We start from the raw sequence: 69,989 nt of genomic DNA, 5'->3' as shown, positions 1-69,989 counted from the left end.
GAATGAAAAGACCTGGCTGATCTGAAAAGCTGGCATATATCAACTAATAATTTTAATATAAATTTAATGCTGGTAGAAAGTACAATGAATAGGAACAAGCAGGTATAGAATGCAAATAACGGTATATATCTACCTCCCTTGAATGAAGACTAGTGGAAGTTTGCCCTAAAAGGAAACAGCTCACAGAATCCAAAAAATAGCCATGCTCAAACCCAATTGTACATATCTCTGCCTGACAGTGATGAACTTTTTATGAGATAGTTTAAATTATATCTTTAAGACATTTCCTTAAAAGGAAGAGATAGAATTGTCCACAGCAGATTAAAAGATGTGTTAAGAAACAATGAACAAACAATCCAAAATTGGACTCCATAGTATTTGAATGTATTTGTACTTAGCACACATCTGAATATCAAAACACTTAGTCAAATTCAGAACCAATTTATACTTTGCCTGACTTTCTAGACTTCAGTGTGAGATACAATGCAGTACACAGCCCGGCTGTCTAGAGAAATGCAGTTTGGAAATCTCACTGTGAGTTTTCAAGTGTGTGAGATCCTGAAGTACTTCTGAAAACCTTGGGCTGTTTCAGAGTTGATGGACAGGTTAACGGCTCAGTTCTGTTTGCTAGAAACTTGATCAAAATAAGAAGCTAGGCAGTAGAGAAATACCTTTTTAGTATGTCGGTACTCCCCCGATGCAGAAAAGGCTGTATCATGAAAGGAGCCTTTTTTAGACATGAGAGAATCCACTTGACAATATTTCCCCTGCTCCCAAAGACAGGAAAGCTCTTCAAAATCATGATGCACTAGAAATGCTGGTTTATTTGTATAAGTGTGTATACTTATGTCTTAATATGCATGTAATGTTATAGATCAAGTTTTATTCTATAGCAGAAAAAGCTGCATTACACGGTGGGTCAGCCACTAACTTACGTTCTTTTCTCAGATTTGCTCACTGGCACGATGTATCTTCCAACATGCCAAGGACTAAATGGTTATGATTTAATGTAGTAAGGAAGCTTTCAGAATGCACCTTGCAAATGCAAGTTAACAGTGGAGAGAGACAGGCAGTAGGACTTTTTTTTAATCCATATTCAGTTTTCAGAACTGCCAGAGGAGCCCTACAAATGGAAAAATGTGTAATTTATATTTTGCTTGCTGTCATGTTATATGATACACAGAAAGCAAGGCACTGTGGGCACACTTTCATCTGAGTAACACTTTGCAAGGTGCATGGTGAAGAGTCAAACCCTGCAATTCCAGCAGGGGAAATCTCTAGGACTAAGCATAAACTGTTATGCTCTTGGGCTTCTAGCTGCAGGGGTATGCCCTGGCAACAACCCATCTGAGATCAGAGCAAGACCCAAGCAAACATTCATTTTCCATTCCCATGCTCAGTTTTCAGTAGAAGGAGCTGAACATATGGAGCAGAGGGGAGCTAAGCATACTTCAGCTATGTCTCTATGCTGTTCCACTGGAGGATCTTAGCCTCAGTGTCTCCATTGCTCAGTGCCAACAGTCTGAATGAATTAATTTCTAAGTGGAAAAATATAGAGGGTTTTTAAGTTGGTGTGAAGGCACTGAGACTTAGTGAGAAATGGCACAGCCTCCTGTAGATTGTGGGACAACTATGTGTTGGGCTTGCAGGGACATTTTTTTTTGTTCCATGAAGTGCAAAATAATCCTCTTGCTATACAACTCTCTCCCACCCTGATGAAGCAATCTGGTGAAAGGATGCCACCCCAAATGTGGACTACTTAAAGTTTTTCTCCTTTCATTTAATACAGTAGGAAAGGAAATATCCTTTGATTACTCCCACATCAGGGAGCAATCCACAATATTAACAGGATAAATATTTTTCATGATGCGGCAGTAATTAAGGATGTCCGTTTCTCTTGCTTGCTTGCTTTAGGAATAGTGTCAGATACTCTGTGGCTACAGGATGGTTGAAGGTTACAAATACCACTAGGGTAGAGTGTCTCATGCTTCATTTAGAACGACTTAACCAGAGAGTTATTTCATGGTGGTCTGGTTGCACCTGTTCACACTTAACTGATTCTGCACAAATTTGACCTCTAACTGACATCTCTGCTAACATGTCATGGCACAGTGAATATCCCTCTGTTGCTGGACATGTGTTGTATTATTTCTTGAACTGTGGTAACAGCCAGGTTATTCATTCTAACTGCTCTCCAGACATAGGATGAGGCAGTCCTTGCTCCCCATCACAGTTCCAAAAAGACAAACAATAATAGTTAAACAAATAAATTAGATGCCTTGCTGGTAATCCCTGAATATTAGATTTCCTGAAGCCATAACTGTTGCATCTTGCTCTCTTTTCCAATTCATGTAATCATATTGCCTTATGATTGATTATATTTCAAACTGCGAGCAAAACCTAGATTTTTTTCTTCAAATGACATAGTTTTTCATGGGTATTTATAGAAAATATCATCTTAAGGTATCGGTCATTGAAAACTTATATAGTCTGTTAAGCATACGTATTTACAATACTGTGTTGTGTATAGTCTAGTAAAGCACTGCAGTTCCATATAACAGCGCTGCTTAGCTACCCCAGCTAATGCTCTTAGGCTAAGCGCTGTCTTCCAAACAATTTACCTGCACATTTTTTAATCTAATTTGAAAAAACAGAAAAAAGTTGATAGAAGCACAATGTTATCTTCCTTAATCTAGACATGTCAGTCTCAGCTGTGGAAAGATTAAATGATTTGCCGAAGTTCATGCCCACAGTTCAAGTCTGTGTTAGAGCCAAGAGAGCCTAGAAGTTCAGGTTAATGCTGTAGTCTGAGGAATCTTTCCCTTTCCCTTTGTTCTTCCTATTAGCTTGGTTGTCTGGCCTGGCAATGCTAGGGAATACTCCCTTCACTGTACCAGTCCAAGCACAGCTATCAGTGTTAGTTCCAGTATGAGAAATGGCATTCCTCAGTGTGCACATCTTTAGTGTGGTTAGGATTTCCCTAACACTGTCACAGGATACTTACATAGGAACCTTATAACAGAATCCTAGTTTTAACATTTAGAATATTTGTGGCTTAAATTCAAAAGTAATTTCATAAGCCAAATGCAGTGAAAGCTCTTGCAACCCTGTGGATACAGAAGGTCAACATTTACAATCAGCTTGTTAAGTTGCTGTCTCCATCTGCATTTTTCTAGTGAGTGCAGTTTGGATAAAATAACAAGTGATGTGAAGCTTTTCTGAATTTAGAAAATACTTGATGATTAAACATAAATACATGAACCATGAACTGCAGATATGTGCATCTGCCAGGAGAGGAAATAGAAATATTATGAGTAAGTCTATTCTCACAATTTTTCCAACCCACCAGATAAAATTTACCAGAAATTAAGGTGGAGGAAAAGAGAATATATCCCCAGAAATTTTTCTGTATTGCAGCACAGTGCTTTGTGAAAAAAGAATAGGTGGAAGCCCTAAGAGACACGGCTAACATCCTACAGTATCATTCAGAAACAGGAAGTTATGGCTGGAATTCTGTTTCCTATATGGAGAATAAATATTAGAAAACAAATAAGCCATCCAGTTATTACATTATAAAATAGATGGCAATGGTAGCTGTTTGGGACTCCAAGCATTTAAAATCTTTTCTTTAGATAGGTGTCAAAGGAGCCTGGCATAAAAGTTCTCAGTTAAAGTATTTTTTCCTTACAGTTGTCTAAACATAGTGGCAGTGAGCATGGGTTTCTTAAATCTTATTCTTGATGCATATTTTTCTTTTTAAGTATGCACCATATCTGTAGGCAGCTAATGAGTAACCTAGAGCTTATCCTACGCTAAAACATATAATGCATTTTTAGTCCACATGGATCACAACCAGTTGGGGATTTGAAGATTGGTGGCAGCCTTGGTTGTAGTGCATTGACCATGAGGTGGTGGAATTCTGGATCTGGAGAGGAGGGAGCCAGGCAAAAACAAGATCACAACCCTAGACTTCAAGAGACCAGTCTTTTACCTGTCTGCGATCTGCCTGCAAGAATCCCATGGGATACAGTTTTGGAGAGAAGAGGGATCCAGGAGACATGGTTTATTTTCAAGGATTGCCTTCTCCAGGCTCAAGAAAGGTCCATCCCAGTGAGAAGGAAATCAAGCAAAGGTGGCGGGAGACTTGCATGGAAGAACAAGGAGCAACTAACTAGACTCAGACAGGAAGCATACGAAAGGTGGAAACTGGAACCAGTGACCCAAGAGGAATATAGAAACACTGTCAAGGCGTGCAGGTACAAGGTTAGGAAAGCCAAATCCCATTGCACTGAATGTGGGGTGACGGTGAGAGATGTGAAGGGCAGCAAGACAGGCTTGTGCAAGGAGAATGTGTGCTCACTGCTGAAAGGGGCAGGGGACCTGATAACAAAGATTGTGGAAAGGGCTAAAGTATTTGATGCTTCCTTCAGCATGGTCTTTACTGGTAAGGCTGGCCTTCAGGCATCCTGGGTTCCCAAGAACAGTGGGAGAGTAGAGCAAGGAAGACTTACCCTGGATGGCAGAGGGTCGGGTTAGGTAATATTTAAACAAAATGGACATATACAAGTTCATTGGGACTAATGGCATGCAACCACAAGTGCCTGTGTTATTGCAGTGGCATTCTTGATAATCTTTGGAAGGTCATGGTGATCAGGACAGGTTCCTATGGACTGGAAGAAATCAACTGTCACTTTCATCTTCAAGAAGGGAAAGGAGGATCTTGTCAGTCCCACCACAATCCCTGGGAAGGTGATGGAGAAATAATCCATTAAACCACTTTGAAACAAATGAAGGACAATAAAGGTGATTGGGAGTAGTCAGTTTGCAAGTACAAAGGGCAAATTATGCCTCGTCCACCTGACAGCCTTCTAATCCCAGTGCTTTTTCCTGGGCAGTCACTCTTGGGTAACAGGTTGTTGGCTAGATGGAGTCTAATGCGATCCAGTACAGCTGTTCTTGTGTTCCAGTGACACAGATCTGTGTCATTTCCGTCCTAGAAAAGTACCTCTTCCCCCAAGATGAGGGGGGAAGCCAAGCTAAATATTACTTGGTGAAGCTGTGTTTATAGACACTATGAAAGGTCAGTGGAGATATCTGCTATCCTGGGAAATAGTTCTCACAAAGTTACTCTGCTACCTGAGAATGTAGTTCAGATTTATAACCTCCAAGTCATTTGCTGAAATTTGACACGTGACTATTTATCATTTGTTGGGCCAGGTGGAGGGATTGAGCCAGGCCTAACCTAATGTTATTGCATTTCCATGACTATGTCTCATTTGCTTTTAAAATTCTGTCGTAAGATGCAGGCAACATAAGTCTGGGAGGAGGAGGATTTGGGGACAATGTCCTGGCAGCATAAAGTTGTTGTATATGGGGAGCTTCTGTGCACCAGGTGGAAAGCCGGTGTCGGTCAGACTGTGACAAGCACAATTAACCAGTGCATGGCAAAAGGCACAGTCCACAGAGCCAGAGAGCCAGGCTTCCCTTTTGGCAAAGCACCTGTGAGCTGTAACCATGCCCAGAGGAAGAAAAAACAAAACCTTCACAGGTAACAAAGGAGTTCATAAGGCAGGACTCCTAATGTGCAGTAGTGCTGTTCATGTGAGGTTCTCAGTCCTGTGCCTTCCAGCTAGACCTGTTTCTGGACCTTTCTTCTGTTTCTCCTCCACTCTTGCCCCTCAGTGACCTACTGTCTGGTCACCCACGGCTTTGACCTTGCTCCCCTGTCTTGGAAGACTGGAACTGTATTGAACAAATACTGCTCCCCGATGCTTGCTCCTGTATCCTTTGTATTCAAAGCCTGAATCTGGCTCCTGACCAAGAACACAATTGATGGTAGAGCTAATACACTTGCACACTGAGAGCAGCTGTGATTTCCTATGACTTTCCTCAGGGAAAATCTTGAAGGGCTAGCCATGGTCCTTCTTTGGTCTAGGTCCTCAAGATATGTGTTTGGCACAATAGATTACATTCTTCCCATTCCCAGTGATGGACCCATTCCTCCGAGGGCTCTCAGCTGGTCTGTCTGACACTAGCTGAGACTACAACAGGTAGCTTCTGGGGACAATAACAGCTGAGCACATGGTTTCCATTACAGCTAATTCTGGTTCTGGGTTAGGTTTAGGCCTGACTTGCTTTCATTAGGTGCAACTGAGCTCACTTAGTATATATGGAGGGGTCTGGCAAGGAGTGAGGGAATGCCCAGGTCCACTGGTCTTTCAGAATTGCATGAGACAGTATCTTATAGTGCAATGTGATCACCTGTGGGGAATATTTGGGGACTGTGACCTCAAAGCACTTAGAGCTGAAAAGAGGCAAGAAAGGACTGGCAAAAAATCCACTTGGCTAACTGCTAGCATGTGGTATCTAACTTGGTGTGAATTTTACCAAAATAAAGCTACCTCTGCAATATGTGGGAGCAACTTTCTTCTTGAGAAGTAGTTTTATCGATCGGAACTTTGTCTTGTAAAACTGCAGCATTTTTTAATAAGGCAGTTAGGTGCCCTGGAATGGCATTAGCAATTCCTTAAACGGCCAAATGGGGTTGACTTTTCTTTGCTGGATGGTTCCATCCTATATAGCAAACAGGGAACGACCCAAGGCTCCTTCATTTGTACCGAACCAAAATCTGATCGTGTGTTTGGTGCCTTCTGTGAATATTTATGACTTACCTAAGATAAAATTAAGCTCCATCTCTCAGATCAAAAATATTACTCACAAAAATCTGCCAAAGGTGTCAAGGTTCTCAAAGTGGGACCCCACCCCTGTCCATGCTTTCAGGAGCCCCATTTCAGCTCAGCCCAGGGCCTTCAGTCCCTGCCCCAGCGATGCCATAAGAGTGCTGGTCTCCATCTCTGCCATGGCTCAGATGGCAACCCCGACGGGCAGTTCCAATAGAGGAAAGATTCCTAAATATATTAATATCTTAAGGAAAGAAAACATCATACAGGCTAGAAGTCACCACAAAGCTAAAGGCCTAGTTTCTCTGAGAACAAGCTAAGAAAGAATTGTCTTAGACAATGAGGAAAAGAAATAGCTTGAAATATGTATAGGGTCACTGTGTACTGCAATGTACCTGGGGAAAAGAATATTCTCTCCAGTATATATGTTCTTGGAAATTTACTTCTCTCTGCTAATACTCTGGTGTAAACCAAAATCCATTTTTTTTATTGGAGTGATGTTGGTTTATACCAGGAAAAAAACCAGTCCTTTTATAATTGTTATAGGGAGAAAATACCTTACAATATTCAAAAGTAAACAGAAAGTATTAGGTACTTCCTTGATTTTCTAACACTTGTAAAACGCTAACTAGAGAGAAGCAGTTAGTGATGGATCCAGCTTTATATTAAGAGTTGGGAAACCCCTTAAAAAAAAACAACCACCACATAAAATGAAAGCATTTATAGGAAACAGATGTACTAATGTACTTTGTGTTCATAAGAAAAGCAAACTGATGCAAGCAGAACAGTTAGTTAACTGCTAATTTCATTAACTGGCTTATAACAACCATTAATTTCTTTCCTTGGAATGAAGTCTACTGTGTCCCTTGCATCATCTGGGCTTTATCTGGCCTCACCATGCTGGGTCCAACACCTTTCCTGCTAGGGTTACAGCTGGGTTGTTTATGTTCAACATATCAAACAGCTGCTTCCAATTCTGGTCATGACTGCCATTCTTAAAAAGGCAGCCACCCAAAGTGCCCCTTCTCTCACTAATTCTAGCAGAAATTAAAGAAATTTTTGAGCTAATATGCTTTCTAGGAGTCAAGTCCTCCTATGTTTTCCTGAAAATTGGCCTCAGCCTATTCTTGTTGCTTGTGGAGAATTTCCTACACAAATTAGAGAATGTCCTTCAGCCCTAACCCTGATAAGTAGCTTCCTTGTTAATACCAACAAACGCAAAAAGGAAAAAGGACTATGAATGAAAATCATCCTTAAACAAGGTATTGTTTATGACTCTCTTCAGATTTTTTTTAAACTATTTTCTGCCCTTTTCTGTCATGTTTGTATACTGTACAGTTATTTACACCCACCTGCAGCAAACCCAGATGGTTCTGTCCTATATATACTTTCTAATGGCAAACAGGTGAAGTGAAATGGATACCTTCAGTCCATTAAAGTTTGACGAGTGTGAATTCAAGCAAATGGCAATGATGAACAATTTTTATAAATATAGTGTAGCTTTGTCAATGTGGGGAGGAAGGTAAGGTTGCTGTGGAAGTCAGCAGTTACTTGATGTACCTACACAAGGGACTTTCAAAAGAAACTGTGTTTTTATCAAACCCCTGTCTCAGGGTTTCTGCTAGCCTGCTTGTCAAGCTGTTTTCCACCCTTGAGTTGTGATCCAGCTTGGAGGTTTGTTCTGCTTTTCAGTTTCCTCTAAGGTATTGGATTTGGTCCCTGCTAGAAAAAGGCAGAGATTAACATGGGGTCGTGTATTTCCCAGCATTTGATCTGCTCTTTACCTCCCACTGACATCCAGCCCAGCACAATGCCAACTGCCCCAGTTAGGTTGGCAGGGCAACTGAGACAGGGAGTCAAGGGTTCTTGAATTGGATGATTATTGGACTTTCTGGTATATTTTGTAAGATATTATGCATAGTGCAGTATAGGATTGTAGGGGTGAGGAATTTAGGAAATTCTCATGTGGGAACTAAGCACATGATTTATGTCTTCTGCTTCTTTCTCTGGTACGTTTAGATTACATGTACTTCTAAGATTAGTGGGAGAGACGGGGAGGTGTCCTCTGGCACACTGAAAGAGTTGTGAAGCATCTGTGGACCTTTCTGGACAGCTGTACAGTTAGCATACTTTTCCCTGTGGCCACAGAAAATTGATGTGATATCCAAGGCAACTCCTTCCGGTCCTCTGTTCCAAGGCCAACTTGCATCAGTATCTTGGTTTTGAGGAAATTACTGTGTAACTCCCCCTTGGAAAGCCTAATTTCTGTTTAAGAATTTTATCAAGGCTTCAGGCAGAACTTCTCAGAAACCAGAAATTCAAGGTTTTCATCTGACAAGCTGAACCACGACAGCTGAGGTGCCAGATCAGATTACACAAAGCAGTATTTTACAGAAGACCATGTCAGAACAGAAGCTGAGCACATTTCAACTTTGCATCTGCTAGGTGTTTACATGTAAAACTGAGCAGATCTGAATGATTCAGGGATCCAGCTTCTGAGGGAAGTAACAAGGAAGCTTTAAAGAAAGACAAAATCTACTTTGCCAGTGTAAAAGTCCTATTCTCACCTGAGTAAAGGTTCTCCTCCACAACACAGTAGTTCTTTTTGCCTGGAGCAACGGTTATTATTTTAGTTCAGACCACCCACCCTCATCACAAGACCTAAGGATTTATAAATTTAGGAGAGCAATCGCATAGGAAGGATAATACAGAACAAGGACTCCTGCAATAGCGACACATTTTTCAGACTAAGCCAGGAGGAAATCAAATATAAAATGCGACAAAGCAAAAATAATACAATTGCAATAGCTGCTGTAAGAATCTGTTTCTGCTTTCTAGAGAATACTTACTTGAGAAATCCTGCAAGATAATGGCTTTTCATTCAGCAAATACTTTTAATGTTCTAATCATGGTATTTGAAGCTGGTCTACACAGAAAATGACTAATTCCCCATCTCACCCAAACTTCCTCTATGCTAATGACTGACACATTTTTCCAATGAAAGTTTTGGCCTAGATTCTCATTAGATTCTAAATCCCCAGGTCCCATAAGAAACATGTGGCCAACCATAGCCTTAAACCTGTTTTCTAAAATACAAAAAGCACTAAAGTCGCAGAACCACCATTCCTAGATCATGAATGCACTGGAAGTCTGATCCAGGCTTATATACACAGAATATGAAGTCAAAGGTAATCAAGCATTATCTTAAAAATAAACACAGTTCTTGGCCATTCTACATCTCAGTTCCTCATTTACAGGAATACTATGGGAAACTGTAGCTGCATGTCTCATTAATGTACAATAATAAAAGCACTTAACTGGACACAGGGATAATGACTGTGTTCCTAAAACACACTGAATGAATAGAATTAGTTGGCACTGACTCCCTAGAAATTTTAAGCATAAATATAATAGATATTAAATCATGCATGACTTACATGTTTTAATAGGAAGATACAGATAAATGCGGTTATCTAATGAAGAACAGTCTACAAACTGTGTCAGGATTTTACCTAAAGACTTCAGTGAAAGCTACTGGAACTTTGCCATTACCTTCACTAGGTTCAAAGTATTAGTGTCTTGTCTCCAATTTCTTAAAATCAGTGTATATCCCAGAGGGTCCTACCTGCTTGGAAGTAGGAAGTAAACCAAATTGGAGAAGTCAACTGAATTAAGATAGTAGAATTTATCTGCCCCTTGGTCCCATATTTCTGCTACTCTACTGTAGTCTGTTTCATTACAGCAGAAAACAAAACTTCATATTTTGGTGAGGCTATGCACTGAATCACAAAGACATAGCAATTTAAAGTTTTGTTTATTGTATTGCACAAGATATCTATGCAATCAATGTAGGTATTGTATTAAAGGATCCACATTTCCCAAAACATTGGCTGTTGCAGCACACATCACAAGCATTGTGAATAACCAGTGCCTTCTTCAAAAATTAATCTGTTGCAAGTTTAAGCATGTGTGGTAATAAATGAGGGAAAAAAAGCAAGGAGCATCAATACATATTTCTTCTCAGACACACAAATACACAATTTTCAGAAGAGCACCAATAATGCCAAGCGACTATTTTGATGAGATATTGTATGTGTAGGCTCTGCAGTAAAAAACCAATATGCACACAAAAAATATTTCAACTTTTAAAATAATTTAACCATAATATCTTGCATGTGTCACCTGTTTACAACATATCATTTCATATACAATGTCAGGCCCAAGCCTCAACTTGTGTAAATTTGTGCATACTAATTTAAAGCAGCTGAGACTCTGGACCAGGTGTTCAAACTGAAAAAGCCTTCAAATTGATCACATCTGAATACAGAGCGGTAGTATAAGACCGAGAAGGTAGTTACAGTGAAGATACAACAGAAATGGTACTATGGGAAAATGAAGAAGATCACTATCAAACCCACAAACACAAGGTTCTAGAAAGAGGCCTACATGTAAAGTGATGTTTTAATAATTTATAAAAGTGAATAATATCAGTCTCCTTTCTGACACTTAGAGACTCTCATATATTCAGAAGCCCGTAGAAGTGAACTAACCAAATGTCACAATCAATATCATCCTCAAATGGTTTCTTAAGTTTCTGATCATTAATACTGGTACTTAAAAACATTTTATATGTGCTGAAAACTGTTATTAAACTTCACCTTCCTGATATGAGAATTTAGTGTAATAAAAATTATGAAAAAAAATAGGTAAAAAAATAGTATTTTAAGAATATGTTTAGAAAACCCGTCAAACAACTGCAAATACAGCTGATTTTTAAGTGTCTCTCCCTTTGAGCTATGTTTTTTGTTTGTTTTTAAGTGATTCACTTAAAGAAGCGAGAGAGTACCAGTTCTAAGATTTATTCTTGTCCATTACATTGAGGACCTCATCTAAAAGTGAAGGTCCCAAGTCAAGTTGTAATGAGAGAAGAGAGCCTGCAAGATCTGAAAGGGATTCTTCTGACTTAGTCTTTGTCTTGGTTAGTTCACGTGAAAGTTGACTGTCACTGAAAAAATCAACTGTTTGCCAATCAGTGCATCGTTCAGAAAAGCTGGATGAGTGACTGTCTCTACCATTAGTAAAATGCAAAGAACCACCATTTTGCTCCCATATTTCATCTTTGTAGGTTTCTCCATCTGCAATCTGTTTACTTTTCTCTTGTAATTTTTCTTCTATTACTGGCTCACAGCTAAGCCTAGGATTTCTTGATGACCTGATGGATTCTTGCTTTGAATTAAATGTCACTGGTGACAATAAGGGCAACGTAAGGGCTTGAGAACCCCCAATGGCAGGAAGGGAAATAGCATTTTTGAGCACTGGTGATGGAGTTTCTGTAAACATGGATTCAGAAGTGCTGTTCGCCCTTAAGAATTCATTGTAGCCACCAGACTGGCTAACTCTGGTTTCTCCTTCGTTTCCAGGCAATAGCTCATAGTTGCCCTGCAAAAAGGAGATGTCTCCAAAAACATCATGCTGTCCCTCTTTTCCAATGTGTATGGTGTGACGAAAATCTCCAAGTGGTGGACTGATCATATCGGGAGACAAGATATCTCTTAGTTTGAATTTCTTCCCTTTCTTGTTGTTAGCAGCTTTTAAGTAGATGGGTGTCTTGGCTGGCATCTTGCTTGTAGTTTTCAGAGGAAGTTATTTAGAAAAAAACAAAAAACAACCAAAAAACCCACACCAAATAAAAAAAAAAAAAAAAACAAAAAACAAAAAACCCACCACCACAACCAGGAAGGGGAGGGAGAAGCCTCTTACAAAGTCAGTTATTCTCAGGAGACCTTCAGCGTTATCAATATTACATCACCATTTTGAACCACTCTTGCACATGAGGTCCCTTTCTTCTGATGCAGAGAGCTGTGGGTTATGTGAAGGTGAATGTCTCCCACTGCAGATCTTTCCAAGGTGGAGCACCAGTTTCAGGTCAGTTAGCAACCAAATGCTCTGCTACTTCCAGAACTTGAAAAAAACCTGCATGGGATACAAGATCAGGTTATCATTAATTTATTTTTCATGGTTCATTCAGTCTTGTTTTTACTAAAAAAATTACTAATGGTACTGACAGTTCCAGCCTGCAGATTAGCTTTATGATGTTGCTTCCCTTCATTAGGCAAGATAAAAGAGTTCAGATTAACAAGGGCTAGCTAACCTTTCTCTGACTTCATAGCTTTTTTTGAAGTCAGAGTTTCTTAGACACGCTTGCTGAGCACATTTCATTTGATAGTGATATTTATCTCAATCTTTCCTCTCCTTATTCTGGCATTCAAAATGTTGGCCTTTGAGAACGCACGCAGAAACACATTTATAACATTCATTAAGCTTTTGGTAGACCCAGGAAGACTGGCAGAGTCATTCATGAAACGTTTTTGGAAATGGAGTAGACCACCTTGGATTAAAGAACTTCAGATACCCCCATTTAGTGCTGGAACTCTCACAAACTGGTAAGAGTGCCCATTTAAAAGAGTAGTTTTATGTACTTGAGAAAAGTGCTAGTCCAGGTCTTTACAGTTAGTTAGAAACATCCAAATGCAAGTGTTTAAGAAAGACTGATTCTTGTGACTACAATCTTTAGACTATAGGAATTCCCCATAGCAATTAGTTATAGACTGTAGCTCATGAATTATGTAGGTCATGAGGCCACAGTGACTCAGAGCTGCTTTGTGCAACCAAATGAAACAGCGTTTACAAACCAAGTCTTCCTATTAGAATGTGGTCTCTGAAAAGCCTGATAAAGCAGTTCACAAGGGCTAACAGGCTATTGGGGCAACAAATTATGGGAAAACACTCTTCATTAATGCTTTAATGGTGTACTTATTCCTTACAGTACCCGTTCCTGACTCTTGAGCAATCTCAGAATAAGAACGCATTTTTCTCCTGCATCTTTATACTGTCCCCTATTCGGTCCATGGAGCACCAGAGCATCACAGGTCATTCCTCCTCACCAGAATACTCAGCCCAAATCCCTCATACTCTTGCCCATCATCATCCTCACTCCATAAAGGAGCTTGCAGGTTTTGCACAGAAAGACTGTTCTATGCAGTAAGCGAAGGGAAGCTGTCTGTAAAAAGGGCTATTTTTGCTGGCTTTTATCGATGCCCCAACAGATAGTCCCTTAATCAAATTAAACCTAGTAAGAATCACCAGTTTTAAACTTACTACTGTATGGCTATACAGCCAGACTTTCAAGAAGTATTTGAGCATTTTCACAAACCCTTTGATGCGAGTAATTAGTTCCTGCAGTGAGGTACTTAATTGCGCATCACAGGGGGAGCTGGTAACCTAGCCAGGTTAGTATTTGTTTTTTTGATTCCCAACAGATATCTGCTGTACTTCAGATATTGAAAAGCTCTCCCCCAAAAAAGTACAACATGTATAAACAGATGAAAGCTGTCATACAAAATAAGGTCTATGTTCTATGAGGACATTTTATACTTTTAAGTTCAATTTTGAAAATACATTTGATTGCATCAGTTAAAAGCACTTCAAAGCTTCCTTCTACACAACAAAATGGTAATTCATTAGTATCTACAGAATACTCGGAGATTCACATTACATACCAAAATTCCACCAACTTAACTCCATATCAGTACTGTAAGATACAAAAGTAAATCCTAAATAAGATCCCTACTTGCGCCACACCCCATGACAACAGAACCAATTAGTCAACTCAGTTACTTTTCAGTTTTAAACTGAAAAATTGACTGCATTATTCCCCTCCCTCCCCATGCCGAGATTACCATTCTACCCCAGCAACCCGTTTAGCTAAACAAAATGTCCTCAGCTCTAAAGAGAAGGCTATTCTTAGCAAACTTCGTACAATCATTCTTAGAAGGATGAGGTTGTTTTGTGTTTATCTAGTGAACTCAGCTCTATCTCACTTCTCAGGAATAAACAGGCAGAATCCCCCCGATTCAAATTTCTCATTCTTTCAGCTCTTTTAATCTGGAATGAATGTCAATGCAGTGTCAATGTGATCCAAAGTCACACTTGCTGGTCACTAGTTTAAAAATGAAAACAAATCCTAGTTCATTCAAAGCTTTCATGGCTTCCACATGTTTGGATGTGTATCAAAGACCATTATCACCATAGAATCACAGAATGTCCTGAGTTGAAAGGGACCCACAAGGATCATCAAGACCAACACCAAAGGAGTTTTCTCCACAAAGGAGATTTCTCCACAAGGTTTCAAAGAAACCTAAAGGATACAATGAGACATCTGATCATCAAGAAATACTAAAATCAAGTGTAAAATAACTTTTAATATAAATAACCCATCTTGAAACACAACAAAAGCACTGTATTTTATTTAGCTCATAGCTCAGGAGGGAAAAATGCAAAAACCCAAAATGAGCGAATTTGTGGGCATGCAGATCTCCTCTAGTTCTTGCACTAAGCGAGAGCCCCAGTAAGGGGCAGTGTAAAACCACACTACCTCAGAGGATGCTGCAAGAGACTCTGGTACGAGGAATTATAATCCTTCTCTATACAGCAGTCCCTGTATTTGTGAAGGCCTTGCCTTCCATTTGGCCAGTGCAAGAGGCTTTACATTTGAAAAGAAGAACTTTCACTATTATGTGCTTACTTTGAGCAGTATTTGCTCTGCTGAAAATAAAGTCTACCATTGCTGCAGATTTCACTAGCCACTCTACTGAAAAGTCTGCAAATTACACAAATCAGCTGGAGAGCTGATTGAGAAATTATCAGAAAACAAAACGCATAACCAAAATCCAGAGTCCCAGACTGCCAGCCTACAGAAGACGACCTTAATTTAAGATAAAAACAACATGAACGGATTTTTCTTCTAGTTGAAGAGATATCCCTCTGCTAACAAGATCCAAGCATGAGCCAAGCCAGAGAAACTTCAGCCCAGTGAAAATTAAAGTTTTAGTTCAGCTGTAACACTTGCTCATTTTCATTCCTATCACTTCACACTCTCATATAAGTGTTTTGCTTGGTAACAAAGACTAATATTTTCAGAGGCACTTAATCTGCCTTGTAAACCTTCTGTCCACTCAGCAATCATCATCTTCTACACAGCTCAGTTTTCCAGTCTGTTTTAAAAGGACAGATTGTCCGCAAGTATCTCAACAGCTAAGCTAACAAAACCAGAGACAAATAAGGGTTGAGGTGCAAACCCCAAGAGACCTAGATCCTTAAGCAGGGTCCTAGGCAAAGAAATGATAGCAATAAAATCCTGTTTCCACAGGGCAGGACCAGAAGCAAGGATGCACTCTGGGAAGCCTATGGGCTTTCTACAGGACAATCCCTTGCAAGGGCTCTGCATTACACATCATTGGCTAGAAACATGTACTTTAGAGAAACCCATTTCCAAAGCATCTTTTAAAATATCATTGAATTATCTTGTGGACCAAGTCGCTGGAAGAAAGCAGAGTCTGTACATTATTTCAATACCCAAATGAGAATATGGTAACACAGCAAAAGACAAATATAAACTGTGCAATAAGGTGCTCTAACTCTTCAACACAATGAAATATCTGCAAGCATAGAAGAATTAGGCTTTAGGGGTTCATTTCAGGTTTTAGTTACCAGTAGCTTTCAGCAGCACAAACAATCTATTGAGAACATCCCTGTCAGTGCCGATACTTCCACTATGCCTGAAACATCATCAGTGCAAACCATGTTTTTATTGTTTTTGTAACAGGGGCTTGAACTCATGTAGTCACAATTCCTGAATGCAGGAAAAAAACCTCCCGGTATAACCAAGCCTTCAGGTACAAGAAAAGCAGCAGATGATGCACCATAGAGCTTACCTTCTACGCTCCTGTGGACTTAGGTGTCCATATCAACTGGCAGCCTCTGAAGATGAGAGGCCACAAGTCTGTCTACTTCTAGACCAGGCCACCAGTGAGCCTCTGCTTACAGAGCCACCACCGTCTGAGTAGATTTAACCAAATCAGGTGGTAACACTTCTCCCTCCAGATTGTTCATCTAATTCACCTTGCTTATAAGCAGCCCAGCCTTTGAATTCATCTGTATTAAAGTCAACTTCCCTGATCAGATTAAGAAGTCCTTGCCCCTTTGTTTCTCCCTCCATCAAAGAATTTTCACCTTTCTGATTAAAGCTACAAGTTTAATTACTTTGTAAAAACAATCAGGCTAATCACACTTCAGTTCAACTAATTTTCTCAAACTGCACTCAACCTACTTTCCTAGATCAAATCTAACCTATTTTATCCCAGTGGCATATTCACTTTTTAGAAAATGAAGGCAAATAAACCCCCAATCCCTTCCCACAGCTACAGAAACACTGGTCAAGAGGGGACCCTATGATGCAATTCATTCATTTCTCCATCCTCCTGCAAAGATCCAGATGCCTTCTGCTAGTCCTGGAAGATGCTTGTCCACCCTCCTCTTAAAATTGCCTACAGGTGCAGACTGCACACTAATTTACTTCAGAGAGGCTACTCATCAGAGATGATGCACCTGATGTCTCCTCTGCTCCCGTCTGGACCCTGATGAATACAGTTCACTCTTATGCATTCTATATCTCCTTTCAGCCTTTTCTTCTTCAGATTAAACAGCACAAATATTTCAGCATTCCAACACAGGTCATGTTTTCTGGAGCTCAGATAGCTTCCCCCCAACCTCCTTTTCTGGTATTCCTCCCCTTGGCTCAAATCTTTCTTTAAATATGCCCAAAAGAAAACACAGTACTCAAGCTGAGATCTCTATTACTCTCTTAATAGAGTGTCTGCATTTTTTCTTTCAGCATCACAACACTGTTGGCTTATGTTTAGTTTAAGGTCCACTAAAAACCTAGCTCCTTTAGTAAAGACCTGTTGTCTAACTGGTTATTCTACATCTTGTTCTTGACTATGCCCCTGTAGCAAAGCCTCCATATTCACTGCATTGCATTCTATTAATTTCAGACACTTCAAATGGTCAGCATCACTTTGAATTTTAATCTTGGCCTCTACAGCACACAGGTTTAGCATCATCTGCAGATGTAATAAGCCTACATCCAAATCATTCCAGAGATGGAAGATAACCCTGGAGAGTTCCACCTGATATATCTTTCCAGGTTAAGAGTGGCTAAATACTCCAAGGTACTGCTACTTGAAGCAGATTGAATTCTTGAAACAATTGTCTGCTCAGGGGTGAGGAAACATGAATATGCTCTGTAATACATATGTATTAATGAATGACAAGGAAGGCTTGGAAAACTTCAGCTATGCGCTAGCTGGGGAGAAATTAAAAAAAAAAAAAGAGCACACAGGAAACCACAACCCACACCCACAAAAAAACCCAAACCAAAACAAAGGAGTTAATTATTTATCAGTCGTCTTTGGAAGGGAAAATGAATGGGAAATGTAAGAAAAAAAATAATAAGGATACATTTTCACCTCCCTTGCTATAAACACTTTTTCCCATGTAAATCAAAGATAAACAGTACACTGGCTGTGAGCAGTCTACCTGAAGAAGCATTAATTGTCATTAAGTGTAAGCACAGGCAGGGAGAGGCTGCATACAGTACCCTTCTCTCCAGGAATCTTCAATTTCTCCAGCACCCTCCTCTTTTTCGCTGCTAAAGCCTATGTTCATGAACAAAGAAAAAACCAAGTTCCTGAAATGATTTTTAATTGTTGACTGCTTTAAAATCTTGCCACCTTTCCCTGCATATTACCCTTTCAAATGGATCCAGCTGGAGTAAATCATATTAACCAGGGAACACCTTCAACTTTAAACCATTAAAGTACTTGTGCATTATATTGAAATGAATGAGGTATTTCACATATTTAAGAGTTTTCATTTTAGCTTATGAGAAAAATAAAGGAAAGCCAACCTAGCTTGAAAAGAAAATCAGTTTCACAATTCATTGTAGCATTCGAACAGTCATACCAGCACAGCAAGAAAGAGCTGAAGTTAACTAATTTGGGGCTGCTGTCTAATTTGAACAACTGGCCCCAGTCTCCAGTTATTATTTTTTTTCTGTATGAGTCTGTGAGATTACAAGGGCCCTTTATCAACCAGTAACCTTCATCCCTGTTAAGGTACTTGAACACTAACCAAGTTGTTTCTCAGTCATCCTTTTTGATCGAAGTGAACAGGGGGAATTCCTCATCTGGTGATGGTGGAAGAGTTATTCTAAGCCTTCAAATACCTCTCTCCCCCCTTTGAACCCTCTCCAATTTTCCAACATCCTTTTCAGAGCATATCAGAATTAGTGACAACATTTCAATACCATTCTCCCTAACAGCATATACAAAGATAACAATCACTTGTTTCTTCCCATCATTGCTGCCTTGTTTATAAACAAGATCATACTTCTGCTTTTATCCTCACCATCTTACAACAGAAATTTTCCTGTATTTACAAGGTAGCATTATTTCACAAACCATTTAAGAGTTCTTGTGCTGGTATAACAAAAACAGGTTCTCCAAGCAGGATAAACTATATTGGCAAAAATAGAAATTTATTATCACTGCCATTTCTTTGTTCAGAGTGGGCATCCCCATTCTCTTTTTTAGAATGACTACAGGCATATCTTCATTTAATCAATTAATTATGCTGGTCCTCATATTAACACTGTTTGTCCAGTAAGACTCTATTGTTTGGGGGGTGAGGGGAGGAAGGCTTTCCAAGATGTCATTCTCCAGCTAGTAAGCTGGATGTGTGTTCTTTAGGATAAAAAGCAAGGCCATACCCTCAGAAGGAGAAAACATTTTATGTGAACATGCTCAAGCTATCAATCGATAAATTAGTTGAGATTTCTCCATCTTCCTCATCAATATACTTCCTCGCCAATCTTCATCACCTGCAAATATGTACAACAGTTTTACACTTATTTGCAGGCTGCTTATAAAAATACTATGCAGCCCAATGCTGTATAGAAAGACCTCAGCATTATTTCAATAGAAATATATCCCTCTTTGATGCTAACTTCTTTCTCATGTTTATTCTGAGATTTTAAATGTTTTTAATACATGCTTTGTTGACACTGCAGAGGACTAATGTTTTAAGAGTTTGGCTGTGATGCAATATTAAGTCAAATGCCTTATAGACTCTGTTTTTGCAGTTGTGCTTTTGACCACTCATTAGAATGTCTTAAATAATTCCAATATTTTTTTTCTTGAAGCAATTTTTTTTCACCTTCCAACAGGTTTCAGTCACAGCTGTCTTTCAGCTTTGAGAACTTAGCATCTTTTCTAGAATAATAAAAACCTTTTCTTCTTTTTATCTCTCTTCTCCAGAGACAGGCATTTAATGAGCTCACTGTATTCTCTTATTTGGCTCCATGGACTGAGAGATCCCTCTTTATTACCTTCTTAGCTTTGTTGGCTGGCATGTTCATGCATATGGGTTTAATACCATATAGTTGTTTTATCATTGGCTTTCAAAAATTGTGTGAGTGCAGACCATGCAGATTTAGGCACAGGTACATGTCAGTACAAAGTCTAGCTGGTGAAGGCGAGGTTATGCTACATCGGACTGTGCACTGAAGCACAGCCACACGTTTCTTCCTACAAAGCCAACAGACCAGACGAGCAAACAGCTGGGGACCATAAACTCACAAGCCATTAGATGGAAAGGCTTAAAAACTTGTCCAGCAGTTCTTTTAGGCCAAAGGAAAATGATTGTGAAATGGGGCAAAAAAATCCCTATAAGCTGAGCTTATGTGCCACCTAGAAGATTGGGTAACTGCTCTGCCTGAAATCTCATCTGCTGAGGGAGAAGAAAGGAACAGTTTTTAGCCAGAGCAGCTCCCTGATGCAGCTCAAGGCTTGTTCATGTAAGTGCTGGTATTGCCAAGCAGAAGAACTTGGGAAGATGTGGATTGAGGCAGGCAGTACTGCCCCTTTTGATGTCAGCCAGCACTCATATCAGTTTAAGTGGATTACTAATCCACACCCTTTTTGATTCTGAGCAGGTTAGCATAGATGGCTTTCTCTCTTGACACAGACGGTGTAGTTCCCCAACCCAGCTCTGCTCTCAAAGCTGGTTTAAGAAGTTCCCACCCTGGATTCCTCACTCCTCTCTGCTGGTTCCTGGTTCTGCACTGCAGTTCTTTGTACCCTCTGTGAGCAGGCAGATCTACAAGCCACACTGCAAACCAGTCACAGCAGCAATTCTTCCCCACTGACTCAGTTTACTGTAAAGGCTTACCAACAGCTGCAGGGTGACCGATGGCACTGCTTCAAGAGAGTTCAAGCCCAGTGTAACTTGCTGTCAGAAGGGCATTCTCCCCCTCCCCCTACCACGTGCACACACTTCACTTCTTAGAAGACAGTTCAGCACACCGAACTGGGTGAAAACTGGCTAGGAAAGGGGTGTAAGATCCCCAGGCTAGGAGTGAGACTGCTACTTTCAGCTGCAACAAGTCATTAAATAGCTCAGCTACCTCACAAAACATTATTCTTAGAAAGGAAGGAGTTCTGGCAGAAGGGATGGGAAATCCTTAACCAACTCTTCTGCAAGAAAAAAAGTCCATGGAATTACATCCAGATTTTAACTTCAAAATGCAAAAATGGTTTGGTAGCTCCACTAGCTTCTGCCTTAGGGTTTCCAAAGTTGCTGTCATACTCAAATTAACTGTTGCTGGAAAAACTTCAGAGTTTATTATCACTTTTTTTTTTTTTTAATATTCTTAGTTTAACATTTCCTTCACTGGTAGGTCCTGACAATAGGCAATCTAAAATGCCTATTTTAGAAATCATTCCACCAAATAAATTCCCCCTTTCCTGAACTCTCTATCTCCAATTCTCACATACCCTTAATCTCTTAAGTCAAATATTCTGCATTGTCTCCTTGAAACACACAAGTGGCATAGGCATATTATAACAATCAGTTCTCGTATTATTCAGTTGTCAAAGCATTTCACCTGAAATAAATATTTACCATCTTGAAGTGGCTGATAAACTAGGTTTAAAATAAACTTGAAGGCCAGAGTGCCCTCTATACGTAAAGGCTAGCAATGAGGTAGAGATACAAAGCTACAGAAAAATATAAATTTGCACTGGACTTATTTGTTTTATTACATAGAAAACAGATTAATCCTCTGCTCTGTTGCAGTTCTTCTGCCTCCTTCAGAGAGATGAATGGTCATCAAGATGAGATCAAAGAGCATAGGGTTGGGGTAGATGGAAGAAAGTAAATTCTTCAATGGATTACAAAAATCTTCACTGAATTTCTTTTTTGGTCCAACTTGTGCCCTCTTTAAGGAATGGGGATGAAATCATGGAATAAATAGGACTTCTAGAATTTTGTTGTCTATATGCAATTTGAAGTAGACTGTTAATACAACTAAAGTAACTGTTTTATCACCCTTATATGAAACAAAAGGAAAAAAATAGAAATAATGTTTTCACTGTGAGTTTCAGCTGGACTCCTAACAAAACAACTCCACTATTTGAAGGCACCATTTAAGCAGAGGTAAGAATCCACAGGAATAAGTGACAACTGGAAGACATGTCCTATCCTGGCTCTGCTCTGCAGCATGTCAGTGACACCTGCGACATGCCCCAGCTGATAGGGACACATCATGCTGGACAGCAGTGCAGGGTCTCCACTTCCTCCTGAAATCTCTTTATGACAGATGTTCTATTAACTTGAGTTGCTTGTACTAAATTGATCAGCATCCTTTTTTTCTGGAATATATCAAGCAGTATCAGAGTGCATCCACTCTGTGCCAACAGTCATTTTCACATACTGCTTTTAAAACCAGGCAGAGTTAATCAGTTTAATTTGAAAGAAATCAATATACCCAGCACTTGCACGGAGGTATACTGTCTGAATATTCAGAGTGGCACAGTGGCAATTCAGCGCTAAAGCTAGCTTACTGATTAGCAGCTGATATTTCTTTCAAACTCTAAATCCCATGTATTTAATTAAAACTGTCTGAAATATTGCCATCTCAAATCCCACTAAAGCTAACTTCTCAACACTCAGGGTTTTACCTCAACCAGTAGTCAGCACCTATCTTCCCATTACTGTGGCCATATTTCAAGAGATAAGTGGAGCTCTAAGACACAGCTTAAGCCAAACAGTGAGCGAGATGACAGTGTCTGTATATAGAGAACACTGGACCTCAAGCCGGCATGTGCAGGCAACATGACAGAATAATTAAGTGGGTCAGGAAAACATGCTGTATCCAATGAACCCAAGCAGACCTAATGTACTGCAAGTCAAGTCCTGCCTTTTACAGCTTTCTGGAAAAGCATTTTGCAGACGCTCATGTTCTCTCTGCACTCTGCAGGGGCTCCTGCTCAGAACTTTGCCTTGAGACTGCAAGAGAACATAAATCCCTTTGTTTAAAGGTTATTATTCCAAAGTGCTCCAAAATGGACATTTTGTTTTGAGAAGCAGTGTCAAGGGAAAGAGTATTGGTGGCAAAAAGAAAACTTGTAGTAGGCAGTCACATTAGGGTAATGTAATCATGACTCATCCTCCTCACCCATTTCCTGACTAGGGCCGTGCATGATCAAAAGAAAACCAGCCACAGTAATGCTGCTGCCTGTTAATGTTAGCTAGCCTGAAAGGATTACAGACTACCAGAAAACAAACTCATTGCAGATTCTCCTGTTTAAAGCCTGGCATAAACTGACACTGAAACACAGCAGTGTAATACCATACTCAATCAAAACAACTTGCCTTTGTTGTGAGAAACAAGTTGCTATGTTTTATGATGAGTTCTCCTATCGGAACAAACGCTCTCACACACTAAGTCCTTAGGGTGTGAAGGGAAGTGGGGAGAATATCCAACTGCTAGTTAGTCTCTAAGGAAATCCAAGATACATGACCCTTTTGAAGAGCATCACAGCAAACTCGGACTGCTGTAACACAACTACCACCTCCCTGGAAAGGCTGTAAAAGAACACACATGCATGCGCCAAAGCACGAGCTGGGCCTAAGTGGCTGTCACCTTATAAGAAAGGCACTCCAAGAGGTAATTTCTGTCTCAGTGTTCAATCCTGTTGGGCAGCCTGAATGAAGCGTGTGTTTAATGATGCAAATTGGTGTTCATTTGTAAAGAGTTCTTCAGTAGAAAACAATTTTCAGATCCTTGTTGGGACCTTGGTCACATTTAATTTGTTCCAAAACCCACATTAATGAAAACCCCAAAATTAATCAGGTATTTCAACAGAAACTAGGCTAGACTTTAGGTAACACAGATGACAACATCCAGCCGCACCTCTCTGCAGCCCTCACAGGCCAAATAGGGATGAGTCGACTCTCCTTCCTCCTACTTCAGGAGCAAAGCCCTGCATTTGCAGCTCCCTTTCACTCCCGTTTACAAAGGCCAACTAGCTGCTAAATTCCTAATGCTACTTCTGACAAGGCAGATCAAAGGGGAGAGAGTGCCTCAAGTTGACCATTAGATATATAACCCATTGTCAAAACCATTGTCTACAGAATTAAGACTGATCAGCAGTGGCACCCCACTCCCTGGATACTGTGAAGACCTATACCAGGTGTCTGACAGCTAAATTCCACCCAAATTAAACAACCACCTGGCTTTTCAGTAAAACCTCAGCTTGCCTCTTAGAAATCTCGAACGTATTGACCCTCACATGAGGCAGAGAACCGGGGGACAGGTAGGAAGAACAGTCAGTTGCACAAGGCAAAAGTTAACTTTAGGTCTGGCTAAACCAACACCAGCTAAATATACTAAGCCCATACTTTATCTAGGTTGCACTAATTCAGAGTTGAGAGAAGCTCATTCCGAAACAAAGCAGACATATATGAAGGCCTTACTTCTCACTTGCTGCTAGGCTGTTGTAACTCTGCTTGATCTTTGCATGTCTTATTTATACAACTCTTAACAGCACAGAAATGAGGTGCAGCAATCCCTTTGGGCATGGATGCACCTCTTTTGACCAAGAATGAGCTGTTACCACATGCTGCAAGCCGTTCATGTACCATTTATACAGCTGGTATGGAAGGCAATGGGGTGTAGGCAGACAAATAAAAGAACATAATTCAGGGACCTACTTCCCTCTGTAAAGGGCACGTTTATTTACTTAATCCTTTAATAAGTAGGTAAGATGAACTTCTGCCTTTACTGAAGGCTATTTAAAGCAAATTTCTAATGGTTCTTGCAAGCTCCAGGGAGTCAGAATTCAAGTCATAGGAGGAATGATATGTTGCTTAGTATGGTTTACCATCCCTTGGAAATTTAAGAAAAGATGACACGTTGTAGAGCCCGGGATAAAAAAACCTCTACTCAAACACTAGGAAAAACAAAATCCCCCACCAAAACCAACCAACACACAACAGCTATGACAAAAATCCCCCCACCGACTCAGAAAACAAAACCAATGTAAAGATGGTCAGAATCCAAGACACAGAAGTGGCCAGGTATTCTTGATCTCCTCAGCATAGGCAAGGGGAGCAGAAAATGAGGTCAATTCCTTTGTCCCGAGTGCAAATCCAAACTATACCCGGAAAAAAAAATTCTCCCATATAACAATGCACCAGGAATGTATTAATTTAAGGCACAGTGTGGCACACTCTTCTCTTGTAAAAGTCTAGACTGTTTCTTTTAACAGAGGTAGCCTCTGTAGGAACACGGAGAAGCAACACACTTCAGCTCCCTGAATTACAGGAGAGCACACAGCCAGAGCACAGTCAAGAAATTTAAGAGGGAACTTGCATCCGAGGAGGGCATCACCATCTCAGTGTTGCTGCTTCAGTACTGGACCAGAAAAAGTTAATGGATAATGTAGGGCCTGTTCCACAGACTCTCTGGATATAGCTCACGTGGGAAGGAATAGAAATATCATAACCAAAGTACTTTGAAACATAGTCCCAACAAAAGGCATGTACAGTAACTTCTAGAAGGAAGGCAATATTACCAAACTGGCATTCCTTCTTTTCCTCTGTATGTGGGTACTACCTGGATTCACCAGAGGTATGCTGCTTCTGGCTGCAGAAGCAGCAAGGCAGCATAATTGGGCTCCAAGGAAGGAGCCCAAGGAAATCCCTCCTGGAGGAAATCATTAAATTGTTCACCAACAGCTACAAAGATCCATGTTAGAAAGTTCATCAACACCTCTATTGCTGTAGTCTTATGCTTCTTAAGTTAAACCACATCCCTGGGAAAAATGGGGTTTTGTTGTTGTTTTGTTTTTCTCTCAGAACACTAGATGTGGTTTATCCTACAATAATTCGAGTTATATAGATCTGTTTTCTTAAACAAAAATCCTGCCACCATCACTGCTGTTAAACTCTCCCCATTCCTTGAAAGACCATAATTCATTCACTTTAGAGAACAAAAGTGGGAAGGCAGAGACAATTTAGCATGGGAAGAGAAGAAAAGCCCAAACAAAAATGAAATTTAAAAAATCTGCACCTAATCAGTAAACCAAAACTCTTCAAATACAACACATTAGCAGCTTGCAATAGAACAGTTACATGGAACAGTTGAATAGTCAACAGGATCCCAGGTTAATGGCTGCTGATTAAGAAAGTTCACACCTCCCAAAGTGACTGTTTCAGACTGCCTGAAACAAGGCAGGCAGTTTCACCCAGGGTGCCAACACAGGCTAAAAGAGCATTACATCTGAAAGTGAAATTTCAATTTTAAGAACAAAAATACTGTGAAGACCTGAAAAATCCAGAGAGACTTTCTATCTGCCTTGCATTTTGGCTGTTACATTCCTAGTGACTTATCTAACGTGACAAACTGAGTACTTCTGTAGAACTTGATTAAGCCTAATAAATAATGAAACTGCCTTCATACCTCTTGCTATTCACCTTTCTCATGTGGGAGAAGATACAGAAAATTTTCTTATGTATTTTTCCAGACACTGAAATATTCTTCTTGGGCTTTCCATTGAAAGACTGTCATTTACTAGGCACCAGGAAATAGTCATTTGCTCCTTGGTCAAATTTAGCATTCATGCCCTTATCAGAGTGCAACAAAGAGTTTATCAATATAATAAACATCTTGGTACACATGCTGCATTTGGAAAGCAACACCCCTCAGGAAGTGCGGCAAACTCCTATGTCTGTTTTTTGCTGGAATATTCCAAAAATCAAATGCAAGACACAAGAATGAAACAAAATGTACATGTTGAAACACTGTAGCGCTTGACAGCTGCTAACAACACTTCTCTGATACCTTAAAAAAACCAAAGATTAACTTTTTTAGTCACTTAGTCCATATCTTCTCAGTTAGCAGTAATCAAAACAGTGTAATTATTGGAAGCTATAACTACTACAAATCAGATCAGAATCAGGACTTTTGCTTACTAAATAGATGACAAGATAACAAACCTGAAACATCTGCAATAGAAGGATATGGCTGTACAACACCCAATATACACAGCTCCTCTTCTAACCAGTACATCCACTCAAAACCAAAAGAATATTCTTTTTTCCTGTCATGGGATCTCAGAGTATATCAAGTATGGCTTCTTACACACCAGCTTAATATGCCTGATTTCATAGCATTTCTCCCTGTTGGGACTGACACTGCTTTTTATGGCATACAAAGTCAGACCGATGTTACAAGATGTTAGAAACAGAATTGTGACTGTTTTTTCTATGGGCATTAGGACTCATTTGGGCTTTCTGCTCAGCAGAAGGGCTTTCAACCTGCATTGCCAGTGGATGCTCTTAAGCTCTTTGCCTTCAATTTATCCATTTCAGTCAGTGAATTACCGTAAAACGACCTGCACTGGAAGACTGGCGATCAGGGGAGAAGAGGAAAATTAACTGGTAGATAATGGAAATGAGAGGAAGAAAGTGATCTTTATTAGCTGATATCTGAATATCAACAAGCCACTTGAGTTTTAACAGCAGCCAAAGTCATGCATTCGAGATTAAAATTTAAGACTAAATCACATAGGCCACACTTTCAGGATGGAAGATTGTGCTCAGAAACAGTAATGAGAGTTTTGCAGGTTAGAAGAGATTATCATCTGAACCTGATCCTCTTGTGCTGCAGTCACAAGGAGCTACTGCAATTCCCTGCTGCATATGAGGGCACTGACAAGGGAAAGGGAAGGTCCAGTAATTCTGTGTTTGGCCATCACCACGTCCAGTCCCAGTAGCCACAATTCTGGGAGGAGGCCACTAAACCAAAGAGTGTTTCAGAAGAGCCACAAGACTGATACTATCAGTGATGGTTGCTAGGCTGAAGATAGACAAAGCAAGGTAAGAAAGAAAAAGTACCTGTTCATAACAGCAAGAACAATTTAACAATGCTTGTGGTGGACTGTCTATTATTTGGATATTTTTTTTTTCCTAAAAACTGCTCATTGTCTAATTCAAACAAATCAGGCAGAGCCAGGACTCATACTGACACAGAACTGGGTAACAATTCAGGAAGGGACTACAGCTTGTCATAGACAGGTTCCCAATGGTATGTTCTGGCTTTTATTATTCAAGATATGAACAGCATTTTTCCCCCAAATATGTGATATTTCTCTTAAGAATTAAATATTTTGGAAAGCATTTTTATCTAGGGAAAGCCATGCTAAACTTTCAGAGTCTTTTTGTCCACAGATTATGTTTTCTTGGCCATCAAGATGATTATGAAGGTTGAAAGGGGCAAATCTCCTGTAAGTTATCAAAATACATCTCTCATCCAAACTGTTGTGTGTGGAAAGTTCTTGTCTTTCAGCACAAAATAGAAAAATGATATAGATATCTGTGTTTGACACTACTTCACATCCTGCATGGAGAACTGAATAAATTCTTTCCTGTCAAGTTGCCGTGAATGGCTTGAGATCTGCAAACTTTAAAAGCTTTTTCTCTTCTGATGCTGTGCAAGTGGAAGGGCACACATGTCGCAGCATCTTAGCCTACTCAAAGTGAACACAGAAAACTAAACATTTTAAAGTACAACTTTCTAACAAGGCTATCTCAAATCCATGACCAAGCAGAATCCAGGGTCAAGCTTCAGCTACCCTGTTTTGAAGAAAAAAGGCACAATAAAAAGAGACATGGCTTCATTGACTTTTACTCAGGAGAAATGCAGATAGTTCTTGAATTTGACAGTACTCTAATTTCTTCTCACGTCACACCTCCTATATATTGTTACTGCTGTAAAACTTGACCTTGAGATCACATTTGTACTTCCAGGATATTAACTAACCAGGATATTGAAACTTTGAAATTCAGAAATCCCAGTAACTACTGACAGCTACCTCATCAGATGGCCTGAAAGAACACGCTGAATCAGAGCACCAGAAAATTTATCTATTACCATTTCAGACAAGACTTTAATGTACACACACACACAGCTACAGCTGCTCCTACTTCCGCAGATACCATACTATTTTGTTACACACAATTTCTTACATGATGTGTTTTTTAACATGTCCACCTACCCTTCAGATGTCTTGGAAGCTTCGATTTTAAAGCTCATTTTCAGAGTTGCTTATAAATATTAGGCTGCCATTCCAGCCAACATTTTCTATCCTTCATCTGCAGCAATCTGTGTATGTTTATTGGGAGGATTAGAGAGAGGTGGGATAATTGTAACAGAAATAGTTAAACTGTTTCTTTAATGAGACAAAACAAAATTATGTATTTCTACTCCCCTGCTCCACCATAATACCCTTTACTCCTATGTATGCACCACCCATTAAAATCCACAGCCTTGCTAAAAAGTCCTGACACTTCTGCACTTTTAAATCTAGTCCCAACATTCAAATTTGTGTCTGGGTATGTGTCTTTTCCTATCACTGTGAATTAGCAGGATGGTCAATTTTAAGGCGTTTTAATTACATAATTTTTGGAAGATTCCATATCAGTGCCTGCCAGCTAGAGTCTTCAAAAATCCCCTCTCTATTAAAGATACTGCCCCTCCTGCTTATATTGCTCTGTCCCCACAAACAACTCAGCAGGAAGGAACCGCCATCAACCCAAATTCAGGAAGGACAGAACCTCTGCATAAGAGCTAGGGATGTCAAACCACGAGATGGAGGACAGTGGAAGTGGGGAAGGGATTGCAGATGCAAGGGAGAAAGATATGTAAGCAGGCTTGATGCAGGAAAATTAGCTGCAATTTAGCAATACGAGTTAATTTCATGTTTAGATTGCTCATTTGGGCATTGAAGCCTTACATATCTTTTCAGTTTTATGCAGATTATATATTTGTATTTTAGGGATTACTTGAATACAGTTAAAGATTTACATTTCAATGGATATACTGTTCTTACCAAAGGCAGCATCAACTTCTCCGTTGTTGCCTCGCTAGATGCTACTCCTGTTTCTTCCTCCTATAAGGTTTTCAGAACATATTCCAGCAATCCAACTGTTATACCATGCCACAAAATACCTTATTTACAATGTATATTCCTCTGCCAAAGTAGAAACACTTTGTAGACTCAAGGTAAAATAACTACTGCAACTGAAAGTCAAGTTAATTCTCAGACAAAAATCTGAAAGCTGTCCACAGCATGAACTACTTGATCATTGCTTTCATTTGGAGAGGTGGGTTTTATTTTTGTCCTCACAAATTCCTTTATAGAAACCCCTACAAATTCCTAACCTACTTGGGCTCTTGCTATTGTAACGTCTCTTCTTTGGGACTAGAAATATGTATTTTTAAGAGAGCTCTACAGCCCACTCTGCCATAAAATTAATGACTTTATTGTCTTTGCTGTTGACCTTAGTGGATGTTGTCTAAAAAACTTGGGAGACTGAGACAAGGATTCATCATGCCCGAGGGTGCATATAGACAAAACCTGAAGAAATACAGCCTCCCTACCCACTAAAATCATACTGCGCATGCGTGGGGAAGGGACATACAGGAACAGAGCAGCTGCCATACAAATTACTCGCCTGCTCAGTCCACTCTCTTGTTCATAATGATAGACTTTCTATGCAGTCTGTATGACTTCTCCTACCACTAATTACTTTGTGTATCATTAATAAGAAACAAGTTAGAGCAGATATTAACAATCCAATCTTTTCGTTTAAAGTTTTCTTCAAACTGACTAGATTCTACCGTTTACTTTTAGGCAAGATGACCAAACTAAGCAATGTATTACTATAGCATCAGAAGCCCTAATCACAAGCCAGGTATATAGTATATCAAGAATTCTGCACACAGAAAATGACAACAACAAAATCTCACAAAAAACAGCTCTTCAGTTGTTGCATCTTTTGAGGCAGAGAGTACTGTTAGCTTTGTAACAGAAATGTAACTGTTGTGATCACCTCCCTCCCATTCCATCTTTCTACTCCAAGTGTTTGGACTGAAGTAAAATACAATTCTATATGCCATATATACAGCCTATGCCTGGACACACTGCTCCATGCTTTACCTCCGCATTCCCACCTGGTTTTTAAACATCCAAGCAGAAAAGACTCCCAGATATGCTGCATCTTACCCTCTTACGAACTGTGGTTATTATCCCATGGTCATCTGCCAGAAAATCATGAGCCAGCAAAGAACCAGCTTAAACTTGATGAAGAGCAGTAATCTTTTCTATCTGGAGCAGGAACATGTGAGCTGCATCTGACATGCAGGACAATCAATGGCACTATTCTTTCCTTGTCCCCCTTTCACTTGCCATGCAGCTCTCCTACTGTTCAAGTCTTCCTTAAATTGGACTAACCCCTAACGTTATTTGTAGGGGCCACGCATCCTTAAAAGAAGGAAATGCCAAAGACTACACAGGCACATACCATCCTCCAAATGAATACAGACAAGTCATGCAAAAGCTAAAGAAAAGTGCCTTTGCAGGGATCACAGCGCTGGGGAGAAATGGTATGTCTGGCCTTTACATCAAACTACAGGAGGCAGAACCTGCATTTGACAGTTTATCAAATAATCCAAAAATAAAGACCAAAAAGTAATCCCATGATCATTCCCCAACAGAATTCATCATTAAAAACAGTGGCAAACATGCCTGAACAAGATATGGTTCCTTAATGGTGGCCTGTCACATTGAAGACAGGATATTTATGGTGTGCATTTTGAGCACAGAAAAAGGGAGAGAAAAAGCAAAGCAAAACATTCACCTTAAGCTCCATCATATCTTGGACTAATCTTGCTTGAGTTTCAGATCTGATTTACACTATCTCAAAATAAAAAGAATTAAAGTCAAGCTAAATCAAAGTATACACTGAATCATATTAACTGAGGCAAAAAGGTGAAGTTAGAGTTTTCTGGAAAATACTTAGACCTTCATGAAAAAGATACATGTAAACACACATGATTTAGGCTTTACTTAACTAGAACTGATGATACACATATTAGGAAGAAAGAATGGGACTTGTTTCTGATCACAATATCTTGACTAATACTATTTAAAAGGTTAAATTTAGTATTAGAATCAAGAGGAACATTCCAAAATTATTCTGGTATCACAAGGATCTTTAAGGTTCTGAATTACTGAAATAGTGATTCTTGTAAAATTTAAAAGCCTTCTTAATGAGAAGAATCCATTACTGCTCTCATACACTTCTCGGCAACACAAAGTAAGGGGAAAAAAAAGCAAAGAGGCAAGAATGTAAATATGGGGAAAAAATACCCAGCAACACTGGTGTTACGTTCCTGTACATCACCTGGTACTAGTGCACCACTCAAGTACTAGAAAAACCAACCAAGCAAAAAATTGTCTACTACACAGGAGCTGACCCAGTTGTATGGCTAGTGAAAACCACCTCGTTAAAAGACAATAAGGAGCTTTACTAGTAGAATAGGAGAAACAGAGAAGGTGTTTATGGAAGCAACAAGATCCATCAAGCCTCGTCTTCACGAAAGGCTTAAGCCTCAAGTCTTCTCTACCATCTCCTTCCTGCCTCTTCTTTGCTTCCTGCTGAAGATTTGAAACAATATTACTCATACCATTACAGGTATCAGGGTTTCTCCTTGTGAAGATCATGACAGAGAGCTCTGCCGGCTAGAAAGCTAGTTTCACAACCTCTTTGGAGAAACGCTTCATAGATGCTGACTGTGGTGACAGCAAAGCACCTTTGATCTTCCTTGCAGAGTATCACTGAGAATTCTGAACCCCATAATTAGAAATATCATATGTGGAACACTAAGGTTGCAAAGTCAAAGAATGCAAAGTTAGGAAATCCCACGATTATATTACTTGTGCAACCACTATTTGGTCCCTTCACCACCTGCATTACAGTGTTGCCCAGCACCACCCAGGAGGACACTGACAGAGCAGGACCTTCAGCTTTAGCCCAGAATTTCCAGCAGATCCTCATTTTGTTAGTTATCACCTCATTCACCCCACATACTGTTTGAGGCAAGAGGGCTATGAGAAATAATGCAACTATAATGCGCTTATAGATGTATCACCATTTTCAATTGGCATTTCCAACCTATGGATACTTGCTTTTGGCAGCACAACAGGCTTTAGCTTTTGAGGTTTGTTTGACTTTACTGTTACACTGTACAGACTTTTAAAAAAATTAACTGGAGGAAAAAAAAAATCAGACTAACAGTTTGCTTTTATTTACCATTTTTTTAGCAGCATCTAATATTCTAATACAAATAAAACCTTTGGAATGAAGACTCAACACCTGTTTCCTTTGTTGGAGGCACAATACAAATATTCAGATACACATAAAATTTCTACAGCAGAACAGCGAGAACCAGGCTTGAAACATCTGGTATTTCAAAGGGACAGAATAAAAACAAGAAGTACACCATTTAGACCTTCCTAGAAAAGACATGAAGTAGTACATATTTTTAGAAATTTCTCTACAGACAACTTAAAAAAAATTGCCATCTAAATGCATCCAAAGAACTTTGCAGAGACCTGACTAAGCAAGTCATAGCTAGTTTCAGTGACCACAGCTCATCATCAGCACTTGTACCTCAACAAAAGGTCAGCTGCTGTTTACACATAACCACAGAAAAGTTCACTTAGCTTATTCAGAATGAGCCCCCGCACAATAACTCACTATATCAGCCCATTTTATTTCTTATCTAACTTGTTCCCTGTTGACCTTTATGATAGAAATCAAAGCAGTGTATCAGATTTGGTGAGCTTTCTTCTATTATTCAGTGCAAGTAAACAACATTAATGCAACATTTACATAGTTAAGTTGTGCCTTGTTGTCCCACACATAGTGGGGGTTGAAACCCTTCATGTGGCTCCCCAGCATTCATGAGAGGCTAGTCATCAAGTTTTAAGTATTGTGCAACCCACCTAATTTCAAAGATAAATATAACAGTATTTCAAATTACTTTTGGTAAACTTACATTTCAGTAAAATGGTCTCACATAAAAAGCAACTGTAGTCATGAAGATTTGATTTAGTTTGAGTATTCAACTATCACTTTCATGTTTTCAGAGCTTTAGGTGTTAAACTGTGCTATTAAACTGTAGGGTCAGCCTGTAAATGGCTTCTCTCCCCCCTTTAAAAAAAAACAAACACCACCACAAAACCCAAACAAAACCACAAAAAAACCCCACCACATGACAAAAAGCAAAACACTGAACAGTTCATTAGCCTCTCAGAAGAAAAATCTCACAGTTGCTTACAAAAATTAACTAACTGTGCTATTATGGGCTTAACTAGTGGCAGAACCATTTGTTTCTACACCTGACTATTTATTCCATAAATGTCAATGAAACCCAAGTAAAGGTATAAATATATCTTGTCACCCTGGCTAACTCTGTCTGTTTATAACCATCTCATTTTATCTTGGCAGTATGTTTGCTGAAGCTTTACCACGTCTGGATTTAACCCTTAAACTATGAGGAAGCTAAGTCTTCTTGTCAGCCAGTTCCAGCAGTCAACATGCTGGATCAATATCTTTGCTCAATAACCTTATGAATGTAAATACAGAATACTGTAAAATATTATAGGCATCCAGAAATCTTTCTTACTTAACATAGCACTAGTAATAGATCTCTTCTTCAGCATGAACTTTACCTGAGTTTGTACTCAGTAGTTGCACCTCATTCTGTCATCCTGCTTCAAGCAAAACCCTCCCCTGCATAGGTGATGCTTCAAATCCACTCCCACTGCTCTACCCAGACACATCCATCAGCACTAGCTAGCTGCTTTCACTGGCTAGTAACCACCCTGCTTTGCATGGAGAGGAAATCACTTAAAAACAGTCCTCCATCCAACAACTCCTCCAAAACCTGCATTTGTCCTCACATCCCATTTACATTCAGACTTGGATATATTTGGGAAATTCACCTGCTATCACACAATAAACCAACCAACCAACCACAGGATATAGGATATACCTTCAGCTCGCTGCCACCCCTGGGGATACCATATCCCTGCAGCATGGCTGCACCTATTAGGCATAGACCACCCAATTAGTTCAGTTTCACCACTGGGGGAAGGAGAGGCAGCCAGTTCTCCTGGAGATGGTTCAGATCTTGAGAAAATATATTTACTCTGCCTTGATCATGGTAATCGGGGGGTGGGGGGTGGTGTGTGTGTGGTGGTAATGGTGGTGGAACAGGATGTAAAGAAGTGATGCTTGTTGTTTGTTTGTTTGGGGGAATTTTGGTTTTGCTTTTTCAAAAAGTAACATTTGCATGCAGGAGGATGAAAGCCTGTTGTGTTTCACATCATTACAAAAAGCCAAAATAGGCATCAGGTGACTTGATCCACAGAAATTCTGTCAACGAGGGTGAGGAACAGGAGGAAGAACTGGTCAGGGAGCATCACTGAGCCCCTGGGACACAGCCTTGCTGGCAAGAAGCAAAGGAGAACTTGATGGCAAATCCTATGTGGCAGAGGGACATTTCTTTCTAAATGACAGTTCCCTCTCCTACCCCAAATTATTTCTGAAGACTCGGGCAGAGGACCAGAATTTCTCCTACAAGAAATCATCTAGCTTAGAAGACTATACACTAAAGCAGCATACCTAATTATGAAAAGCTGAGAGCAAAACATGTTTTGCCATGAACTGTGGCTTTCTTTGGTTACAGTAAAGATGATATAAGTGGTTTGGAACAGTTTTAGACGCCTCTTTGAAGTAAATTTAGCCACAGCAGTCAAACAGGGACGGTGCAAAGCCACACTGCCTCAGGGAAAGAGTGGCTCTGGGCTGCCTCTTACGTGATATCCATCTTTCCTTCCCAAAATTCACCCAGGCCACCTCCTGGTAATGCTGGCTGGGGCTTTGCCCATCATAGAAGAGAGGCAGAAGCACAGAGGTACTTTCTGCAGCCTGATTTTCACTTCTGTGGATGCACAAGGTACTCCTGAGAGAACAGTAACTGTGATTATCTTTAATCTAAGGAGGAGATAGGCCCCATTGTTTCCTTCCCAGATACCGTTGGCTTATACTGAGGCCAGGAAAAATCATTCCCTTCAGTACTATCCTACCGACCCAAGAACCTGCTCAGTTCCTCTCCTCTCTGTGCTGTAATAAAAAACAAATGTTCAAAGCAAGGAGCGTCCTGAACACAGGAGTTTTCTCTTACTTTTCTGAATGCTTCTGCTGAAAGACTATTTTTAACATGCTGTAGAGATAAAGTAAATCTTAACATATAACACTAAAAAAAGGCTGGACCCTTTCAGTACAAGACACTTTAAAAATAAATCCTTGTGACAGTAATCACCTGCTGATATATGCTTTTATGTTTAGCCAGCTGCTAAGATGCCACATCTGTCACTTCTTGCTTCCACAAATGTGCTTTCCTTTTCTGTAGGGAAGGAGAAAATTCTGCTTCTGGAATTGCGCTGAGTATCACGATGCCTTTTTTGGTATCTCTGTCATTCCTCTAAACATCTGAGCCACAGCACATGGATTACAAGATTTCTGGTACTGTGTGCCTTAAGAATTGTTCAGCTTTAGATTTTCATACCTTAAAGCCTCTGATTTTTTTTCCCTGTACTTTGCTGTACAATGTTACATATTTATAACCCATATATAACTGAAAATAATGGTCTACACATGAGTAATTTCACTCCTGGGAGCTCTCCTTGCCTCCCTCCCCCCCAAATATTTTTCAAAGGAAAGTACAAGATCAGGATCACATTTGTTACGTTAAACATTTCATAATAACCCCCCTTCCTATTTTTAAAACATAACAACAACCTACAGTGACGCAAGTCCTAATTAATTACTTCCTCTATTTTGGTCCCTTTTATTAATCTACCGCCCTCATTTCTTCATCTTCGGCAGCCCAATACAGATTCTCCCCCGACTTCCCGACCTGTTCGACAGCCAGCACCACGCCGGGCCACCGCCTTCCTCCCCAGCCCCGTCCTTGCCCCAGCCCCGCCTTTGCCCCGGGCCGTTCAAGCGCAGGATTATTTTAAACCCACGCAGAAAAGCGCAGCAAAAGGGGACATCCCGCACAACACCCGCCCGCGCTGTTTCGGGGCGATGGAGGCATGCCTTCTGCCTCCGAGACAGGGCATAGAATCAGGCACGTCAAAATAGGCAGGCAAGAAAATTAAAAGCGAGGATAGGGGGCGAATTTCAGCCCGGAACGTCAGTGATGTAGGAACACCCCGAGACGGCCTTAGCAATGCGGACGCTCGGGCATAGCCCCCCCTCCGCAGCCAAACGCGAGGGTGAATGGATACCCTCCCAGGCCACCCCGACGTGCCACCCCTCCCTCTCAGCCTCCCTCCCTGCCCCCGGAGCGGGCGCGGTGCGGCAGGGCCGCCGCTCCGCAGGGAAGAGGGGCCGCGCCGGGCCCCCCAGCCCCGGCCGCGCAGCCCGCCGGTGCCGGCCCCGCTCCGCGCCCCGCTCCCCGACTCACGGCGCGGCCGGCTGCTCCCCCGCCGCTCCTCCCTTCCCTCCCTCCTTCCCAGCCGCCGGCGCGGAGCCGCCCCTCCGCGACCCGGGGCGAGCGCGGCACCTGTGAGCGCCTGTCAGTGCGCGGCGGCGGCGGCGGCGGCGCCCCGTGTCCCGGGGGCGCGGCGCGGGGCCGCGGGCGGCGAGCGGGAGCCGCGGGGAGGCGGCGCTGCCGGCGGGGAGGGCGGGCTGCAGGGAAATCCTGGCACCGCCGAGCGCCGCCTGCGAGGCGGGCGACAACCACAAGCACAATAAAGGGGGGTTCCCCCCCCCCCCTTTTTTTTGTGTGTGGTTTTTTTTTGATCTCCTCGCGGGGGTGGGGGCGCTGCGGGGAGCGCCGGGAGGCCACCCCCCCATCCCGGCAGTGGCCTTGCGTGGGCAGCCCCCCCCCCACCTCCGAGCACGGCCAGCTCGGAGATGTGCTTAAAAAGCTGATGATTTTTCCCCCAAACCCTCTCCCCCCTCACCTCCTCGACACCCCGGTCCGTCAAGGGTGAGGCTCTTGGGCCGCTCCCCGCCGCCGCACTCATTCATTCTTCCTCTTTTCCATTATTTGCGCGTTTTTAAGGAGCGCTTAGGCTCTCATCACCCCACGCTCTGCGATTTGCAGGTAAACGGCAAATACTGCGAGAGCCGGCGGGGCGCAGGGGCGTCTCCCCCCGCCCAGCGGCGGGGCCGGGCAGGGGGCGGAGGTGCTGCGCGGAGCGTCCGGCATCGCCTCTGCGGGACTCGCCGGGGCCAAGAGCCCTTTAGCGACAGATTTAAGGGCACCTGCCTCTCTGTTTTTATACAAGTGAGACTGCCTTGCCCAGCATGGGAAAGGTCTCAGAATAGCTATTGGCAGTCCAGCGGATTGCTGGCTGAGAAGCCCATAAATACTGAGCTGATGTTACTTTTTTTCACAAGCTCCTTGGTTAATCCAGATGGAGACCCTGGTATTGTTTCACTTCTGACGGTGACATGCTCCCCGAGGTTTCTGTTGGCAGGTACCTGAACTAAACACTCCGTGTCTAAAAGTTTTACCGAGGTCTCATTTTTTAAAATGTTACGTTTGGCACTGCCGTACAAGCACTGCATGTGCGTTTACTGAAATATTAACTGTGGTGCATACTTTACCCAGGTTAAGGTATTTTTATAAATATTTGCATAATTCTCATTACACGTGGCATTTTAAAATAAATGTAAACAGTGGATGCATTGTGTACTTAGTTTAAAATATGTTTACATACCCACATCTGCGTGAGAGGATTTTCCCCTTTGCTCTCTTTGCATTGTTAGCATTGGAGCACTTTACTGGTTAAGCGCTTTACCACAGGGCAATTGTATTTTCTTTTCTGTAAATACAGTGTCGGAATTCAGAGAACATTTTCATTTCAAGGTGTTGAGACTGTAATATTCAGCGTGCCTGCAGACTGCTGTGCCCTCATGCATACAGGACGATGTCTCTGGGCAGGAAACATCGGGTCATCCACAGCAGTTTGTACCCCAATCTGGCTATCTGAAATAAAACTTACGCAGAAAACACTGCCCTTTCACATGAAATTTCTTATTGCTGAATAGTACTTTCAATTCTATGAAAATCCTTTTAGCCATTTGATTTACATAACATGATTTAAAAAAAAAAAAAACAAGCCCTTCATATGTCAGTTTAATAGCTGAGGGTGAAGTTGCTTGCTCTGTTGGAGCAAGGGCTTCACCGCAAACAGTCCTTCCCCTGCCTGGCCTGCAGCCCCCCAGCTGGGAGCAGGCACCAACTGAGCAGGTGGTTGGAGGGAGCAGCCCTGCTGCTGCCCAAGGGAGCAGGATGGCTCTGTGCCGTGGCCTCCGACCGTACTGAAGGCATGGCCTGAGACTGCACAGTTCCAGTAATCCTTAATTACTATTGCAGAAGCCAAAGTAAATTTGAGAGCAGCCCAGAGGCTGCTCCCAGTTTATGGAAAAGGATAGTCAGAGAAATAGCTATTATAAAGTTTGTGTAAGCAAAAGAAAAAAGAATTCTGTAATAAATCCTGGCTTCTTTGGATACATTTCCAACTTTGCAATTATTCAATTATTTATCCTGCGTGAGTACACTCCACACTACCTTTAATCTACCAGCTCTACTCCTGAGACTACTTTCTCATTTAGGAACCTAATTTAAGTGGTTTAAAACTTTTTAAGAGGGACACTCGAGGGGTGAAATTGCTCATACTTCTTTTTAGTTCAGAAAGGACATGTGTGTGGGCATGTATGTGTGACGTTCCATGTGCTGAAGCTGAAGAAAATCCACAAAACTGTTTCTGTGGACAAAATAGATAGACATGGATTCTTAATAACAGGCTGGCAACATTTTACAGCATCACACTCAAAAGCTTGTCCCAGTCATGTCAAACACCCCTGACTCTTCTGAATTATTTCCCTATTTCTCCTTTTCCAGAGATGAGTTTCAAACCTCTGTGTGCCACTGTACTGCGCCACAGTTGGTTTAACTCAAGTTTCCTTCTGTGTTTTTGTATCGTGACCTCCTGCGCCTCTGACCTGCGGCACCTGCTCCAGCTTTTCCTCTTCAGTTTTCCCTTGTCTTTATCCCTTCTGAGATTCATGGCTGTTTGCACTGTGGTGAGGAGACAACCTGCTTCTCTTTAGCCCTAAAACTCTGAACAGCCCAAAGCCACAGCCACACCGTTTCTGCTGTTCTTGTATAATTTCTCTTACCTTTTCCAACCCCATGTTAGTCACCCCAAGGTTATCAAAGGCAGGCTGCATTCCCCAGTCCAAGGAGCACGTTCTTTACCCTGCATTGCGCCCCAGCATACTGTCATAGGCCATAATGACACTGGTTTGTTTTCTTATGAAGAAGCAAAGGATATATTAACAAGAAAGTGTTATGTGTACACATAAATACAGTTAGTGTTTTGAGGCAGTAACGGTTTAGAGAACAGTTTCAGTTTCTCTGCAGAAAAAATGCTGATCCCTTCCCCAGCTTAGCATGTTACGGGAAACCCTGGAAGACAGAAGTGTAGGGGCTAGGGGCAGAACCGAGGTTCCTAGGAGAACCTCAATTCTTAATTTCTTCAACTTCTTAGCAGTTAAAGTATCAGCATTATTAATAACATGCAGATTTTGAATTGATCACCAGGCAGGAGCGATGGGATCCTCTGCTGTTTGGTCTCTTTCCACCACGAATTTATGCTGTGTCCCCTGGCATTTCAAACCTCTGTCATTAGGAACTAAAACTGGAGTTTACAGCATGGTCTTAAGATTCCTAAATGGCAGGCATGCTTGAATACTTAAATACTTGAATACTTACGTCCCTGTGATATCTAGAAAATGTAAGTATCTGTTTAAGTGCTTTGCTGAATCAGGAAGACTTCTATTCGTCATAATATTGGTTTTATTTATATATGCCCAACTCAAGTCTGTGGTGCTTTTGCATTTCTTTCAGCTGGAGCTAGATCATGAGTTTAGTGCGGATTGTTAAGCAGTCTGTTATGCTTTGAAATTTTCTGTTTAAAAGCTGTACTTTGACAAAAGTTTTATGATCCTTAAAGTACCCATGATTAACATAAGCTCTGGAGGCTAAGAAGATGAACTATTTCATGTAAACACTCTTCATATTACCACCATAAACAAGAAAAGCGTTACAAAAGCCTTTTTCAAAAACTGTCTTATACCATTTTCCAGTTGTCCCGAAGATTGCATTTAGAAATACTATTGCTAAATAATGTCTAGCAATGCTATGTAGGAATAGTCTAAATATTTGTCTCTTTTTTTGATAATTCTGTGGATAACCAATGCACACATATCCAAACACACAACATTTCTGGTAAGTTTTTTTATAGAGCGATGGAACTGTAGGGTCAGAAGGGGCTTTGGGGTCATCCCCTCCATGCTGTGCCCTGATTCAGGATCTTTTAAAACCTTCCAAATCACTGAACCTCGCCATGCTCTTTTCCAGGGGAGATGCAGACCCTTTAGTGTTCCCTGAAACAGGCTGCTACATAGCACATGCAAACTCACCTCCTCAGCCACCTTTCAGAGTCCCTCCCAGATCCCTGTGGCACTGTGGGTGAGTTGGGCAACCACATGCCTAGGCTATTCTTACACGTGTTCATTTATCCTCTGTTCCCAAAATCATCCACTGACGGAAATTTCACAACCTCCCAATGTAGTTCCATAGTCTCAGCCCTTCACTACCTGTATTTTCTCTGTTTTCCCAACAGATACACAACTTCCATCTCTCTTTGCTGCAAATTAGTCCACTTTCTTCTCTCACTGAGCCTGGAGAACAGTGAGGCCGTCTTTATAACAATGCTATTTGGAGGATGCTGTTTTCCCCAACCATATAGATTTTTCTTGCTGTTTGTTCTTAACAAGTTGAAACAATGATCAGGGCTACAAAATACAGCCTCTTTTAACAGAAATTGTTATGCAGCATTGGAAAGGAAGAACATGATCTGACTGAGGGAAAAATATTCTGCAACTTGTTTGCCACAGATTATTTCTGTAACTGTCACTTTGGGAATTTCTATAAATAAAATTACTATCGCTCTTCTGAGAAGTGAGCATTTACTACCATTTTTTAAACAATGAAAAAATACAGATCTGTTTTTCATCTAAATTCTTTATATATTTGAAATCACTCAGAGAAGAAAGTCCAAAGAAATGTGGTTAGGTTTGACGAAAAGAAGCCTCCCAGTGGGATATTTAACAGAATACCTAGAAAACAGTGTTGAAAGACTTACAATATTTGGAGCCCATTTTTTTGACTCTCGTTCCATGACCTCTGAGCTCCAGAGGACCTTACTTAGCTTTAACTCATTATCCTCCGTGGTGATAACACTTTGGACCCGGGGGAGTAAAGAAGGACTAATTGACCCATGGTTTGAGCAAGGCTTTTGCCTGACCTTGTACATATTAATGATGGATGCTTGACTTTCAACTTTTTTTGGTATTCAAACACTGCACAAGATTTGGCTTTTCTAGTCTGCCTTTTCCTATCGCATGATGAAACGCCAAGTGGAAGCACACATGTATGCGGGCACCAGCCTTCTCCCCCTACCCCCCAGTCTTCCCAGGCTGCCTGGGGTAGTGCATGGCGTGAAGTGGTGATTCAGCTGGTGAAAGGAGGTGGTAGTTCATATATTGCCCCAAAGGGCTTTTCCTTTCTTTTGTAATCTGCTCTCTCTGGGTCCCCTAAGCTCAGAGAGCTTTTCTCTGCAGAGCTTCCCAGGGAGAAGAGGACAAAAATCCCGCAGCATTTGGCAGGAGGGGATGCAACCGAGTCTCTAGTGCCAGATGAATGCCACTGTCTGTGATCACCAGCAGCTTCAAATACATCACTTATTAATTTTTAATAAAAGAAAGTTAATGGCTGTTTTAAGATTAGAAGGGGAAAAGAAACCAAAAGTCCATTGAAAGGATATTGCAGTAGCTCATATAATTGTAATAAATGGATGCAGCATCAAATAAATATTACTTTTGGTAATAATTGCTCACTTTACAAAGAAAAAGAAGAGTGAAAGAACAATGAGTGCTCTGCAAAATGTTGTCTTGCATAATACGAAAATTTGCGCGTCATTATCAGCATTTAGGGACTAATTCTGAAACTGCTGAGTATTCTTCCCTTCCATTAACTACTGTGGGAGCTGAGAGCACCTGGCATCTTGAGGAATCAGGCTCTTTGGCGGTTTTAATTTAGTCTGACAATAACGCTGAATAAAAATATTCTTGGGGATAGCCCGCAATTATATAGCATGAGCTCATTTCTTCATTTTAAAATGTGAGCTGAAACCATTCATAACTGCCAGCCAATATTACAACAGGCAATTCCAGTTTTTCATTGCATGGGAAAAACACTAGCAAGCTTTAATGAGTTTCAAAAATAGCTGCCACATCAGAAAATTGTAATTATGCTTGTTTTTCTAATGTGAATACCTGTTCAGCAGACACCGCTTAAACAATGGCATCCAAATAAACCAGGGCATGTAAAATAGCTACTTTTATTTGTCAGCTGCACACCCATTGTTTTCAGTCAGAGCCTGCAGAGCAGCTTCAGCTGTACATTCCTGGGAAGTGAATAATATCAGTTGAGATTACGCTACAGTACCACATCTATTACAAGCACATTATAAAGATTGAATATAACCTAATTAGGAAATGCTGAAGTCGGCTGGGTGTGGATGTGGGCTAGTAAAGAGTCATTTTACATGACCTTCACTTACTGAAAATGAGAGTTTGCAGAGGATAAAGCAAAGGTAACAGTGTAGATTTCAGTCCTGAATCCAGATATCACATACGCATCTCTCATTCCTCATACCGTTACTGCTAAGTTAAACAATTGCTCCCCAAGTTTCACTTCCATGAAACTTTTGTAAACACTTTGCGAATCCAGCACGACAAACCAAATTTGGCCACATTCATATTTTTTACGCAGATGAGAATTAGAGCTCTATTGTGGCTTTAGTGCTGGAAGGAAGAGGTTGCAGAGGGAGGCAGCCAGAGTTTCTCCCAGGAAGCAGTTCTTCTGTGTGCCCTCACAGAACGTTGTGTTTCCCCAACATTTCCTACTACAGAGCCCCTTCCCCCAGCAGACGAGAAAAGAGAGCTTAGCAAGCCAGCTGCCTCCTTTGGGTCCTTGCACATTTCCTCGGCTAGGTTTGGTCTGAGCTAAAGCAGCTAAAGCAGCAAAAGACCGCAAACACCTGTAGACCACAGTGTCCTACCTGGAAGACGGGACAATTCCAGCTATAAGGTAGCTTTAGTTTTATTTAATTTTTTGATTTGGATGCGATGTATTTAAAGGAACAGGCGATCTTCTGGTTTGGTTTTCTTTTTGTTTGTTTGTGGTTTTTTTCACAGATTCCTTAAGGTCTAATCTTTACTGGGCAAGTGAAGGGGCAAGCTCTTCCAACAGCTTCATGGGACCTACCTGGTCTTGTAGATCTGGTCCTTTTGACATCCCTTCTGGTTTGCAAGACAGGGTTGTCTCATTGCTTTCTGCTTGCAGCCTTACTACAGCATCACTGATCAGCATTATGGGATTTCACAGCTATAAAAACATCTATCAGCTGCCCCTGTGCCTGCATGTTGTTAGCCAGGCATCCTGCTGGCTAACAACAAGTCACTGACAAAATGCCTTCAAACATGTCTCATATACTGCATTTACCTCCTGGTTCCAAAATGAAAGTTGCATTAATGCCAACAGCTGGAACAGATCAGTGCTCCAAGTTGGATTCATGCCTTACCACTGATTGGAATAGAGGTTGCAGAGAGAAAACTTCAGCATGCCAAGCTGAAAGTAGTTTACTATGTCTGTGGGACAAAGTCTCATCTGTACAGGTACTCACAAAGGACAGACCAGTTCTCCCACAGCACACCACAGAACGGTGCAACTGAGCATGCAGTTAAGACCAGTAAATTTAACCTCAGACATCACGGTACGTCCCATAACTGAATACAGCACCAGAATAGACACACCTGAGCATAGCTCTGCTGTTCATGTGCTTTGCTAAAAATCAACAGTTACCCATTTTCTTTGCCATTAATATATTTTTGAGACCTTCTTCCCACCAGAAACAAAGGAATGATTCATCTTTTCTTGTGTTGGCCTTTGCATATTTTATAAGTACTATAAAATTGATTCTCAGCTGATTTTCCTGTAAGTCGCGAATAGCTATTAAGATCAATGGCATGATGCTGGTGTGAAATTACACGCAGGCATCACTTAAAGAAATGCACTTCATAGAGACGTGTCTTTACTATGTATTTACTATGATGTGCACTTCTACATCTCTTGATGTTACCGTAGGTGCACAGCTCCTGTCCCATGCCCTGTAGATTGGGACCACGTCTGCCTCTACCAGACTCCATGAACACGAGAGACTTATTCCTTCTCACAAATGTGATTAGCTATGTCTATCCTCTGCATCGATATCAACATAATTTGCATTTAAAATGCAAAATAAAATTACTATTCCACAGTCCCACAAATATTGTCTAGTTCACAACTTAACACAAGTCACAAACCAAACTTTAAACCACCAACCCGCCAAGATTGTGAAGGTCTGACTTTTTCCTGTTGCCTGGGGTCCCCAGAGCAGTTAAGAGAAGTGAGTTGCTACATTACTTTTCAAGCACTAGTTTTGAATCTGTTGTCTGTGGGCCCCTGGTGCCTACTTCTGAGGGTCTTGTGAAAGGTAAATAAGAAAAGAATGCTTGTTGTCAGTATAAGGTTTGTATTTGCACAGGAAAATTTTAAGGAGTCTGCAATTTGAGAAAAATTGAAGTAGCTAATCCAGGACATGCAGGTTCACACCTTTGTCTTACACATGGTAAAGATATAGTGATTTATTTTAGACTGAAAAGTGTTAGTGGGAACAAAATAGAGGGATAGCTTAAAAATTATTAGCATGATAAAATCTGAAATAAGTTTTGTAATGATACCTTCGGTTTGTAAGATACCTAGTGCATTTGCAGAAAAATGTCTGGAAACCTAATAACAAATATAACTGTTATATATGTTTTCATTTTCATAATATGCACACATCAGTTGTGGTAATGTTTTTACCAGTGTTCCTGTTATATAATTAGATGACCTGACATCTGGCTAAACAAACAGTACACTGTATGTGATTAAAACACTGATCAAATTGCATAGGATAATAATATGACAGTGCTGGAAAAAATTAATTTGCTTGTGATAAATAGTGGTAGGTTTTTTTCCCTGGACAAAAATGCTTTCATCTGAAGAATATAAAGCTCATTAACTCCTTCTCTCCCTTCCTCACTATCCCACAGGTATATAAATATGTTGTCATCCTAGAAGATCATTTGGGAAGCAACTGGACTAATCTTTTTCAGTGTGGTAACAGCCTACAAACTGGCTATTAACTACACGCCAGAAGTGCCCTGCTGGTGTGATTAAAGCCTAGAATAAGAGAACTCCCACTTAATTCAGTAGGAATTTTGCCTGCACTAGCTTAGTCCAGAACCAGGAGCTTACGTTTCTGGGGTATTTTGACACTCAGTGAATATTTTCAATCTCATTCTGTTTTAACTAAATTATTCTTTTTGAGTAACCTCTTAAGCAAACTGGTATGACTGGAATACATATTTTAGAGGAGAAAGACCTGTACCAAACCTTAAACAACAGTCTTTCTGCTGAATGACATAATTTATTTTTCTTAAGTAACCACAATACTTATAGGGTTTTATCTGGGACCTGGTATGTTTAATGTTGGCTTTCTTTCTTTTTTTTTTTAATATTGTTTACTATAGGTGTATTACACTTACACTTATGTCTGTAAAACTACTGGAATGGAACAAATAAATTCAGTTAGTAACATCTGCCAGTTTACTAGAAACACACAAAGTGTTTTTGTTACAAGTTTTCCTTTACTTGCAGCAGCCATTGCTCGAAACCTCTAAGAACAGCTCCTTCTATTTGGTCTAAATTTACAGGTTGCTACACAGATGTGTTAACCCAAATCAGGTTATACATTCGAGTTAATATTATCTGATAACAGAGTTTAAAAAAAAAAGTCCCAAAGTTTGTCACAAGCCCTCCTGTAAGCGCAGACAATTTGGAATCTAACAAACCTTGCTGGATCTGAGCTAGCACTGCACAGAGAGCAGAAAGCCACACTGCTTTCCAAACATTTGCTTATTCAGCCTGTCTGAATACTTAGAAAATCCACTGCATACGTCTTTATATTTGGCTTCTGTTTGCGTGTTCAAGGCTGTAAAAAGTAAACCTGAAAGAAATAGAAAAATGTGAAATCGCTTTCAGATCTATTTTTCTTCCATTTTGATCTGATTTGTATGAAGTGGGAGTGTGTTTTTTTCCCAGCAACTTTGAGTTCCTTACAAATATTTCAGGTAGATTAATCAATCTTCAGTTCAATATTGGAAACACGTCAGCTTAAAGCTAGGGCATTAGTGCCTAGCTTTGGATTTCCAGCCATGTGTGGCTATCTTGCATTTCTATTCTTGAAGAGATTACTTTTCCACTCAGTCTATTCCATTTTTAACTGGACTCCTAGCTGACGTGCATATCTCAGTTGTATATTTTATGCAATACAGGCACATCTTTTGGAAAAAAGACCTTGGCACCATGGAAAAATATCATTTGATGACTCTCATGATATGTCCAACTGTGAAAAAACTACTTTAAAAATGCATCATTGAAAAATAATGTCAGATCAGATTACAATAAATTCCCTAGCAGATTACATCAAGAAAGGAAGGAGTCTTGCTCAGCATTTACTCAGAGTCGACCAGTTCCTGAAGTCTGGAACAAAGATTTACCCAGGCTCTGATTTGGTAGGATGCGTGCATGGAGATGCAGAGGTGATCCCTCCTGAAGGGAGGCCAGAGCTCTCAGCATTTCCAGTGGTTTGAAGAAGGGAGGGAAGTATCAGCTGGGAAGAGACAGAGGAAGGGATCTTATTTCTGCATCTCAGTGTTTTCATGTTTACCTTAGTCTGGCCTTGTTTGCCATTGTGTAGTGTTTGTTTTAGAAGTGACTCAGAAGTTAAGAGCCTTTCAGGAGGATGTCCCGCAACCTGTGATTCATGATATCCTGCAGAAATTGCATGCTGGTTAATAATACCTTCTCTGAACAGAACTGCATTTCTGACCTGTGAAACGTAACAAGTACTGACAAATCCTACTAACTTAATTCTGTCAAAAACCTATTTTGTGATGTGCAGCCTTTCAGAGTATAGGTCTACCCCCCCTAAAAGGCTTCCAGAGTGTTTGATGGCAGCTCACAGGCCCCACAGAACCCATCACTCCACACACACTGACCCACAAGAAACAAGGGGGTCACATTTAAAAAGCTTACACACATTGATGCTACATTATCTGAAAATCTGTTGGGTTTTTAAAATACGAACTTCCAAATTAAAGGTTTAGCCTGTAAAGCCAGTCACCATGTCCAGAACTCTCTGCTGTGGAGCGGTCCCATGGTTTTTGCCTGGGAGAGGATATCTTACGGCCCACTTGAGTTCAAAGGAAAGTTTGTTGTCTTCAGGTAGCTCTCTGCCTGGCAATATGCCTGATAAGATTTACAAGTTTGGAGCATGTTGACTAGCAAGTTATTTATATCAAATTTTAAAGTACACTGTTGTTTAGAATAAATAAAGCCCCACAATGTTAACAAGTTAACATTATTAACACCTAGGGAAATTATTTTGAAATATGCGTTCTCTTAAAAGTGAAATGGCAATAAAAATGTAGGAAGGAAAGTGCCATTAAAAGCAAGCTACCATAATGATGCAGCATGCAAACAGGTGGGTTTTATCATTCATTACTAGTTCCGGTAGAACTTGCTGGTACTTTCCTGCTGAGATTTGGCAAAATGTGCCCTTAACAGAAAGCCCTGCTTGGACACCAAACTGACTTAGAAGGACATAGTGCCAATGACACTGTTACGCATGCCTTACTGTTTGGAGGATTCCTTTTCTGCAAGGTAAGAAAGTTTTACTCTCCTCAAAAGGAATTTCCTGAAAGGAAAATATTGACCATAGAGATAAATACTGATCTGAACTGAATTACCTTACAGCTAAATAATCTTTTCTGTGGGTGGGGACCTGACATTCAGCACTAGAGAAGGATCAAGAAACACTGAACTTCTACATTCCAGCACTTATCATTCTGGAGTAGTATTGCCATTTTCTGAAAATAGCTGTGGCTTCAGCTGAGCAGTACAGGATATTGTAAACTGAAACACTTCCTGAAAAACACAATGCCTGCACAGGTGCAGTGAGCCAGCAGGATGGTATAAAGAGTTACTCTGTGACGCTCATCCTCACAAATATATGTGTCTCTTGATCCCTATGGCCATAAGAAACCTTTCAGCCACCTTTTCTCTTAGCATTAAATACTCCAACCTGCGAAGAATGTTTTCAAACAGGATGACAAGGCTACATCCTGCATGGATTTGAAAGGAATTGATTGCAAAGAGCAGGCAATAGCCCATGATATCCTTCCTGCTTAGTTGGCCTGCCTATCACTGCTGATCTCAACATGGGGAAGTCCCAAATAAATAGGAGCTTTAAACTTCCCCCGTTGTGCCAGATTCCTATTTGGTATCTAAACCCCTATTATTTGCTATCCAATGGGGATACAAATGGATCACTGATTAGCTCATGGTAGGTTTGAATCGAGGAATGTGAGTATGTGAAATTGCAGCACCATTAGATCACCCTGGGCTGACAGCTGCTACAAATGAACCTCACCCATTGTTTTTCAAGGATCTTCCCTATTCCCTGTGGAACACAGGTGTCCCTGGTCAATGCAGCTGATAGATCCAGGCTGTGTCTAGGCTTATGGAAGATGCCTGCTTTGGTACACAGTGAGGAATCCTGGCCTTCTCACAGCTCTGTCAAGGTCTTGCCCTGAGCATGTGGCAGCCCTCTGCTCAATTTTCATGTTGTTTCCTGCAGAAACCCAGGCAGGAGATCACAGAATCCCAGGTTGGAAGGGACCTCAGGGATCATCTAGTCCAACCTTTCCAGGAAGAGCACAGTCTAGACAAGATGGCCCAGCACCCTGTCCAGACGACTCTTGAAGGTGTCCAGCGTGGCCGAGTCAACCACTTCCCTGGGGAGATTATTCCAATGGTTGACTGTCCTCACCGTGAAAAATTTCCCTCTCGTGTCTAATCAGAATCTCCCCAAGAGCAACTTGTGTCCATTCCCCCCGTCCTCTCCATGTGACTCCATGTAAAAAGGAAGCCCTTATGAGACAGTGTGTGTCTGAATTTCCCTCCAGTATGCAGCTGGGAAGTGGCTGGGCTGCCCTCACCCAGGAGTTCAGAAGTGCTGCTGGATCCACCAGTTTAGACAGTCCTCAGGCTGGTTCTACACCGATAGTTTGGTTTGACCATGAGAATCACCCTTCTCTAGGTTCAAAACACAAGCCACACCTCACCTGTGTTTGCATCTCACATTGAAGTTCTTTCCACTGCATCCATACAGTGCTGCTTCACCTTGCAGAAGTAATGACCTTCTAGTAATCATCTTTCCTCTCCCTCCACGGTCATCACCTGTAACTAGGAGCAGATTGACAAGTGGGGGACTGTGGGAAGGCAGGAACTGGGCATTGCCTGCTTGCTGCTTGAAGATTCCTTGCACTGGTGGTGTGCAGCACCAGGGTGCTTCAAGCAGGACAGGACTCCCCCTCGGGTGCTGGCATCCTTCTGGCCACGGGGTAAGCAGCTGCCAGGAGTGAAGCAAGGGATTTGCTGTGGGGATGGGGGGTGAGTTTGGCAGAAATTCACAGCCCCATCAGCAGTCGCAAGTCTCTGCCCTGGGCACCTTGAAGGGGAAGCAGGGGCCAGATTAAATCTGTGGCTGACTGCACACATTTAGGTGTTTTTTCTTAACTGCCTCTGCAGTTACCCAATAACTGTGAAACTTTTATCAGGGCTGTTTGTTCTTCCTCACAGTTCATCCATGTCCTATGTTTTCACTGTGTTTGTTTTTTTTCAAGTTTCAAAGAGTGAAAAGAGAATTTCACATGACTTTGTGGGACAACAGACTCTCATAGTAACTGTGCCTTTTGCTAGTATGCTTTCTGCCAGCAACCAAATGGTGACTATTAGTATTCATTTCCATAATGTAGGTCTCATAAAGAAAATGGCATAATCAAATAATGCAGGATTTTGTATTGCTTAATTAATGGAAGGGAAGGGCTGAGATAATTTATCACTTCATCATCCTCCAAATAAAAAGTGTGGTGCTTGAGGCCTCCACCCAGAGCTCCTATTTGTTACCATTACGGTAAGAAAAAAAGGGGTCCATTGCCAGGCCAAATTCTGATAAAATGACAATCTTTTAAGGGGCTGATACTGCTCTCATTAGGCGTAGTGCAAATCAGAAGGAAACTCCAGAGGTATTAGGAGAGCTGTAATGTGAAAACACCAGTAGTAATAGCTGGATCTGAGATATTTATATGAAAAGGGGTAGTGTTCGTGTCTGCCCTATGTGGATGGTTTAGTTTGAAGAAGATGCAAACCAGAAGCTTAACCTGATTCCTTATTTCCTATTTTCTTTTCCAAAACATGTATGTCTAAATTTTCTTTACCTTATATTTGGATGATTTAATAAAATCATTAATAAAAGAGGAAATAAAAGAGTCCGCACTAAGTAGGTAACATTGTACTTTCTGTTTAAAAGCAAGTCCCTGATATAACAGACTAAGCTAAGGCACCAACATGAAAATCAATGTTTAAATGAACATGAATATACTTTTATAGCATTCTCTGTAAAATGTCCTGACTCTCCATGTGTATCAGAGGAAGTAATTAATTATTTTTTAGCAATGGCCAAGTGGTTCTAGATAAAAAGACTTAAAACTGGACTTTGAAGGTATTATTGTTTTCATTAACTGGAGGGATGAACTGGATCAGAGCTGATGAGTCATTGCAGGAGCCTGCTGGAATGTTGCTCCAGCTGCATATCGGGATCCACAGGTGCACATTTCTTGGCCAGGGTATTCAGAATTAATAGGGAGGCATTCGACATTCAGCAAATTCTTACTAGATGGAGAATGTTTTCTCTAAAGGAGAAAGGTATAGTAGCCAAACTCCTCATGGCAGCATATAGTACATATTACAGTACGGAAATACAGTGATTTCTGATCTGCTTTGACTTTCTGCCTTGGTTCCTTTTTTTTAGCAGTCCAAACACAATCACGCACTAGTGAGTGGACCCAGTACTAAGAGCTGTCTTGAATGTTTTCCTGCATTTTTTTCCCTCTTGCCTCTAGCCTGCACTAAAAGAGAAAGTGAACATCCTGAGACTGGCAGCCAGCCAAAAGCTTAGAGGACTTCTCACCTACAAGGGTTTCTTGTGGAGCACAGGCGAGAGCACATATGAAAGACTTGAGCTATTGTTACACAATTTGTAATCTGGAAAAGTTTAAAGTCAGATCCGCTGTGCTCTGCAAAGGACTCTGCCTACAAAATTCAGCATATTCTATTGGCAACACATTATGCTTCTAGTCAAAGTACTAGAAATTGTGTTTCTAGTGCATTCCACTGTGCATTTTAAAAATATTTTGTATTTTTTATCACGTATCTTGTAAAGTGTTTGGTTTTCATTATGAACAACTGCTGAGATAATTTCTCAGCATGTCTTATCCCATTCCTCCTAAGGTTTCCTTTAATCCTAAACAGGAGAAATTATAGTTGTATATCTGTAATAAGACTTTTCTGATCTGACCAACAGAAAAAGGTGAACTGTAATCATGGAAAATGATGCAATGAATCTGAACTGAGTTTCATCCAGCTCTAGTCATTAATATATAATATAATACAGACTTTTGATTACATGATTTGATTAGTCAGTAGACAGGCATGCTTCGCAGAATGACTTTTAAAATTTATATTTACATACTTTCCAACAGCAATAGCATGCATTAACAGCTGTGAATGATACAGCAAAACTGCCATTCCTGGCATGCTCCCTGGTTTGTTGTTTGCTTTCTGTTTCCCAGCGTGTGCCCTCTTCCTGCCTGGAAATCTTGCCTGGGCAAATTTTGATCACTTTCTATATTTGTCTGGGATTTTCAGCCTTCCTAGAGACTACTTCTTGGTGAAAGATCAGAAAAGTCAGTGCCTTCTACTGACATATGAGCTCACAGTTTTGAACCTGGCTGTATACAGAGGTCGAAGACAACCACAGTGTGTGGACACATGGTGTGGATATATACCTCATTTGCACAATCCCTTGTGCTTTGGCAAGCACAGGATATACCCCACTTGCATTATACAGCCACCTTGGACCTGTGCAATCAGTTCAACACTTACAGGAAGAATCAACTTTAATTACCGGGCCGATGTTGCAGAAATCCCACAGGTATATATGGTGGTACCACATAGAGATAAAGCATCTCTGACAGAGTTCAGCTGACCCCATCCTCAATCGCACAAGAATAGCTATTTAATCAACTTTAATTCTGTACTTTCAGTTAATTAGCCTTGGCTTTCTTGAATGCTTTCTCAAAGGCAAACTCTCAGCGGAGATAGTCTCATTTCTGTCTTGGCCCATCTCTAGGGTTTTTCAGGACTACCAGAGATTTTGGACACTGCTTCCTTTTGTGGCTTAATACATTTGTGAATACACATTAGCCATTTAATTATATCTGGGATTTCAAAGAACTCCCAATGATCTCCTGTGGCAAGATCATTTGTTCTGCGGCCCGCTGAGCACATGAACGTATGAACCTCTGAAATGTAGCTGAAACACTGAGGTATAGTGCCTTTTTCAATTGACTCATTTGAACTGGAATTTAGAATAATCAGGCATTCTAATTTTTTAGATTTATGTAATTATATAAGCACCACTAAGACTACAAATAAAGCCTTAGATCATTGTGAAACAGCAATAACAGTCCAAGAAAAGCTCCAAGTTACCAGAAGAATGTTCACTTATGGAAGGAAAGATAAATATTTCTAAGACTCACATAATAATTTTAGCCGTATCTGAAAGAATATTTTTTTTTCCAGTTTATCTTTTACCTTTGGTAATTAGAAGTTATGGTTCTTGCCCTGAGGAACTCCAGTTTCCATTTAGCTTTAATTTCAGTGCATGAATGGAATGCAGCCCTCTATGCAAAATGCACATGCTGCCCTGTGGCTTTCTCATCGCTGAAGATGTGCTTGTCTGGTGCTTGGTGAGCTAGAGTTAAAAAAAACAACACCCTGCATTTTGGGTTGTGCAATGTCCTTCGCTTATGGATGTTTGGGATAGATTTGTACATAGATAGGGCTGCTGGTATAATCTCCATATATGTGAGCTTGTCAAATATATGTTTACCTTTTAATCGTGATGGCGTTTATGCTCATTACATGGTTTTGCCTCATTAACTCTTTCATTCTGAATTTTCAGTCAAGAAGGGGTTCCCTATCCATTCTTTTCCAGAAAAAATATAATACAGGAACAAAGATAAACATTAAAAAAGGATAATAATCTTTTGCCAAGATTTTAAGTCCTAAGGAATTTAGTCAGTTTGACTAAAATGTTTTATTTAAAATAATAACTGCATTTATAACACACCAGCTCCCTTCCCAGCTAAGCTACTTTGGGTTCTGTAAACACTGTCAGAATAACAGATAGATCATACCAATTAAAATTTTATCAGAAGCTGTTTTACCATGCAGTTTATTTCATGCAATTACATAACTCAGGCATCCAAAAATAATAGGATAGATTCCCCCCAAATCATAAGATTTTAAGCAATAAATATGTTGATGCTGTTTTTATTCCTTGATGTTAAATATACTTTGTGTGACCTTCTACCTAGACTGTGTCATAACTTGCTCTAAAGCCAGCACATGATACTGTATTTCATTGTCCTTAAAAGACTACTATGTCCCTGGACATTCAGCAGATCTCTCTGACGTATCAGTTTCTGTGCCGTTTTTTGCAAATCAGAAGTATTTCTAAGGAAGGATCATTCCAGATGTGCATTAGATTAATCAGTGGAAGTTTTCTCATTAATATGGTGTCTGTTTACACAGGCACATACTAGCAACAGCTACTATGAAGATTTAATGCTGTTTAAAGTTAAGCTAGGTACTGTATTTCTTCATTTAGCCTTCCCAGTCCCAACATTTTGCAAAACAGGAGTCAAGCCTTGAGGTTGGCCTACAAATCACAGTATTAAAAATAAATAAATGTTGTACTCTTTCTTTCATTTTTTTTTTTGCCCTGTCCTTTTTGTATCTTTATAACTTATTTAATAGTACCATGTATTCATGCTTTTTGCAGCACAGAATCACAGGCACTAGGGTTTTTATGAAACACAGTAAACAAGATACGACTTAGAGTGAAAGGCTCTGTTTGCAGCTGTACTGCTATTTTAACATCCTTTAAAATTTTCCAGCTTTCCTGCCCTGTCAGCTGTATATAAGGACATTTAAAATGATGTAGGGGGAAAGATATAGTAGTCTGGATACAAAAGGCTTGAGAAACTGTCACAAAATCAGTGTCTAATTTGCAAAAAGTTGTTTGTAATTTTAAGTATAGATCTTGCATTTCTGCATGTACTTAAAAGCATAGTGAGGAAATCTGAATGAGGAATGAAGAGTGGACTGAAAAAAGATTAAAAAGCAAAACAACCTATCTTAAATTTCCAGCTCGTTTTATCTAGAATGATGTATACACTGTGCTTAGCGTGAAAATAGGTGGAGGGATAAGCTAGGATTTCTGATACTGTGTATAGTTCAGAAACACAAATATTTGTAGTGCCTTTGTGTTATATTCAAACATTGGTAAGCCACCCAATTTTGAAAAATACAGTAACTCAAGAGTAGATGTGAAAACTACTGCAGTGTCTGCTACTTTTCAATAAACTCTATACTCAAAACATTCAATATGGAATACAAGTACAGTACCTCAGTCTCCACATTTCAGCCATATTTAGTGTGAATTACGAACAAATATATGGGGAAACAACTGGCTGCATTCTTCTTCTTCTGGTAGATCAACATCAGTGTGACTTTCAGCATTAGCAACCACTGCAATGAGTTGTGCCCCCCATCCCCTGCTGTCCCCTGAAAATTCAAGACCTGATTCAAGGCTGACTGGGGCCAACAGAAGGATTGCCATACTTCAGCAAGACTTGCACTATGTTGGCAGTACCTAAACAAATCATTCAAATCCTTCTTAGACACTCATCTTTCCCTTATGGGTATTCAGATTTATGGAATTATCATAAATCCGTTTTATGATCATATAGAGAAATTCCTTTTCCTTGCAATAGATTTCTTTTTCCCTTAATCTTGAGCCTGTACAAATACTTCTAAAACCCTTTAACTATATAACTTGTTTTCACACACACATACACACTCACACATACGTGTGTGCACATGTGCATATACATACATATATATATATTTAATTCAAGGGTCTTTAAACAGCAGTAATATACAATTCATTTAGTCCCGATGTGGTCCATGCTGGGTGTTACTAGCCCCCAGCATGTACTGAAACCAGCATTTGTAATTCAGGAACACCTGATATTTGTGAAACTCCCAAACCAAACTTTGCACCTCTGGCACAAGATATGTTTATTCTGTACTTCCTGATTCAGTGAAGGGGTTCTGATAATTAGGTAAACATATCTTCTACTGAAGCTGTCTAATAGATAGCAGGATAGATGGGCTTTCAAGGAGCCCTGTGATAATTGCAGCGGAGCTAATTCCCATGTTTGAACCAGATATTTTCAGCTCTAGTTGGACAAATGTTCTAAGTTGCCACTACTGCCTTTCCCCCTCTGCCCACCCCAGATTCACGCCCCCACTTCTGCAGGTGCGGGGGGCTTTGCTTATGCCAATATAATTGTTTTTCAGCTAGATCAGTTCTCCAGCTCACCCTGTGGCTTCCCAAGTACGTGTATTGGCACCAAGTAGGGGATAATCAGGGCAAAGGCATTAGCACCTCAGGCCAGGGCAAGATTGCTTCCTCCAGGAACAGGAAAGTTTTTGCTGGCTGAAAGTGCTTGTCAAACACTTGGACATCAATATGTTGCACAAGACATAATAAAGCATAAAAGTACAAAACAGTCTGTCCATCAGATCTGCTGTTCATCCAGAAGTCCTACAAGGAGCCATGAAGGTTGACTACTACTGATTTGGAGAGGACTCTCTGCTGGTGCTGCACACGTCACCCATCATGCCACAGCCATTCATACAGATCTGAAATTACAAGCCCACAAATAGCTAAAGTACCCCTAATACCCCATCCCTCAGCTGAACCCCACTGAATGCCACTGAATCCACCCAAAAAAGAAGCATTGCCACAGATATGTGCCCAACCTCAGCCTCAGTGTTTTAGCTTAACTCACAGACAGTGTGGGAGGAAACAGATATTAAAATTGTAATGGGAACAGGTTTTTTAATTTCTGAAGACTGGTGCCAAAGTCAGCCACATTCTTGTTGTTAGATAAAACTATGTCTGCTAGAGGGCTCTTTTAATTTTGTCTAGTAAAATTAGGATAAACATTTTATTACCTGAACTGTTAGAAATTGAAGGCTGAGCCATATCCTACTGAAAATGTAAATATTAATAATAATAATACTTACCATTTTTTCAAAGCACACTTGATTATCCATTAATTATCAACTGATTATCTACTGATTATCAATTATCCACTAATTTATCCTCATAACACCTCTCTGACATGGCAGTGACTGCCATTTTATGCATGGACTAATTTGGGTGGATCAGATTTACCTGGCACCAGATTCTGACTCAATGATACAGTGAAGATCAAACTTCAAATTCCTGAGCCCATTGTCTTCCCACTGGTAATGAATAATTTGATAAATTTATGTAACAGTAAATGTGAACAAAGATTTTCAGTATCCAACCTGTATTATAAAGGATAATTTTAAATCAATCAATTACTGACTGATTTTGATCTATCTGACCCTGAAGTCTGCAGCCTGCATTTTCTCAGAGTTTACGTGGTTGCTTCCACCAAGAGAAGGTGAAGATAATTTGCTTCCAAGTCAGAAGCACAGCATTTTCCATTCACTTCCAGACAAGTGGAAGTGATTCCACAAGTGATGTGGGTCTGTGGACATGAATCCTCATACTCTAATCTCTGCCTGTCGTGTCATCCTGTGCCTCACGTGGTAAGGCTGATGGAGTACCCTGCATTGCTCCAAATGTAAACACTGGAAAACAGAGAACATGACAGCAAGACACACATCATCTCTACAGCACAACCTTACCTCTGCCTTTCTGAAACAATGATGCTGCACACCAGAAATGCAATAGCTTTACAGAGGGCACGGGATACTTTGGGAACCAATGCCAAGGCAGAGCCCCGAAAGCCAAACCCTTACCTCATCTCTTCGTTCAGACATATCTCCAGCTCAGGTCAAGTACATTGAGTGGGAGCTACTTACTTCACACGAGCCTAATTTTCTCCTTTCTTCTGCTCTCAACATTACTTCTGGGCTACTGCCTTCTTTTGACCCTCACTTGGAGTCCTTCCTGCAGGATACATCCAGCTTGCTGATAATTGCTATGGAGATAGAAGAGCTTGTATACCTCTGTAGGCACAATCTGCAGAATTGAGTGTTGACAAAAGCCTCGTTTCATGTACAGGTATATTTCCCTTCCTGCCACAGTCACAGCTCTGGGGAACTGCCACTCTGTTCACCATTCTGTACAGCTACGTATAGCCCAGTGGCTGCAGCTGGACTGAGTACAGAGAAATACTGCAGTTTAAACCATTAGAACACAATCCCACTAAAAGCAACTATTTCAGTCCTTCCACTGTTTACTTTCCAGGTTTTGGACACCTCAGAGATTAAGCATGACCAAAGCATTTCTCCAAGGAATGTCAAGCTGGGCCAGAAAGGGTGCCTCCGATTCACAGCCAGTGGCCATAGCTATGGTAAGGACAGGCAGCAGAGGGAGACGGAACAGGTTCAGATGGAAATAGCGAGTGTGGAACTGCTTTCCTCTCTTGGCTCTGACTGCTCAGCATTTTTCACCGTATTTGGCCCCTGCAAGGCAGGAACCTCTGACCTAATCATTCAGCAGCTTTATTTGACCACACTCAGTCTCTCTCTTCAGGAAACATGATTACTGGGTCCTAAATGCTTCCTAGAGTCTTTCATCTTTCCTCTATCTAATTAATGCTAATTTCCTTGAGGGTACTCCTAAAGTACTGTTGGAGCCTGGATGTAGATTACAGAGCACTTTACAATATCAGCATTAAATCAGACAGAGATTGTGAAGACATATAATATGCATTTCCTGAGACTTGTGAAGGGTGGGATTATATCTTGCAGTGCATTAGTGCCCCAAAGATTGTGTAACACTATAAGTCACTCAGTTATCATGACACTTGGTTGCCTGGAAATCCTCTTCCTTTACTCCATATGCCTATTTCATTTTTGTAGACAAATCAGTTTGACACATGTTAACCTGAAACTATAACTTTTACCCTTCAGACAGTTTTCAAGAGCGATTTTTCTCAAAGAGCAAAATGTATAATAAACTTGCTGAGAGAAATGAAGAGAGACTAAAATCTTATTTGGAAAGATCACACTCATATTTTGAGCCCAGAAGAGTACCTGAGCCATATCAGAAGAATACACATTAAAATTAAGAGTTACACTCAGCTTGCACTGTAAGAGGTAAGACATCGTTGAATCCATGAAAAGAAATTTATCCTCCATTTTAGTGATATTTCCTTCAGTAAGAAAGGTAAATGGGTCATTTTTTAATGTAATCTTAGACCACTTGGCTATATGACTCAAGCCAAGTCATGCCGCCAGCATCATTCCATGTATTATTAAGAAGTCTTTCATATGGGGGATACATGATGGCTTGCACAAGCACATTTCAAGGTATGGTTGTGAGTGTCCATGCAGAAGTGCAGGTGGAATTTGGAGATCAAGTTCTAAAGACGTGTCCTAAATGCTCTAAAAGCAAAACCTATCTGACTCTGTAACTCCAGTAGCCACTGCACTCCATCACCTGGCCACTTCCAGTGGTGGAAAGCAGATACAAAATATGACATTTTTGGTTTAGTAGCATTTTGTCATCACTTGCTACTGATTACCCAGAGGTCTGATCAACCCAGGGAATTCCCACAGATTTTGTCTCTGCTATTCTGAACAGTATCTCTTTGATGGCAATACATGCAATCCAGCACAGTTTATAACTTGACTCAGATTACTGTTGTAACTCTCAGTTACAGTATTGGCTCAGTTTCTCTGTATCTCTTGTTACTGCCAAAGATCAGAAAAACTCTCAGTAGAACTTCCTAGCTAAAGTATCTTCTAAAATCCAGTCAAGGAAGGAAAACTCAAACAAATATACCCTTTCCTCCTTAATAATACCAAACTTCCCCATGTTTTTACCTGAGTTTTTGTATAAAATCCAAAATGAGAACATGATCAGAGCACATGTGTATAAATTTGAGAAAAATGATATACTGAGCTTTCTCCAGAGACATTTTTCTGAGCCACCATACATGACAATCAGTTCATTTTTTAGTAACAGCTTTGCTCAGTGACTACAGTGACCCAAACCCAAATTATCTTCATTGTAAATTCTGACATGCACATTTTACAAAACCTATGTGTTATTTAGTTTAAAATCCTGCTCCCTTTTAATGAAATACAGTAGCTGGCATTTCTACTGAAAAAAATCATTAAATATTTCCATATTGGCTTCCAGCTTGTCTGGTGTTTTTGCCTGGCAGAGTACAGTGCATCTTTGTGCTTTATTAATGGGCTGAGCTTCTGGACAAGACTATGCTTTTTGCCACTGCAGAATTTTCTTACAAACTATGCACTATAAAACAGACAGAAACAGAAGCTTTCATACATCTAGGCAACTATTTTTGACAGAAGTTCATTAGATAAAAGCTGAAATAGAGATTTCCTCCCTTCAAGGCGTAAATTAAATATTTTCAAAAAATCCTAGGCATTTTAGCAGTTGCAAAACTGGGAGGAATGTGGGAGGCTGTTAGCCTGCAGGGCTGGTCTTTGGCCTGTACTAGTTGTCCCCTCCTTTTGACTCTAAGATGGAGGATAACGGTATGAACACTGCAGATGCAGAACTACATAGAAGGGTTGCCAGATGTGGGTGGTGCATACAAATCACTGTCAAGCGTTAGAGGAGCTTTTCCAGGAGGGCTGCAGGCTCTGGGATGGGGAAAGTGCCATTCCTAACAGCACTAGGAGGCACGTGCAACACTGATACATCCCCCAAGCACTCTGGAGATATCCCAAGACCTTAAGGTTGAGTGCTGAAATACAGCACTTCAGTGTTGGGTACCCTCACTGCCCCGGCACCCAAGAATCCTCTAGCAGATGCACCTCTGAGGTTCAGTTAAGACCTCTCTACTTCATGGCACACTCTGTGCAGGTGGTGGAGAAGGTGCAGCTGCGTGTGGCCCTGTGCCCAGTGGGCCGAAGCTGACAGACCTGGTTTTTCTTGTATGGAGCAGTTAAGAGTTTCCTTGGCTGTGCTCACTGCTACAGCTGAACATGTCTTCTTAAACGAAGGCAGTGCAGAAAACTGTCTAGGAGCTGTCAGCCCTTTGAGACCTTCGTACTACAAAGACCTTTTTTTTTTTGTGGTATCTGCCAGATATTGTCACCCCTGGAGGAGAAATAAACATGTGCCTTGTTCTCAGCTGCAGCACTTAATAAACCTGAGTAATGGTGAAGAAGGAGTTGTGTTATTGAGCCAGTACATGAGTTGTTAGGGAGGTAATGACACGCTTTCCCTTGCGCTGTCTCTCTAGTGGGTGGTGGGTGGGGGGGCAGCTCTGGCAGACAGGCATAGAGAACTTTTCTGAAATTAACTGGTCTAAATTTGCCAAATAAGACCATGCCCTGAATGATAATAGGAAGGTCTCATGGAGCTGAATCTTACTGGCAGCATTTCTGGCTTCCTTCACTTCAAAATTATTGGTATTGGGATAAAAACAGACACAGGCAGGCAAGCCGGTCCCCTGAATCTCTTATTTATGAAGTTTAGTACAGTAAAAGACAAGGCAAGAGACAGTAATTTAAACTGCCTCAACCACATTAACTGAATTTATTTATGTAACCACCACCAAACGAAATTATTTCAAGCCTGCTCCTTCCCTACCTTTTCATTTAGCCTCATCCAAATCCTACCTGCCTACCTCAAGACTTCTAGGTTTCAAATGAAGAAAAGTGGTGTTATCTGTTATTCAGCAAAGTGAAGGTCTCCCTCAACTCAGTACGGGATTAAAACTTACAAAGTGCCCCTAGCCTTGAACAGGTCACAAAGTGCAAGTTGTACGAAGATGGGAGACCACGTCCTAGGAGTTTCAGTGTTGATTTAGTGGAAAGGGATGGGGATCTGACCGATGTGGACTTATATTTCCTGACTGCTAGGCAGAAGTAAATGTCTCAAAATGATTTTGTGCACAGTGGCTGCCCCATGCTTAGCATTCTCATATTCCAGAATAAGACATAAAGAAATGAGAAAGGAAGCAGCAGTGGCTGAGTAAAGAACAAGACAGGATATGAAAATGTGGATTTTTTTAAAGCAAGAAGAGTTTGGAGAAGGTTCTAACATAAGATATGCAATGGAGGGAATAGTATGTGTCTGATGACAAAGTTGTTCTCCCCTTTGGCTGAAAGGTCTTTGCTCAATATTGCAAGAAAATAGCTTTAGTGACATGGTTTAGTGGTGGACTGGGCAGTGTTAGGTTTGCAGTTGGACTCGATGATCTTACAGATCTTTTCCAACCTGAATGATTCTATGATTCTATGATTTTTAATCAGTTTTAACAAAATGAAAATCCAGATTACATTTTTCTTTATCTCTGTGTGCTCTGAACACCAGCAGTCACTTGCTGGAACAACCAAAACTCGGGGGCATGCTGTATGTGCTTCAGCACCATCTACTGGCACTTTCCCTGTCCACCACTTGGGCACTGCAGCACCTACAGCGCTTGAGACACTTGTCAGGAACAAAGAAAACAAGTAAAATCCTCCAAGAGACCATCCATACATAGTAAACCTACAGACTAACCTGGTCTAATTGGTGCTTAGATAGATTTTGATTCTTATAAGAAGCATAGTACAAATCAGTCAATCTATAAGCTGTGCAATTGAGCTAATGGTCATACATGTCCCCTAAAAAAAGCAGGGAGGCCAGGGACAAAAAGACAACTCAGAGCAAAACAAAACTCATGAGGTGATGAAAACACAAGATGAGGTTATCTGGGCAGGGAAAAAATCCACAGGAAATGTAAGAAGATATTTAACCTGGATAAGAGTTTTTGGAAGCAGAGACTGGGGACAGTATGGATTTCCTGATATTTCTCCCTTAAGAATGAAATTTCTGAACTGGCTTGGACTGTTATTCTCAAATTTTGCAATACTTCTGTATTCAGAAACAGTGACATGAAAACAAAAAGGAAAAAAAAATTTGGAGCACACCTTGTAGACACTGTAAATCAGTGCAACTCACTGACATCAAAAGCACTTACTGATTTGCTGCAGTGGAAGAACCTTTCCTTCTGATTGATGCCTTTTCTGCCAGTGGAGTAAACCCAAATTTAAGCACAGCCACTGAGTGAGCCCTGAAATGTATTCAGTAAGTTGAATAGTGTTCAGCGCCAGTTTTCAGTGTTCATTTCAGTATTCATTGACAAAAGATGGTGTGCCAAAGGCATTCCAGAAAGCCATGGATGAGCTGTTCCTGGTGATTCTGAACATGAAATAAGAACAGAGAAAAATGGCATAACAGAATGTGCTACTGACACATTAAAATAAATACTCATTAAGCCCAACTAAGTGTTTTTTTGTTTATGTACAACTCTATCTTCACAGATTTATAACAGCTCAGTGAATCTGTACACAGAATACGTTCTCCTCAGCACAGAAGTTGACCTCAAAGTCATCTAGTCCAATAAAAATCCATTGACAAAAGGCTTCTATACACAACCTTCTAGTCAAAACCTTTTCTTCTTAAAATCTTTCTAATTAACATTACACTTAATTGCAACATCAGCAAAATGTTGACAAAATTAACATTTTGCAGGATCAGTTTGCAGTATCTATTTTGACAGAAACACCTCTGAAAAATGTTTCAAAGTTGTCAGCTTGGCCTCACGAGAACAAAATTTAGGCAAAATCTCATTTAGCATCAGTGCTTGCTTATGCTATTGTGGCAAACACAAATACCCCCAGCTGCTAAAGACAGGATAACTCAGTTACTAGCTGTAGCTAGGGATTCCAGCAAGCTGCAGCTCCCCATGACATCTACAGGCTTGTGAGTTTTGTAAATCTTTTTGGAAGTTGTTATTTCCAAAGAAAATACAGGGATCTGAGATGTGTTCCAAACTTAATGACTCCAGCTCTGATAGAGATGGCCACATGTGTGAGCAACAGTTTGATATGGAAGTCAGCAGATGAACAGACCAAGGGTAAAGCAAGGCTGGATGACAAGTGAGGTTAAGGAGACAAAGGCTGGAAATGACAAATGCTAGTAATGCTCTTTGGAAAGGCAACTGATAAAGAAGAGGCAAAGGCAGATTCAGAAAAAGTCAAAATGATAGAAAAATTGCCCCCATTAATTATTCTGGAATTGATGCAGATCAAGCTGTTTACTAAATATATTTATTTTTAAAAAGACTAAAATAAAACACTGGATTATGCTTTTGGGGATATAAACCATCCAACAGGCTCTTCCATTGCAGTGCAATTTTATGATGTTTCCAAATTTAGTCAATTTTAGCAACTATGAGCTCAGAAAGTTGCTACTGTACTTAACTGAAGATCAGAAGTTGGCAATGCATTGTTCCAGATGGCTTTTAGACAGATCCAGGATGCCCAGATAGAGCTGAAGAGCGTTTGGTGAACATATGGATGAGTGAGCTGCTTGTAGATTTTGCAAGACATTGATAGAATCACAATTCTGGCAAAACACAAAATACTTGTTCCCATTTACAAGAAATGAAAGCCTTGACAAGTGTTTGTCTTGGATGACAGAGAGTAGAATGTGCATCAAAGAATTTCCTCGTAGCATCTATAGATGAGGTAGAACAAATCCTACAACTTAGGGATAGAAACATAAAACAATGAAACCTCACAGCTGGAGTGCTGGAGCTGGAATTTGGCCAGGACTTTCAGAGTAATGGTAAACTTATCTCCTTCTAAGGGCTGCAACTCAGCGTGTCAGTCAGTGTCACAATTCAGTCTTCAAGTGCAATTCAAAGTGCTAACTGATCCAAAGCTACTATGTCTTCCATCCTCCAGGGGTAAGACAAAACATGACATTAAAGGAAGGTGTCATTCCTTGGTCTAAGGGTAATCAAAGATAGCTAGCTTTGGACGACTGACAGTTAATACCTGAGCAGATGGCCTGTGGCAGTAACAGATTTTAGCTCCTATTCCCTTCCCATTCAGCGCTTTACACATGGTAGACATGTATCTTTTGCTGGTACTGGCATAATATGTTCTGTATGCAAGTGCCGAGTACCAAAGCCCAGAACAAAATTAAGGGAGAGTAAAATGTGCCTCCCACATGCACACATGAGGGCCAGGATTTTTCCATCCAGATCAACAAACTTGTCCAAGAACTACAATGAAAGGAATGTAACATCCTGTTAATAAGGCCAAAAACTCACTGCAAGGAGTCTTTATAAATAATCCAATGCCAAGACTCCTACCTTTAGTTTGTGTGGGGACATCTATGCACCCAGAGGATGCATATGCAGAAGAAAAAGGACTCCTAGCTGGTCCTCACCCCATGCTAGGGGCCCAGCCAGCCCAGGGTCTCCCCACATCCTCAGCTGGCTTGTGGCAAGGCCTGCATGGAGGTGTTTGTCCTCCAGCCTCAGCCTGCACCTGCAAGCAATTAGCTGTGCTCCACAACCATGGAAGTGCAGGTCTCAGACCCTGTTCCAGTGACTACTTCACGCATCCCTCAGAGGAACTCATGTACCATCAGCAGTGAACACACCCTGGCTCTAGTGAAAGCTGCTTCCACCACTGAAGTGGTCACTGAAAAGATGGACCAGGAACCCTGAGAGAAATCTCTGCTGATGGGCAGGGTCCTACAGTTCAGTAAGAAAACTGCATTATTATAGCAGTGCAGTAACCGTGCTAGTAGCTGTATCCTGTATCACTTCAGCTCTGTTTAAATGTGAAATAGTGGATGACTCTGCAGAGGAAACAAGAAGAACCAAGCATCCAGTCACCTGTTTGCAGAAGCCCAGTGAAGTCCAAATTTCTGGGTAGTTCAACTACAGCATCTTGCTGCCAGGTACTTGAACACTGCTTAATGATGCAGGGTAATTACTGCTGTGTCCTAGTGACAGATGCATTTTATTGTAGAGAGACAGGATATAGGAGCAACTGAACAGTTTTCTAGTAAATAGCATTAATAAAAGAGTGGTTGAGGAGATCCTATTGTGAGAGCATGAAAAACACTGCCCTTGGGAAGAAAGTGAAGTCAGAAATTTGTATTTTGAGTGATGGGTAAAGGGCTAAGTCTGGACTACTTGCAGAGTAGTTCTATAATATTTTCTAGCCAGAAGTCAATAAACTAGTATTCAATGAGTTTTAACTAGCAATTTTGTTGTTCAACCCAGCAATATATCCTTCATTTGGTCTGCAGATCTACCTCTCAGTTTTCAACAGGCCCGCACACTCTCCCGCTCTGAGGCAAAGAAGCCCACAGGAATGCCATCTGTGGCTTGGCAGGGAAAGGGGAGTCAATAAAAATTGTACGTAATGCCCACTTCAATCAACAGTGCTATCAAGTGTGATTTTATGAAGCTGAAGAATATTCAGTGGCATTGCCTATTTAATGAACAGATTTTAATGAACAGATCATCTTACCCTAGAGAACTGTTCATAGTCACAAAGAAAATTGAGTTTCTTGCAGTCATTGCAATTATGTCGTAATATATAATTGTCACAGTATACAATGAGGGCAAGTATCTCTCCTGCGTACGGCATATACAATAGAACTACAAAACAAGTTACCTAATGGAAGTTTTGTCTCATCTGCAATTTTTTCTTCTATTTAGGACAACATTTGGGGGAACAGAGGAGAAGTCATTCAAAAAGAATAACCCACTTGTGGGAATGAAGAGTATAGGTTATTATACTAGCATAAAAATTATCTGCAGTAACAGCAATAGGGTACAGAACCCCAGTGCTCAGTACAACACTGCTTGTAACTCCTAGAACAGGTATTTGAGCCTGCTTCAGGCTGATGGTGCCTGAGAGTTGCAGAAGATCTATATAAAATGTGCCTGTATGCTTAGCTGAGGCATTTGAACCTATGTTTAAAAACGACCAACTCAGCTGAAACTTTTACTTAAGCATTCAAGCACTCCATCCAATGTACAGCTAGTGCACTCTGACACTAGTGTATCATAGCAACTGGTCACGGTAATTTCAAAGAATTCTGAATTTAGAGAATGTTTTTGTTTGCTTTTATTTCCTAGCTACCTGTAAAGATTGGCTTTTGGCCTTGCTTTTGACTATGATCATTAACTATGAACTGGAGTTTTAAGTCTCAAAGGGATGACAATCCAGCATTTACTAAACACTAAAATAAAATAAAAATATTGTCCTAGAAAAAAACAATAAAGCTAGTATTGTGTTGACTGACAATATTACTGCAAAGTCGTAAAAGGACTTATTCAAAAAAGTACTATCTAAATTGTCAGAAGCAAAAAAAAAAGTCGTTAATTACATGGTTCTACTTGTTAATTACATGGTTCTATTTTCAGGAATACAATTTTTCATTTTGTTATACTTCTAGAGAACTGGAAAAGTGTTTGTAATAGTGGGAGCTACCTGCTGGGATGGGTGAGTAAACAAATTTTGGCAGACTAGGTTGTTTATTCTACTTCTTACTATAGTAAGGTAATTACAGGTCTTGCTAAGGTTGAAGAATGAAAGACTTTCATAGGTATTCAGTAGATTTTAATACCAAAGTAAGAGCATGTGAGTAAATTTTAATGATGTTGGATAAATTCAACTTCAGAGAGTGGGCATATTGAGGTCATTCAATTAAAAACTTACAGAATACATTGCTGGAGTATGCTCTTGGCGAGCTATTAGCCAAGTTAACATGTAGATGGCCAGTCTGCAAACCAATGAGAAGAATCTTCTTGAAAGAAACCAGTAACAAAAATGCTAATGGTTGAAAAATTCCGTTAGAAGAAAGCTATTTTTAATTAGAAAGAGGAGAGGATCACCATTCGGCCTTTAGCTACTTCTCTGCATATCATAGTTTTACCCGAAAAAATAACTCCTGAAATGGTCCAGGGATCTCAAATGCAGCGTGGAGAGCTAAAAGCTGGTTAAAACGCTGCCTTCCCTGGGACAGGAAACAGAGAGAAACCTGAGCAATTGCAGCGTGGCTAGGCATATAACTGGTGAGGTACTCTATGAGACTGGGAGGGTTCGACATATACTGCAAACCAGACGGGTATAGGCAAGTTTTCCAGCTGTGACAGGTGTGTCTTTCATCCTACTAACTGGAGGAAGGAGAGAGACTAATGCATTTTGAAACACAAGGTGTCCTCTCTCTCTTTTACCTAAAGGCACTCTCCCAGCTACAGCAGTCATCCACTGCATCCTAAGCAGATGCTCTGACTTTCTCTCATTCCTTCCAAAAGTTTTGCTTCTAAAAGGTGCTTTTGGGTGGAGGCTTTTATGGGCAAAATCACAGGAGTGTCTCCAAAGGGCTGTTTTCTGTTGCTTCCTGAGCAGCACAGTGGAGTCAGCATCCTGTGGAGCACCTGTGAGAGCAGGGACAGGCTGAAGGCAATTGGGAAGAGGGGCATGGCACAGCTTTGTAAAGACAGAGATTATGAGGTGCTGCACGCAGCTGTATCTAGAGAAAATGGATTTCTGTTAAAGAAAAGGAAAAGGCTGGGAGAATGAGATGCTATGGGAGATTAATGCTTATGGCAAGACTGCTCCCCTATTCAGAGCCTAGGAGTGGTAGGACTCATTGAAAGAAGAGTAGAGAAGCAGTGTGAGGAGAAATGTGGGGGTAGCCTAGAAGTAAAGGTTGTCCTGTGCAATGTAGCAAATGATGGTTTCAAGTATACATGTAAGATAGAAGATTGGAGTGTATTATCATCTGCTTAAAAATGAATGCACCTCCCCCTGCTGAGCAGGTCTGTAGCTGGATTAAAAAATTTTGTGCACCCCTGCCTCTCTCTTGCATGGCAGTCAGGTGAAGAGCACGGTTCTTGGCTGAGCCTGGGCCAATGCACAAGCATGTGGAAGATTAAAGTCAAGTTCCAGCAGATGGTGGTTTGGTGTCTCACAAGGCCTTGGAAGAGGTATAAACTGGGGAACAATGAAACCAAAATATATCTGTGAAATGTTTATCAACAAACACATTGAACCAGATTATGATTATCCAGAGAAAGGCTGGTACATCAAACAGCAGCTCGGCTTTCTGAGGAGGACTGCTTGTTGAGTGTGGGGTCTTTGGCGGCCTTCTTTGTAGGAGACAACAAAAATTGCCCAGAAGAAAATATGATGAAGTGCTATTTTCAAACAGCTCAGTGATGCCACAAAAGCCATTTGCAGCCATGATTTCTCTCATATTATTTTACTGTATTTTTCTGTTTCAACAAAATGTAAGTTGTGTGTCTGCTTGTGGTGAACTGCAGATGTGCTGGAGAGGAGAAGTTCATTTCAAACCTGCATGTTGAAAAACTTCATGCAGCGTGAACTTATTTTCTCTTTAAACTAAACATATATTTGTGTCCATTAAAAAAGTGCTGATTTTAACTATTTTTGTTTCTGATCTCAGAACTCAAAGGGCAGTCATCTGAACAAATTTTTGCTCTTACTGAGCTATTATTACACCTTAGAGACCTGAACGGTTCCAGTGTGTGAATTTGAAGGTAATTTGACAAGACATGTGGAATCTAAGGTAGCAGAAGTGTAGATAGAGGCTCATTTTCTTGCAGAAAAAAGAAGTTCAGAGTATAACCCAACCTGAAATGCCGACTCAGCAACAAGGTGCCACAAAAATTTCTTTCCAAACATTGTGGCATCTTTAATGCCAGGAAACCTCACAGAAGTTAAAGAATGTGATTGAGGTGTTCAAAGTAAGATCGTGAATTCTGCTTCAAGCTCTGGGGATGACAGTT

At 40.7% G+C, this 69,989-nt stretch overlaps 1 protein-coding gene across 5 annotated transcripts; it reads right to left on the bottom strand.

The window, feature by feature from the left end:
* Positions 1-10,477: 10,477 nt before the first annotated feature.
* Positions 10,478-38,097, bottom strand: CDC42EP3 (CDC42 effector protein 3). Of its 5 annotated transcripts, none has more exons than XM_064445894.1 (2): positions 37,811-38,097; positions 10,478-12,653 (listed from the first exon to the last, which is right to left on the bottom strand). In XM_064445894.1, exon 2 carries the CDS (start codon positions 12,297-12,299, stop codon positions 11,532-11,534), a length of 768 nt encoding a protein of 255 aa, XP_064301964.1. In that variant the 5' UTR covers positions 12,300-12,653; positions 37,811-38,097; the 3' UTR covers positions 10,478-11,531. The 5 variants fall into 5 exon arrangements, with proteins under 5 accessions (XP_064301964.1, XP_064301965.1, XP_064301966.1 ...); XM_064445895.1 differs by lacking the exon at positions 37,811-38,097 and adding an exon at positions 37,408-37,567; XM_064445896.1 differs by lacking the exon at positions 37,811-38,097 and adding an exon at positions 37,309-37,417.
* Between the last annotated feature and the right edge of the window lie 31,892 nt (positions 38,098-69,989).

This window comes from Phalacrocorax carbo, chromosome 3 (genome assembly GCF_963921805.1).
Source record: "Phalacrocorax carbo chromosome 3, bPhaCar2.1, whole genome shotgun sequence".
Lineage (NCBI taxonomy): Eukaryota > Metazoa > Chordata > Aves > Suliformes > Phalacrocoracidae > Phalacrocorax > Phalacrocorax carbo.
Note: the sequence above shows the minus strand (reverse complement) of the source record. Positions and strands in the feature narration are given on the sequence as shown.

Excerpts from the sequence above, each read along its gene's own strand:
- CDC42EP3 (XM_064445894.1), bottom strand. The coding sequence starts at position 12,299 with ATGCCAGCCAAGACACCCATCTACTTAAAAGCTGCTAACAACAAGAAA.